Source organism: Aplidium turbinatum, chromosome 16 (assembly GCF_918807975.1).
Source record: "Aplidium turbinatum chromosome 16, kaAplTurb1.1, whole genome shotgun sequence".
In the NCBI taxonomy this organism is placed as follows: domain Eukaryota; kingdom Metazoa; phylum Chordata; class Ascidiacea; order Aplousobranchia; family Polyclinidae; genus Aplidium; species Aplidium turbinatum.
Window position 1 is genome coordinate 7581615 of NC_137487.1, and position 71247 is coordinate 7652861.

Below are 71247 nucleotides of genomic sequence, written 5' to 3' on the forward strand. Positions count from 1 at the left end.
TTGCTATACCATATAAATTTCTGGACTGATTTTTTTTGTTTTCTACCGTTGCCATATCGACATTGATTTGTTTTTTATTCGGACGTTATGTATTTTAATTCATTTTTACTTTCTGAATTTTGAAATTCAGCTTTCATCATTTTAGAATGACCAAGATTCGTCAGAATGTCTAGCATAGGCTATGGCTAAGTTAAAACAAATAACAACTTCAAAACTGAGTAAAAATAAATAAGAATATTCAAATGGACTGTAGGCCATAGGCTGTATCCAAGGGGGGGGGGGGGGGTGAGGGAGATGATCACCCCCCATTTATTGGAGTGGTTTGGAATGACTAAGACGATTTAGCCCACTGTCTAAAAATCACCCCCCCCCCCGAATTTTAAAAGTGGATAGAGCCCCTGCTGTAGGCTATGTTTGTTTAAAACTACTATTGTGTTCATCGTCTGTTTTAAAAAATTTGATGTTTTCCTCGCGGTTGAAAAAAGTGAATGCATTATCACAATCTCAATGTACAATTTAATAAAATGCAGTAGCCTATGTTATTTTGCACTTGCAGTATGGTATATTGCAAGTTTTGAGTTGCGACAACATGCTATTCTTCAATTTTTTCCTCAAGTGATGGCCTACATAATGTCGTCAAGTCAATTTAATATATGGCGCTGTTAAAACAAAATAAATTGACTTTACTACATTATTTTCGTCATTTTTATTTTCATACCTTGTTACCTCAAACTCTCTAATCGCAGGAAAAACATCTGGCAACTTTGGACTGAAAGCTGATACTAAATTGTCAAAAGCAGCGTTGCCAGATGGGGGAAATAGGATACCAAATAAAAAAATTCTAGTGAAATTTAGAGGTGTTTGGTACCAACCCTTTTGACCTTGGAACCAAACAACGTTTTGGTGAAATCTGGTGAAATTTTTCCCACTCGAGTTTTTCCAAATTTTTTTTAAATTTCAGAGTGACCAATTTGCGCTCTTCAATCAATTTTTTGAATCTGAGAGCAGCACTGTACCAGCAATCGTGTAGCTTTTGCCACTGGCATGGTTGCAGGCAGTGGCGAGACACTGGTTTTTGGAGAGTTCTTTTTACCAAAACTGGCCAAAATGGCAAGTTTTGTATTTAAAATTAGTGAAGGAGGTTGTTTTTTTGCCCAAAAACTAAAAGTTTATCAACATCAGTGACCTTATACATACGCTACATGCATACAGTGGCCACTTATTTCATTTTCATGGATATCCTGAGCAGGATAGGCTATGCCAAAATCTTTCAAATTTTTCATCAGGATGTTATTGCATCTTGGAGTGTATTTTAACCCTGGCAGTATAAGTTTCCGCTTTTAAAGTAAAAATAACAACTTTTTTGGTTAAGAACTTTTGATGTTTATACTGACAATTATGACTGCTACAGTTATAATCCGTATATGCAATGTGTGACAAAACATGTGTTTTGCATAATTATTCGTTTCATTTTAGTCTTATGTCTCAAAAACTACTTGTATTTTTAGGCGAAATTGCTTTATTTAGGGTGTTTTAAATATCTGGTGAAATTGTATGCAATCTGGTGAAATTTTCGTTACTTTTTGGTGCCAAGCAACTTCCAGCATCTGGCAACGCTGGTCAAAAGAATGAAGTTCAAGAAAGCTTCCTCAATTCTTAGCCTTCTTTGTCAATTTATTGTGTTTTTTTTTCATTCAGTTTCCATTTCCAGACTACTTAGTGTAGTACTTACCCTAGCTGTAGTTACCACCCTAGTTTTTTAGTTAGGTAGACTTGTTTGTAGTATAATTGACAGTATTTTTAGCAGTATAGAATTAAGTTACACTTAAAAAACGAAAAATCCTTACAACTCTATTGTGATATGTCATTGACCATCAGGCTTGATAACAGTCAATGGTAGATCAACATAGCAATTGTTTAATTTCTTTTAAAAAAAAGCAATGCCTTGCATATGATTTTGATCACATCTTTACATTTCCATCGTTTTTACTTTTCAATATTTTTGAAGGTACCAAATACTACAGATGAAACCGGTTAATCATATCACCTATTTTCCAGACATTTTGATATGATTATACGATTGATTCATTTAACTAATTTGCTAAAAAAAGGTTCATTGTGAATTTGCGTAATTGTTGAGAAGACGTTTGTGCTGACTAGGCTGCAACCCACATTACAACTAATACTTCCTCATCCTACAATTGTATACAATTCTGGTTAAGCTTTAAAAAGTTTACTAGTTTTCTGTTACATAACACTATGCCGTATGTTCCATCCAGCAAAACTGGTTCTTTTTACATTGATTTATCATCTGCAGATGTTGAATCAATGTAAAAAAGACCAGCTTTGCTGACTGGGAAGAGCGTGTACGATCAAAGCATTTCTCTGCAAACTGCGGCAATCAGACTTGATTTCATCTCACCGATCTCTGTGATGTCACGCGAACTTTGACCGTTGTAGTTTTTGATTCAAGCGTGCTATTTTTAGCTCTGTACCAGCAGGCCGGATTTAGCTGATGGGGGGCCCGGGGCACTTCTAAATCGGGGGGCCCCCATGCAAAAAAATTTTTTGCGCCTACGGCGCGAAAAACCATCTCTACGTCTACAGCAGCATCAGTCCAGTACTGCACAGCGTTTTGCAGAAACTTTAAAGGCCAAAAGGAAAAAAAATAGGCTGTGGCTATTCTTACAACATATTGTAAAAATAGCCTCAGAGGCTATTCTTACAAGCACCACTCAAGCATTACGTTTGACATCAATATGCGCTCATGCGTGATCTGGAACTGGTATACAAGTCGCCACCCTGGTTAAAAAGGCGATGACGTCACACAGGAGGAATCCACCATAAAATGGTGGAAAAGTGGGGTGAAAATAGTCAACCATGACAAAAAAAAGCATGCAAGTGTCCGCTTTTACCTAATAGCTATGTAACACAGGCCCGAAAAACACCACATATCTCCTTAGAAAAGAGTTAAACTTGACCAAGTTTAACTATTTATCCGAAGAATACTTCTAAAGATACCAGCATTTAATCAATAATATATCTTTGTCGTTTCTGCTTCGATTTTTACAATTAAACCATTGCTGGAAAGCGCAAGCTATCGTTTATCCAAATGAAGGTCAGCCAGACTCTAAAAGTTAAAAATATTTCTTAGGTAAAGAGTTGAACTTGACCGACTTTAACCATTTATCCCAAAAATACTTGTAAAGATACCAGCATTTAATAAACGCTAATCTAAAGAACATATCTCTGTCTATTGACAAGCAAAAGTTGAGGTTGATAGCTTTTTCACAAAGCGAGCAACCGGGCTTCAAACACAAGCAAATAGCGCCCGATGACTCGTTGCATTTCCGAATCGAAGCAAGTATACAAGTCTCCCCGGTCTGCGATCATTATATGTCTTTATTAAATTAGTTGTAAGTTGCTTGTTTCTGCTTCGATTTTAACAATTGAACCATTGCTGGAAAGCACAAGCTATCATCTATCCAAATTAAGGTCAGCCAGACTCTAAAAGTTAAAAATATTTCTTAGGTAAAGAGTTGAACTTGACCGACTTTAACCATTTATCCCACAAATATTTTTAAAGATAACAGCATTTAATAAACGCTAATCTAAACAACATATCTCTGTCTATTGACAAGCAAAAGTTGAGGTTGATAGCTTTTTCACAAAGCGAGCAACCGGGCTTCAAACACAAGCAAATAGCGCCAGATGACTCGTTGCATTTCCGAAAAGCTAGGCTATTTACAAAAAGTGAATACCGCACATGTTAAACAAAAACTGTACATATTTTGAGCACAGCACAGTAACTGTTTGGCCAGATCATCACCCATGTGTCCCTCCTCTCCTTGCCTAGATGAGACCTGCCATTTGTCCTCGCAACCCTTTTTGTTTCCCGACCAAACTGAGAAGTTTAGAGTTTCGTTATTTGTTGGATGCAAATAGACGCATGCTTACATTTTTGACCACCTTAAAACACTAAACCAGTTTCTGCTCGACATAGCCTACAGTGTTCAATTTTTGTCCCAGGAATCAACTCTTCAAGCAATACTTTCCCTACTTTGTGTGCACTAACATCCTAATTTATATGCCATTGTTAACAATTGCGATATTCGTGAATTCATTTGAGGCTTTGGGTACCGGAATTAATATACTTATTTGAACTAGCAAATTCAATCCACAACACTTTCCACTAGGCTGTTACTTAACACTAAGCACGCATATGCGCTGCGATTTGTGGCCGTGTTAGCAACTGAAAAAAAGCCTTGGTGTGAAGATCACAGAATTGTTCAAAATGTGAGCTCAGTAGCCTATTACTGTGCTTGCAACTGCATGGTGCTATCAACGTGCAAAACAACTCGGCTCCAGGTCCCCTGCGGTCACAGACACGCATATTATCCCTGAATAGGGGGGTATCGCGTTTGCCATTCGCTCATTGTCGCCTGGTTTGATTGCAAACAAGTCTGTTCTATGTAGTTGCTTTCCTCATTGCGTCCAGTATGTCAGCACAATTGCTTTATCATCGCGAACGCCATTGTCACTTTTCCTCATCCACCTTTCCCAGGCTTGTTCGCGATGAAAGGCACAGAGTAACACGTAGCAATCTGCGGAACAAGAAGTCGTGGGCACTGAGTGGTAAAGTACAGTAGCAACTTAACAGTGACGACACAAATGCATGAGCAATGGAGACAGCACACAAGCAACGAAAATGTTAATGCAATTCACTAACTTGAAAAAACGCTTTCGATGGCCTTGATTTCCGCCTCACATTTATCGGTCATGAAAAACGAAGGGTTCCAGTTTTCTGACCACCCTTTTACAACAGAAAGTGCTTCTGCTATGTCCGAAGCTTGTTCATTTTGGATAATAAACGTAGCAACAACCTGGTAACCAACATTCGTTCTGACGCAAAGAAAAAATAGAGGAAGGGAATACTTGGACGTCTTGTAAGTTGCATCCAAGAGGCAAATGCCTTGGCCGCAACGATGCAACAATCGTATTATCTTCATCTAAGATGAGTTACAATCAACTAAATTTTCATCTTATGATAGTAGCCTACAGAAATAATATACGGTACTGTACGTAACATTGAAAACCACCAAGCCTACTACGTGAATATGGTAAAAAATAAATTGTCTCAAAAAGATTAGTTGTGACCCAAACCCTGCCTTTGGTTACCGCTGGACATGTCACTTGGTCCAATCAATAACACCACATAGGCGTATGGATTTGGCACACTAGATGGAAAAAATACAAAAGAGGTCAGTGAAGTAGGCTAGGCTACTCTGAATCAACAAAGCTTTTACACCTGAAAACTGAGTGTCTTTAAGAAACGAGATGCAAAGTTGATGAAACAGAACACATTTACATATGTTTATAGCATTTTTTGCAGTTAGTAAACCGTTTCCTCTTTTATGATGCCTAACCTCCACTTTGGTGAAAACACTGTGCTTTGCAGAAACCTTTTCAGAATCTTTGTCAACAAAGAAAAGGCTTATTATTGTAGTATGAATATCAACACTTAGTACACTAGTGAATTACAATGACAGGATGTTAAAAATCAACATTAACATGGCACCGTATGCTCGTTTCTGAACAACAACAAGCTTCGTTCCTGCTTTTGCTTCGTACTCTTCAATGGATCTCATGGCATCTTCAACTGAAGCCAACCACTTTCAACAATAAACAATTGATTTTTTACTGTTATAAACTTATGGATCTTCATCACCCATTTTTTGCCATAAGAAATCAAAGCATTTATGCCATAGCCTAAGATTACAGTGAAGAAATGTAAATACTACACACATGCAACAAATCTGGATTTAGCGAGTATAAGGTAGCTGATAGTTTGAAGCTCCAGTTTTTCTTCTTTCCTTCTACTATAAGTACTTCACCACATTTAGGTTTGTTTTATTCTGATGACAGCTCCTGATGAGTCAGTCAAAAAAAAAACTGCAGCTTCGAGCTACCTTTTACTTGCTATTTTCAAGTTCTGTACCACCATTTGCTATGAAAGAGTTCAACATACGTATACTAATTGTGTTAAGTTGGAAACAGTAAAATAGTTGAATATTGATGAACTGTTGAAGGTCTTGTTGGACCGTAGTATATTGCAGCAACTACATTACAAACCTGTACTAGTCCATGACTTTCAGCCAACTCTCCCAAAGAATGTTAAATGTCCTAAATGCATCAGAACTTTTAATGCCAGGATTGGACTCATTAGTCATTCAAGAACACATCGTTAGCGTTTTATGTGAGGACCATTGAAGAAACGATTTTTATCAAATGTTACAAGTTTCAAGCATAACGCGTCAAGGCCAATAAGTCTTTTCGTAGTTCACGGTTTACATAACCTTGGTTTAATTGACAAAGCGAGATTGCAGTATCACCTGAACATTCAATGTCACTTCTCCATAAGGTTGCATTTCCTGCATAACCAAGACTTCGTTTTTGGCGGCATTGTTCTACCAAGACATCTCAGATGGTGCCAATCCAGACACGAGTCGCACATGATGCTGTCGCCTGCATCAAGATCTAAATAACAGGAGATGCACAACCAGCGGCCTTTATTTCGCAAAGTGGTCAGTAGGTTCTCCATCAACGTCCAACCGTCAAAAGAAAAATGTCTTCGCACAGAAGCAATGGCAATGTTTTCATCTAAACACTTCATTGGAATTCTTTCGGGCAACGTTTCAATTTCATTTTCTTCGATCAGTCGATCGCTGAATGGACGCAAGACCTCTTCTACTACCTCAGAATCGACAAACCAACTGAGTATTGCTGAAAAATATGACCATGGGTGACTTTGTTTGATGTAGCCTACGTACGCTTTGACGTAGCCTATCGGCTAGGCAGACCCACAGAAGTCAAAGTGTAGTTTTTTAAACTAACGTAGGCTATAACAAAAATGAAGTCACACAAACATAAATGCAACAAACCTGCTTCTTTCTGAAAAGACGACTTCAGTCTGAATGAAATTGGTCCGCTCTTTTTTTGTCTCTTGCGTGGTAACCCAATGACTGTCAATCCAGCTCCTTTTGGCCTGCCACGTTTCATCATCTTCGGTGGAAATTTAATTGATCCTGCATCATCTGTTAATAAACACAACGAGAATCGAATATAGGCTACAACGTAGAAAACATCACTATTTCAACGTTTTTATTAAAAAATTAATAAACATAATGCATTATGCAATGCAAGAAAAAACAACTAATCAGAAATGAATGTTTCAGAAACAGCACATACTTGTAAAAGACTGAATAGAACTGGACGGTGTCTGCATCATAATCGCACTGGTATCAACGGTCGACAAGACGTCACCGGGTGTGTGCTGTAAAGTACTGTTTGAGACCGTAGGAAATACAATTCCAGGATCATTGCTGGAAGATGTTGCAGCAGCACTTCCAGTATCAGTGCCTGAAAAGGATCATGCAGTTGTTCACAAAAGCAGAATTACTGAGCATCTGCAACCTTGTATAATCGTAAATTAGTGCGCAACTGCGCATGCAGTACATATTAGCCCACATATTGGATAGCTCAACGCCATAAAAATCATTGCTCAAAAAAAAATTGACTGCAAAATCACGACGCAAGTTGCAGTAACTAACCCATATCTCTTCAGATATTTGAAAAAGTAGGCTAGTTTTTCTGATTTAGTAAATAGTGCTAGCATATAGGCCTACCTTTCTGAGTTTGACCCAAAAAGTTCACAACTTGGAATTTCTTTCCTTCCTGCAAGAACTCTGCAATTTGTCGTAAATTATCCAGGTTGTATTGGAATTCATCCATTCCTTGTTCAGATATCATTAACGCAATCTTCTGGGAAATATCTTGAACACGGCGATACTTTTGCTGTTCTGATAAAACACATCTTCTTTGAGGCTTGTTAAGAATCTCAACAGCTGGTAATGTGGATGCAGGACCGTTGTCCAGTGAGTTTCTTGTCAGGCGATGGGATTTAAGAAAATATTGCATTGTCCACCGTTCTGAACAAAGATTGGGATTGTACTCTGACATATGGAGCTGCCTTCTAACTGCCAAGACATGCCTACAAGGTAGCAGCATTGATGATGTGAATCCACAAGGACATGCTGTTGTTGTGACTGCCAATTCCCCATGGACACGAGATTTTACTATGGCAGAATCATTCAAAATCTCTGACATGACAACCTTTTCCGCTAACTTGAATTGTTGTTGCACATGAATATATGCAAATGGTGTCAGTAGCTGTTGGTATTGTCTCTCCGCCACACTTGAAATCGCATCAATTGGAACCTTAAGGAAAGCATTTGACGCTTTGTGGTCACGTTCGGTGGAAAGAGATTGGATACATGCCATCAGATCTTTAAAAAACATGGTCATTCCTGAGTATCTTGTTATGACACTTTTCAACTTTCCATTGATGGATTCCAGTCGATTATTAGTTCTGTTCAAAAAATTAGCTTTCAAGTTGCTCAGTCCATCCACCCATTGATGTCGAATAGCATGCCAGTTATCGTTATAATATGTTGTGACAGCAATTGGGACTGTGTCAACGAATTGGTTATACAGTAAATTATAAGCTGACTCATTTTTGGCATTTGCCAGTTTTCCTAAAATTTCCAGTGATACCTGCCTTTGGGCTGAAGAAATGCCTAATTTTTCCATGGAAACTTCTCTACGAAAAGTGCGAAGGGTATGAAAATAGCAAATTAAAATTTCTGCAGTAGGCAGCATTTTCATCATGGCATCCCGCTCTGCCATGTCTTTGTCAGCCATTACAACCTCCACTTTATCCCAAGCTGGATTGTGGAGTTTAAACTGAGTTAACAGCTTGCTGATGGTCAGTTTGTCTTCAGTGGCTACAAGCCACAGACACACAATTTCACTCTGACCTAAGCCATCAACATTCAGCATCACATATAATGGCATTCTCAAGTCATTAAGTTTGTAGGTTGCATCAATCAGCAGCATTTCGGGATATGCCGCAAAGGTTTCCCGCATGTCTTTCGTTTGAAAGTATATCGCCTGCAATTGTTTGTCATCATCTGCAAACACATCTACTGCAGCACCTAAAATGAAAATAAACTGAGGATTAGTATACCCTACAAAGCAAGAATCTTGACAATCCTGGGCCAGACTAAAATAGCGCAAAACAATTAGGCCTATTAGGCACTCCATCAGATTTAAAAGCAAAAACATCAACTTTTAGTGAAATTTGTTTTCTATTCTATGTTATTTTAATTATTGGCCAGAGGAAGGATGTTTAGGCCTTTGGTAATATTTACATCATATAATCAATGTTCCAACTGAGCGGTTGTATACCACTCTCACCCCATTCTCTAAAAGATGCCACATTGCAATGCTTAGGGTCCGTTAAAAGGATCCATTAGGAGTAAACTTTTACGTAGATTTCAAATTTAGCAATGTTTTCTATTTCTATCCACTCAAAGTAGAATTGTTTCAAGATATTGAAGACCTTTGATTGAATTCCTTGATCCCGCTTTCAATCTTACAATCCCCATAGCGCCTTATGTTGCAACAAAAATCTTTGGAGCATGAGTTTGGGAAAGTAGAATGAATTCTTGTGAAGAAAATGAAGCAAAAAATACTCTCAATTGACCCTTTATAGCTCAATGTTGCAAATTTTCCACACGTTGTAGGGTACTGCTAATGTTCTGTGTTGGTTATACTAGACAAACGTTTTCTGAATAGAAAAACGTCTGAAAATTAGATATTTTTCTTGTGTAGCCTACTATGATGTGCGTACTGGTAATCCGCAGTTTGCTGCAGTAGACGGAGTCTATTGACCGGTAAACCAGGCGGTCAACACTTTAAATTGAACTGGCAATGGTGAGATTGAACCCACGTCATCGAAATAATTCATCTGCAGTCTAAACCATTACGGCAAGAGGTCAATCGCGAATTGCTTAATTGACATTATATCTGAAATGGTTCAAGAAGAATGCTCACAATATCATGTGACACTCAATCTGCAGCAGCGACCTGTAGATTGCAAATACGCCTACGGTGTTGACCAATGTTACAGGCAACCTGGTAGCCTATTCTTGCATTGCTGCAGTACTACAATGATGCAAAAAATTAGATTTTTCCAAGGTCATGACCCTGACCACAGCTTGCACACACACATCCGGCTCTAGGCCGGAGTCACATCACCTCCAGTACGGAGCCAGAATTTGACCGGAACCGGAGCTCATTCTATCACTACTTATCATACTGCACATAGAAATTAGAAAGTCATCTCTACTATTTAGCATGAACATATCTTGTACTGTATAACAGACAAAAAAGTTTTGTCTGTCGACTAACCTTTTTCTTTGTTCATTTCATTAATAAGTTCATCATAGGTGTTTTCATACAAAGGTCTCTGTTTTGCGGCAATATTATGCAGATCTTTAAGAATAACTGTTTTTCCTGTAGAAGCTGGAATGTGCTTTTGTACCAACTTTTTATTTGCTTTGGTGGCAAGCATTTCTCCGATCACACTGCTTTCTGTTTCATTTAATCTTCGTTGTTTAGGCATCAAATTAAATGCATTCTGAAAAATAATTTATATGCACATAATCAAGAAAACGACATATCTTTTGACAGGTGTCCAACCCACAGAGATGGGCAAGATCACCAGGTTTGGTGAATCGGCGGCTTGAATATGACCAGTTTCGCACAAACTGGTCATATTCAGCATGTGCGTAGTCATGCGCGCAAAGTGAAATGACCACTTTACCATGTCTTACGATGAAGTCAAGATCAGAAAAACTGTCTTGCAACATTCTTAACGTGTTTTAGTACAGTAGCAAACAATATTTGAACTTCAAGTGTCATAATCAAAATGCAATTATACACGAAAAGTAATTTTTTGGATAGAGGGGGTTTTGGACGGAAATTTCAATTTTTTTTACTAGTGATCTTAGAATGTACTGTTGTATCCTAAAACCTGGGTTAAAATTGAATTTGAAAAAAAAGCCGATTAACCCCCCCCCCCCCCCTAATGTTATTGCTCTTTTTTATCCTTCACATAATTTCTGATGAAAGCCTCCTTATCATATACAGGGCTAGTGTGACCATAGCTCAAAGGCTATGACTACTACAAAGGGTTATTTCCACTTACTTCATTGAAATCATGATTATGATCATTGACATTACTAATCTCAGTGATGCATAGCGCTTTTCCATCTGACGTTGCATTTACTTTGATTCCAAATGGACAACCTTTGATAAAAGTACTGAAAAACAACAAAGATGAGGTGACATAGGCCGTGTTGAATCACCCATAAGTACACCTGAATTAGCCATAACTCACGTTAAAGTAGCCATACAGCAAGTCATGTCAAATTGCCCATAAGTTGCATCCAATTACCGATAAGCCCACCTGAATTACCCATAAAGTCACGTTGAATTACCACAAGTTCAGCCGAGCATTCTCATAAATCTAGTCGATTTACCCATAAGTGACGTCAAATTGCCAAAAAGCTGCGTTGAAGTACCCATAAGGCATGTCTTTATGGATAATTTCATGAGACTTACGGGTAATTCGACGAATTGTGCTGATGAGCAATTCGACGTAACATATGGGTAAATTGACAAAACTAATGGGTAATTCAATGCAACTTAGGAATAATTCTGGGCATGACAATTCAATGGAAATTACAATAGACAGCATGCGGGAATGGTTCAGCAGAATATATGCATTTTGCTAAGTTCTAAGCATTCATAAGGAATGTAGGCAATTTGCACTTATGCAAAACTCAATCTATTAGCAAAACTTATTACAATAGACAGCATGCGGGAATGGTTCAGTAGAATATATGCATTTTGCTAAGTTCTTAGCATTCATAAGGAATGTAGGCAATTTGCACTTATGCAAAACTCAATCTATTAGCAAAACTTATGCATATAGGCTACATGAGTAGCTCAACCTATGGGCACCAAGGACAAAACCATCATTACTTACCTTTGATTTGGTCTTTTTCCTTGACTACATGATTTGGGTGTTCTTCCTCCATGCACACAAGCATACTGTATTGTATTGACAAAGTTTTCTTTTTCCCATTGTTTAATAGCCGAAGAAAGTGTCTCAAAACTGTAATATAATGCTCCCTTCGTAATCATGATGACGATGGATTCATTGACGTGTAGTTTCGATCAGCAAAATCAGCAACTACCGCGGTTCACTCTACGATCAAGTGTGCAGCACAAGCCAATACGCATGCGCGCGAAATTACGTATGAGCGTCGTCGGATGAAACGCCTGAGCGCATTAAGGTCTTGCTCGAGTAAACAACGTCTTGCTTGAGTGGTGCTTGTAAGAATAGCTTCAGAGGCTAGTTTTACAATATGTTGTAAGAATAGCCACTTCGAAAAAAATAACACAAAATCACATTTTAACCACATAGGGGGCCCTTCAAAAGTCGGGGGGCTCGGGGCAACTGCCCCCTCTGCCCCCCCTAAATCCGGGCCTGCATACCAGCTGTGTAGTTTGGAGAATGGAATGTGGCCTACGAAAATAGAGGTACGGTATGGTAGAAAAACATGGCCCACACTTACTGTTTGTTTTGAAATCGCAAAGAATATTTTTTCAAGTCTTTTCCGCTGTCTGGTAAAAGAATTAATTTGCAATGTTCTTCAACTGAACGAAACTGCACAAATGACACTATGCACTGCATTTCACAACAGTAAGCTACTTTTATTCGGGTGCAACCTAAATCGTACCATGAACAATTCGTACCGTCAGTTTGTACCTTGAAAAGATCGAAAAAAAAATTAAAAAAAGCCAAAGTTGCTGATTGCAGTTTCCGCAAACATTTTAAAAGGGTTAGGGTATCGGAGTATCGGTATTCGCAAACAAACAAACTGAAAAGATTGAGAGGAAAACATAGAACATCGCTGATCGCAGTTTCCGTTTTTCCGCAATTTCCCCAAACATTTTAAAATTTCCTGTAATGATCCTAAGAGTTTGCCGAAGTCGCTGATCGCAGTTTCTGCAAACATTTTAAAAGGTTTAGGGTTGATCGAAGTTTCCGCAAACATTTTAAAACGGTTAGGGTTTAGGGTTAGGGTGTTTCCGCAAACAAAACAAACTGAAAAGATCAAGAGAAAAAAATAGAACAAAGCCGAAGTCGCTGATTGCAGTTTCCGTTTTTCCGCAGTTTCCGCAAACATTTTAAAATTCCCGGTAATGATCCTAAGAGTTTGCCAAAGTCACTGATCGCAGTTTCCGCAAACATTTTAAAAGGATTAGGGTTGATTGGAGTTTCCGCAAACATTTTAAAAGGGTTAGGGTTGATCGGAGTTTCCGCAAACATTTTTAAATTTCTGGTAATGATCCTAAGAGTTTTTGTTTGCGGAAAATTTTAAAATGTTTGCGGAAACTGCGATCAGCGACTTCAGCTTTTTTTTAGTTTTTTCTCTTGATCTTTTCAAGGTACGAACTGACGGTATGAATTGTTTATGGTACAAATTAGGTTGCATCCCTTTTATTCAGCAATTTTAAAAAAATTCTCCAAAGTTTTCTGGTTTAAACTTTTAGATATGCTTCCCTCTCAAGCCGAAATAATTTGTTCGTGTCCATTCCTTGGAAGGTCAGTCGCCGACGGATGACATCAAAAGCATTTAAACTTCTTTATTGGGAAGTGTGATTATTCCTTTTGTCTGCTCTTCTATTTTAATGAAACCCAGCTGTGCGAAAATTGGTTGTTTGCAGTGCGCATAAGATTATGGCCTGGGATTACAGACACTTGTCTTTGTTTTGATGGCATGCGTCTGTCTCACCTTTGCTTTATTTCGCCTTTGAACATTGCAGACAAAAAGAGACATTCTCTTTTTGTGCGTACAATTATATGATTAAGTGAATGAAGTAGGCTATGCAAACAAGAAGCAAATCCTGATGCTTTTATCCGACTTATTCTTTTAAGCGGTATACACTTAAGCGATGTTTTTACTTAACATTAGATTGGATTTGGTTTGGGATTTCAAGCTTTAATTCAAATAAACGATTGATACGTTTAAGCGATATATTATTAACCGATTTCGTCTGTACTGTATGGTAGTACAGGAATTCCTCAGCTATGAACAAGTTGCGTTCCAAACAGCTCTTTTAATCTTGAACTGTTCATAAGTTTAAACTGAATTGTTGATTGAGTGTAGCCTACAGAACTATATGTGCCTATGTCTACTAAACATTCGTCCATCACATACGCATACTTAGGGTCTGCTACTATTCGGTGAGTTCCTAACCTCTAACTCCTAACCCTTAACCCTAAAACGGCAATGATAATTAGGCTACGGTACCTAATAATTTAAAAAAAAAATTTGAAAAAAATCACCTAATAGGGACCGGACTCACTGAATCAGACTCACCGAATCAGACTCACCGAATCAGACTCACCAAATCGGACTCACCGAATCGGACTCACCAAAATGGGCCATTCCGGCATACTTAAGTACATTCTTCTACCTATTAGGCACACAAAAATAAAGTAAAACACAACAGAAAATGTCTCAGAAATCATTGCATTGTAGTTACGACAGACCCAAATGGCAAACAAATCATGGCTTATGATAGATTTCAACTTACAAGCGTTCAATCGTAACAAATATGGACGGTCAGTTTGTGCTGCTGGTCGATCGGTCAAATGCACATACCAAACGTCTGAATCTGCAGTTTTTCTCGTGCTAAGCAGAGTTGCTGTTACGACAACCCTCGTTTGTGAGACGAGCATTCATCAGTAACTAAGGTAAAACTAAATTGTCTCACAACATTCTAAACCTAGCTTACGTTCCCTATTGGTGGGTGAACAATCTTGAGTCTGATGCAAATATACTTGGTAATGAGAAGAGCTGGCATCAAAGGATTAAAAAGTGATGTCTCTATGAACGCTAACGCTTGGCTACCACAAGCCAATTATTCCTGTGGTAATTTTTCGGGAGCAAGTCTTTTAGGCGCAGACAGTTAGGCGCCAGTCTGATAGGTGCGCACACTGTGGCGTCAGGATATTTAGGTGCGGAGCACTGTGGCGCTGGTTCATTTAGGTGCTATTCCTAGTAAAGCCTGCAGATTGTATCAGCTTGGCAGGTAGGGCAATGCTTTTCACACAAAATGTTATGTTGAACAGAAAAATATGTTGTTTTGTTTATATTGAACAGAAAAAATCTATTGTTTTTTTAATGCGCGTGTTCGGCATTTATTTGTTGTTGGTCCAGGTTTGCGTCGGCGAAAGCTTTATCAATAAATTATTCAAGTTCCCGAACATGACTGAGTTCACTTTTAGTTAAGTCAAATAATAACTACATTAAACAACAGTAAAAAATATAGATATATTCAAGCGCGGAATGGCCCGTTTCGGTGTGTCCGATTCGGTGAGTCCGATTCGGTTAGTCCGATTCGGTGAGTCCGATCCCATAACGGGGGATTTTTTCAATTTTTTTTTAAAATTAGCAGGTACCATAGCCTAATTATCATTGCCGTTTTAGGGTTAGGGGTTAGGAGTTAAGGTTAGGGGTTAGAAGTTAGGAACTCACCGAATCAGACTCACCCAATCGGACTCACCAAATCGGACTCACCGAATTGGACTCACCGAATAGTAGCATACCCATTCAAGCGGGTGGTAGGCTTGAGTGAAGAGTAACTTAATACCCAGAGTCCCAGACTAGGTTTTGCCAAAGCTGAGCTGATACAATCTGCAGACTTTGCTAGGAATAGCACCTTAATGAATGGGCGCCACAGTGTTTCGCACCTAAATATTCTGATGCCACAGTGTGCGCCTATTTGACCGGCACCTAACTGTCTGCGCCTAAAAGACGTGGACCTAATTTTTCTGACCTCTCATTTGATGGTCTCGAACAGACGAAAGGATCGATATGCCATCCTTTCTCGATTGGTATTATGCTAAAAATTTCAATTGATTGAGATTTTGGCTTTTCGCTGTGCATAAGGTTGTTGTTCTTCCTGAGCCTGTTTTAAGACACCTGTATTATTCTTTGGCACACGTACTGCTCTAGTCTAACTCCCTGCCTGAAACAGGCGATTGATGAGCCCTGTCTCCCACACCCCAAGGATTGAAGCTACAAGAGCAGCATCTGGTTGGATGCCGGCCTACTGTTAAAAGCAATATTAGTGAGATTATAATAAAAGTAATTTGCGTTCTTCTGGTGACTATTTACTAGGTTACCTCCTGATGTTAAAGATGATAACTAGCTTTTGTATTTCCGACGTTTCGTCAGTCAGCACGACTGACTTTATCAAGGTGGCTAAAACAGGTTAACACAACCTGTTCAGCAACGATGGCACAACACAAAAACGTACTGATAAAATGAATAAAGTAAGCAGCAAGAATCAGAATTAAAACACGCAACAAGATACCTAGAGGTTAAACTGAATGCAGTGAATGCCTAAAACCAGTAGGCTGCTTTCCAACAGCGTAAATTTATCTATCTATTGGGCCACCGTCAAGAAACATTGAAAAGTCATCAGACAAGACAGAAACCAAGGGAATTGGCAATAACAATGATAGAGAAGACGCACTGAGAATGGAAAAGGTGAAGTTAAAGTTAAAGTAATTTTTTGTACACAGAGGGAAAATTCTGACCATCTTTCTGGTTGAGAGCATGTTGTGCTTTCTGGTTTATGTACCACTTTTCTGTAAATAATCTTTTTGTGTAATCCTTTTCAGTTTTAAGAATGGTAGCGTTGGTCCAAGTAATTTTATGGTCTGAATTTATAGAATGTTTGCAAAGAGCGGAATGCTTTTTATTAGTGAGATTGTTTTTGTGACAATAACTATTATCGATGAAACTATGAAAATCTACCATGGATTTTTCATGTCCATGTGCCATTTTGACAATATATGGAGATTATTATAAAGAGAAAATAATAACAACTCTTTCTAACATAAACCTGCCAGAGATGCATTTTTGAAATTTTTTTGTGGGAAAATATGCAATATGCACCAGTATGAAATGTTCTTATTTCTGAATGTTTCTAAGTTGAAGAGTTACTGCATCTTATTTCAAATAAGTGTTAAGGTTTGTCTTGTATCGTCGCTTCTACATTTTTTAAGACCTCTTCTATGCTGTGCAAACATTGTTTTTGCTGTGTTGGTTGACAATAAAGACAAACTGAATAACCTCAATAATTGGTTTAGACAGCCAAGCTTGTAGACTTGGTGCCCAACATCTAGACAATAAACATACTTTCTCAAATAATTGATAACGCTATTAGAGTTTGTTGTCTTTAATCATGTTGTCTTCAATGCTAAAAAAGCACCGAATAAAACAACAAGAATCAAAGCAAGTGCAAGAAAAACGAAGGCAAGAAGCAATAACTGCTTTGTACAAGTTTAATGAAGGTGTTATGGCATCCGTTAACAATGGGTGGGTTACCTGCTTAGCACCCTTTGTTAGCTTGGTATTAGCTGTGCATGAAATAATGTTATTATTGTTTTGAAAACTTTGCATTAGCGAAGTGTTTATCCAAACTACTGGCTGCCGTGGTTTTGATCAAAGAGCATTGTTGTATGGCATTTGTTGCCAGGGTGAGGGTTAGAGTTTTGCTTTCTGCCTAGGACTTTAAAATTTCCTAAATCACAAGTTTTTATCTTTGATGTCTTTAAAGTTTTCTCAAAATAGGAAAAAAGTCTTAATTTCATATCACCTGCCGTAAGTATAACCTGGTCTTTTTATTAAACTAAGGTGTTTTTACTATTTGAAGTGCAGTAATTTACTTCTTTTATATTAGCTTTTCATTAAGTTAATGCCTTTATTTTTAAAACTGTTTACTGATGACTAGAACAATAACATCAGATCAAGCTATGCTTAAGTCATAATTGATCAACGTCATATTTTCTGTTTGTGCTGTACTGCTTACTTCGTACCTGTACCTTGTACATAATTATAGTTGACACGTTTACAATAAACTATTTGTGTCCCCCTTTTCTTAACATGTTTACACTATGCCATTATGCCATCCGAATTACTGATGTCCACATCCACTTTTGTCTTCCCTTTTGTTAACAAAAACCCAAATCTATTTGTGAATTATATGTTCAACTATTTATGTGTACTGTAATTTCTATCAACTGTGCTCCTTGCTAGATTAGCAATGCATAGTACAGTATTTTTGACTAGGACAAAACATGCAAGTAGAACAGTAACTAGGCATTTTTTATTCGGGTCTGCCACTATTCGGCGAGTTCCCTAGTCGGCGAGAGCCTTTTTCGGCGAGTACCCTATTCGGTGATTTTTTGAAAATTTAATGACACCTTCGGCCTTCTGCAAATCCAACAATTCAATATTCAGACATTGAATCAATGTAAATACGAACTGTTAGGCTAATTGGGTTCTTTGAATCCTACGTCACCGTCTGTATGCAAACTTAGAATATATATATTAGTTATTTTTGTCATCAAATTACCTAGCCTAACTGTATTTTTAGAAGCAGTGCCGCCAGACCTCTTTATTTTTTGTACTAAAATTTCGTGTCATCAAAACTACTTTACTTCTGTAGCTTTAATGTTTTATACAAATTGTTGCAACTATAATCTTTCTCCTTAATTTGCTTTTGACTACAATTTTTTTTGCATTTTTATCACTACCTTTTTGGTGAAAATACAGTTATACTAGATAGCTAAATACTAGTTAAATACAGTTATACCTTTTTGGTGAAAATACAGTATATATAATTGCATTTAAATCGCTATAAAATATTTCACTTGTAACTTTTGTAAAACTTTTTGAAAGTGAAATTGATTGAACAAAGTTTATTTGAACAGAAGGAGTATGTCTGTATTTTATTATATTTAATTATATCTCTGTTGTTATTTACTTTTTTCTGAATTCGCCTGGTCACACTGAGCCGGTTTCCTGCAATGTTTATTTTTCTGAGTCTTTTATGACATCACAACCTAGTTTTTGTGTGATTTTGCGGGCAAATTTTTTCATAACTGTTAGGCTAACTTGGTTCTTGGAACAAATCGAAGGGCTTCTGTGAATGTTTCTCAGTTTCAACGTATCTTAGTCAGCAATAGTTCTCTTTTCTACACGATTTTACGTTTAGCGAGGTTAAAATGATGTAAAACTAAAAATTGCAATTTTTGCTGGTCGGGATAATTAGGCTACTGTACCCGATAGTAGGCCACACATTTGTTGATCCAAACCAAACTAATCATTTTCATAGTTCAAACATTTTATTTTTTCTGCACGAATTCAACGTTTAGCGACGTTAAAACGATGTAAAAACTGCAATGATAATAATTAAGCTAGGGTACCCGATAATTTCCTTTCAAAAATTTCAAAAAATTGCCGAATAGGGAACTTGCCGAAAAAGGCACTCGTCTAATAGGAAACTCGCCGAATCAGACTCGCCAAAACAGGCCATTCTGTTTTATTGAACCATAAAAAGTACTGACACAATAGAATTTTCCCACAGTGACTCCTAAAGAAATCTTGAAAAACGTGTCACTAAAGCAAAACCCCACCACAGCCACAGCTGAAGTCACTATAGCCAAGTACTAGTGTAGTGTAAAACCTGACTTTGCAACAGATGTTACTATAGCAGAATTCTACTGTGCAGACAGCAGCTACCATTTGGGATGCTTTCTCATCAATTGTTTGGTTTGCTGATAGTATAGTATTTCAAAAAGCAATGCCCTCTGAGTCACATTTCACTTTTATAACGTTAATTTAATATATATATTAAACCAAATGTAGTTGCTCCTCTACTAGAAATCTTAACAACCCGTTTCATCTTTGTTCTTTCGCTAAAAAAAACCTTTGTTAAGATCTTCCAAAAGTTCTTATTCAAATAGAATTGTATTACACATATTAAAGATTGTCGTATTTTCTAGCTTTGTATAAACTGAGATGATTGTTTTTAATGAGTTAACGACAGTGTTGTTTTTAGGGTTTCTAATGCATATGTCAACCAATGCCAGATTGATGCAGAAATGAAACATTTGCAAGCACAAGCAGTTAGATTCAATAAACTAACAAATTTATGGGCTGCCCAATTAAATGAGTTTTACACAGCTATGAAGGTAACATTTGAAATGTATTATCTTTTTAAAATTTGAATACTTCAAATGTTTGATCCGCAGTGTTTTTATTTTATTAAAAAAGACTAAAAGCTTTTAAATGACACTTGTTATTTCATGGTAAACACTTGAAACTCAAAAATCTGACCTGATCGGTCGCTTATCAATGATATTGGCAGTAAAGTTGTGTGTAAGAACAAATTTATAAGTTCAGCAACCTGATACGAAATTAAATCTTGCAGTGCTCTGAATTTATATTCATTCAAATTCAAATTTATATTCATTCAGTATTATTCAAATGTGATAAGGATATTGCTCAGTTATTGTGTGTAAATGTATTTATACATATTACTACCTAGGATAAAATCTAAAGCATCAAATTCATTTATAGTAGGCTACCTTACTATCATATTTTGCTTTTTTTTATTTTTCATATTTTGCTTTATGTGTTAGGTTGATCGCCCATTTGAGGAAGTGTCATAGTACCTGATCACCTTTACCAGTTAGTTTTTCTCACTACCTTACTATCTTAAATCAAATATAATATAGTTATTACTATTTGAAGCCTTTACAAATTGTTTCACCTAACTATCTTACATATATATACCTTACTTTTCACCTTACTTTCACCTTACTATCTTATATATATTTAGCACCTTTCCTGTTAATTGCAGGAACTAGGTGATGTGGAAAATTGGGCCACTGGAATAGAAAGCGATTTAAAAGCAGTTGTAGATTCACTGGAATTTATTCACTCTGATGCTACTTCTGGGTCTACCAGCACCAACAGCTGAAATTTTATGAAGCCATTACACGCTTGTTGTGCAATACATTGTTGTAGGTTCAATTCAAGACTGGTTTTCTGTAATTGATGAACCGAATCAGTCAGTCTGTTGTTTAAAAAACTGTAGAATACCCATTGCATTTGAGCCTTTTAAGAAGTTGTTCAATTTTAAACACTGTGTTTGTACTCATCGATTGAAACAATTTTGGATAAAGAAATCAAACCAATTTTGCAATACTTTGGCAAACTTTTGGTAAAGTTATCTTGATACAAATATGGAGTAATTATTTTTCTAAAACTTAGTTGATTTGTGATCTTTGCCAATATTGAATGCTTTGCCATATTGTCACATACAAAGTTACACTGGTTATATAACGTTCTTTGTAAAAAGTTGCTTGTTTAAAATTCCAGTGCTAGCGACCCAACCACTTTGATTTTTGGTATGACAATAATTTTTGAAGCTAGAAAACAAGGTAGTTTTTTTCTTCTGGTATTAATGCCAGTCGATTACTTTGTTAGGCCAGGTTGGATATGTGCATTTCTGAATATGACTGCCAACTTGCTGTATTCTCTACTGTTTATAAAACTTCAGTCTCATAGCACTTTTGAAGTGTTACCATTCGATTTTAATACTTGGAAATCTGTCTTCGATGCTTCTAAAATTGTTGTTTTGCACTGTTTTCGGTATTTTAAGTGAAGAAAACACTTGTATTATACAATTTCGGATTTCTACTGCTTTGTGTTTCCATCTGTATCAAAAACTGAGCAATCAGAAGTGTCGCAATGAAGAGTTTAAATTCCATTGTAAATCAATTTCAAGCTGTTTTCTAATCTCACTTCAACATGGTTCTTTCAAAATGAGTATGCACGATTATGATTGGAAAGCAGCTTGCCATTAAGCAATGACTAAGCCTTTTGTGCATGTGACACATTAGCCTACCCAATGGGGAAATTGTTCAACGTGTTTGTGTTTATAAGTGTTCCATATTTTCTACAGTTAACCTTGTTTTGTTGCACAGGTATAATAAGGTGATATTACTTTTGTATTTATTCATACTCTCTGTTCGATCATGAGTTTTCATAGAGGTTCTGAACATGATTTTACTGCTCTCTTGGAAGGAGCAACCACAGATCAACTGAAGGAATTGATGGACAATGAAGATAAAATCAATGAAATTATTTGCGATCAAGAAAGGGTATGTAATCATATATAAATTTACCTTTTAACAATATTGTATTAAAACTTTAACCGTAATGTCAAAATTGTCTTCACTTTTGGACTAATTTGTTTAAGCTTAGTTATTGGAATGAATTGAAGTTGCCCATAATAGTTGTGTTTAGACCAATCATTAGGAACTCATAACATTGCTATATTAAATATCAGGCTGTATTTATGTTTCTCGGCAATCGAGTTGACAACGATAGCTGTTCTATTGTGAGTAATCAATCAATCATTTTATTTTTCGTTATTAACCAGGTGGCGTTGTATTAACGCGTCCGGGACGAAAAAGATACTAACTACAAAAATCGATATAGACCTACCAGCACGTTAATGAACGGGAAAAGGTGGCAAACCTTGAAAGGTTTAAAACGTGCCGGAATGGAAAATCATGTAGTTAGGCTATATGTCAGTAGTTAGCACGGCCACAAAACCCAAAAAACAAATAGCAAAACATGAAACCAAAACAGAAAGAAGCACACATGTAGTAATGAATGACAGCCTAATGAAAAGTGTTGTGGATTGAATTTGCCAGTTCCAATATTGATGTGGATGAGCAGTCATAATAATAGGTTTTAATAGGATGGAGAAAGAAAACCGGACTTAAAAGAAACCCATCCTCAGGCAAAAGCCCGTTTCAATGTGGCCCAGGAGAGCAGGTGTTGAGCTCTTTCTATGGTCAGACTGCACATCACACACTAGCCTAAGACGATTGAGGTTTGAGATCCAGTTTAAGTTATTGTTTCTTGTCCTGGTGGGGGATGGAATGGATGAGCTGGTAGATGATGTTGTTTGTCGTATCCAGGCTTACACCCGGTGGTTGAAGATTTAGATTAAGTGGACGGGAAGGCAAGGAAGCCAATCTTCGTGTCCACCTTCAGGCATGCCTTTAAGTGTCATGCCACAGACACAGCCGCATGCTCTTGAGCGGTGTCGAACCGGCGTCCTTTCGATTGTCGTTTCAAGGTTCCCACCACTCGGCTATGCAGCCGACGTGGTAGATGATGATTTCCTGATAGTGTTGATGAAGCTCTCATCCCCTTTTGCGACGTGTCGTGTTGATTATGGAGTGAAGTAGTCAGCCTTGTGCTGATGTCAGGACGATCCCTCCTTATAAACAAGCTCTATTTATAAATTATATAAATTCACTGGCTGGTAAATAACTTAAAACAGCAAATTAACCAAACAAACACAGTACTAAAAATAACGTTTTACAGAGAAATTTTTGAAAGATTGAATGTCACATATATGATATATTTGTCACTGCATGACAAATGAAGTCTTCTGATTGCTGCGTTTAGAGAGATTTACTGATAGAAAAAGCAAGTCAAACTATGTAACTAAATCAATCGTGTAAATCTAATTTACGCTATCTTTTCCAGATAAAGCAAATGAAACTGGACAAGGATCTACTGCAGGCGGAAAATCGAAGTATTGCCGATCACAACATCAGCAAAGAGCCTTTGCTTGAGCAGTTGCGACAAACTCTCGCTGAGAAATACGAATCCTTGAAACAACTGAACGAAACCTTCGAAACGAACCAAGCAAAGATGGGTAAGCACCAAGATGTAGCACAGACGCATGAGTTTGCAATCTTCTTGGAAGGTGTTATATTTTATCAATTTAATTTTCAAAGTTCAGTCTGTTACATAGCTGAGTAGTGACTCGATAGTCGGATTGACACCGGTTCGATGTGGCTGTGTCTTGGCATGACACTTAACAATGGCATGCCTGAAGGTGGACATGAAGATTGACTTGCCTTCTCGTTTTTTTTGTCTAAATCTTCAATCCCGAGCGGAAATCTGAATATGGCAGCCCTGATTTTTACCTTCATATTTCTTTCAGCTTCTTTGCATAAAGACGTTAATTTGGAAACGATGCTCGCTGTACTTCAAACCACTTGCGCCGAAACCGAAGAAGAATCAGAGGTGAGGAGCACATCAGTCGTTCTTTACATTGATTCAACGTTTACAGACGTTGAATCAATGTAAAAATACTGATTTTGTATTGCAATTCAATTATTACCTGACAGCATTTAACCCAGATGTTCCCGAATTGATATCTGTCTTGACCCTTGGCTTTTGGTGCATCGTTTGAAATTCAGAATATCACCGCAAACTTACATTTACCTTTCTACCAAGATATGAAAATTTTAGGAAATTCTGTTTAGATTTTTGAGCGCAAAATAATTGTTGTGTAATATAATGTTTCTTACCGAAAAATTGATATTTGATCTCGTTAATCATCTGCCAAAAGCAGTGAATCCTTCTGAGAAAGGTTTTCAATGTTTGCACTCTCTTTCACTTTTGAAAAGATAAATTTTCCCGCGCTAGCTTTTTTAATAAAAATTGGCCATTTGCCGTGTAATTCAGCTTCCGCTTTAGTAGCCAATTTGCCCAACTTCACCTTGGGCTTATTCCAGCTTCAATGAGAATTATTGAATCCGCATTTCGATTTGGGTGTTAAAAGTGATGTTCACGGTATCAATTGCCTGCATAGCATGTTGTATGTAGTTTAGCTCATTGTGAGCATAATTGTTTGCAGGAGTTGGCAGAGAAGCTATTTGATGGAGAGTTGGCCGTTGGTGACTTTATCACCAACTTCAAGGCCAAGCGCACAGAAGCACATATGCGCCGGATAAAGATGGAGAAGATGAGAGAATTCGTTCTGGAAGCGCACAGAAATCCTCCATCATCCACTCCATCAATTCCTCCAAGAGTCCCTATAGCGGCTTCTCGACAAACTCCTAGTTATCCGGGATCCACGTCGTCCCAATCAACCTCTCTGGGTTCTTTTCCCGCAACCTACACACCTCCTATTACCACTCCTCCTCGGTACCCGGCAAATGCTTTCGCACAGCCATCAGCTCAACAGTATCCTAACTACAATTGGCATTGAGAGTGTATGCAATCCAACGCCTTTCCGAGTTGAGCGAATTGTAATTCTGTTTGCTATTACTGAGCTCAGCGCTGTGTTTATCACACTGGATCAGCTTACAAAACCCAACCTTTTTTACATTGATCTAACGTCTGCAAACGTTTAATCAATACGAAAACAAAGGTTTTGGGAGCTGTGTGTTGCTCTTCTACTTTCACTACTATAACTTCTTCACTGCAAGAATATTTGTTATTACCAAAAAACATATCTACCAGGTACTTACAATTTTTTTTGCTTAAGCCCAACTCTTCCTTTGAAATTGCGAGTTAGAAGAAAGCGATTTGGAAATTTTAACAAAGCATACGGTAGGCAATGCGTTTCATCGTTTGCTACTTGGTCATGTTGAAACACATCTAAACAACGTTTATTTCTGTTAATTTGCCGCCTTAAAAATAGTTTGGTTTGACGAAAATTGTCTTCCCGTCCGCTGTCAGAATATTCTACTACCAAGGATAAGCCGAAAACGGCTTTATCAATGTTTGAAGTCCTCCGGCTGTATAATTGTGTAAATGTGTGGGAAAGAACTGCTCTGTTTCTGAGAGAAGACATACTTTGGCATGCAATTTTAGGAGAGACTGCTTGGTCGGGTTGTACATTGGGCACCTATCACTAGCTGGTGTGCGTGTCTTAGCACAGCACCCAGTGTAATGCTTAAATAATAAATATGGACACGAAAATTAGCTTGCTTGCCTTCTTTTCCACTTAGCTTAAATCTTCAAATGTCGTGCATAAGTTTCGACATGGTAAGGCTACGCAAATAATAAAGTCTTAAGCGCACTTTCGATCACTTTAAATATGTAGCTGTAGCTTAGTGGTGCACAGCTGTTTCAGTACAGCGCGAGAAAATTTGCCACTAAGTTGAGCATTTTTAGTGCTAATGTTGAAAAGCGCACATGCAAGCTCCTTCACACCTGATTTTATGCGTAAAGAGGTGTCAGATTTGTAACTTCCATTGACGATGCAGAGAATAGCACTGCACTGTCAATTGAAGTCATAAACCAAGTCTTCAGATTTTTCATTCTTTATTTTCCATCGCAGCGGAAGCTTTCCAGCTTACGCAAGAAGTATAATTTGTTTCTATGGCCGTTGTAAATGCCAGTCTGTAGCATCTCATGCTGCCCGTGTGCGTTTAGACGATTGATTTATATTGTTCGCACTTTCTGTATTGTCATAAAGATGTCCACTCTACAAACATCTGCTCATTTACAGTGTAGTCGCCTATCACCGGGTTTTTGCTTAAGAGCCGCAATGTCTGTTGAATATTCAGTAGAATACATCTAATTCGTCACCTTAAGGGGATTAGACAAAACGCGACGAATTAACTTAGGTAAACTGACCAATTATGAAAAAAGGGCAAAACTAAAACAACTTCAGCCGAGGCCGATGAAAATGTGACGAATAATGCGAACTGACAAATTTTACTGTAATTTCAAATGGCCGAGAAATATTATTGCCAGCACAGGGAAGCTAACTTTGCTTCATCAATGTCATATTTAAAGTCCTTCAACATGTGGTGGTATAAACATGATGTCAGGCAGACATAAGTTGGGGTGCAGGTGCTGACGCCAAACTTTCTACGACCCTGGCGTTGGTTCACTCCGCTGTGTACCTGCCTGTTGCCGCTGTTCAAATACGCGCCTCATTTACGGACGTGTTGTGACTACAAGCCTACGCCCAATTTTAACAGACTACTTACAAATTGTCCTGCAGGGATCCTCCTGAGCTTCATCGAAAGGGAGCCATTATACACTTGTATCGCTGGCAAAAATCCTAACCCACAAAACTCTCCACCTCAACAATCTACCTGGCAACTAAAACAAGACAACTCTTAGTGCTGGCTGTGCTTGGGTTGTTCAGTGATATCACGGCGTAACACAATGAGTAGCCTACATCAGAAAGAAATAGCCTACTTGGAATGGTGCACCAACTCTAGGTTATAGTAATACCTCACCCGGTGTCGTCTTCCATCCGGGATGTACCTACTTACGGTCCACTTGGGTCAAGCTAAATTGATTTCAAACGGGACTTTGACTCTTCCATGCCGTAACATTGTTCGCAAGTGAAGTTTAGTTGCCTCAGCAAATGCGGCATCAAGAAACAAACAGCTGACCATATCATTCCTAATTCTCCCATCTACAAACCACATGGTACGAAACAAGTTGCCGAGTTAGGTGTATAATGTTGCAAAGAAAGGGATATGAAAGTAGATCTATTGACTTTTTAGCCTACAAGTTGTACTTTTCACTCAGAAAAAAATACGTTACCTGATTTTTATCGTTGTACAAATCAGTCAAAGCTTTTCAATTTAACAGATAATGTCTTTCTAGCTAGACGTTCAACCCAGTCAATTCGTTTATCAACTGATGTACCGGTAATCAGATTGTAATCTGATGATGTACTGATGTAATCACCAAGATTCCCTACGAATAGCAACTACATGGCGCTGTTGAGCTACCGATATAAATAAAGTTAAATTTGCGATATTGATTGGTATACAGTATTTTGTTGTGCAATATCAAAACAGCTAAACATTAAATGACACAATACGCATAATAATAAATTAACAGCGGAAAGTAGTAAATGTGCACTGCATTGTTCAATCAAGCAAATGCTTCAAGTAACTACAATGGGAAGCTGCGAAGTGACCACGATGGTCTTCGAGTCAAGCAGCCACCCTCAGTCATGTCGATGAGAAACTGATAGGCCTATCTGTTATAGAAAAGTATTTACACTAACAACAAAAGTCAAAACAAATTTGCATCCATAATGTGATGCTGATAATTAATTAATCAACGATAAAATGCTCAAAGAGCATAAGTCCACATCCGTAAATTGTAGATTTGACGTTTTTGTTTAGGTAGCGAATCTCTCGCAGAAATGCTGTCATGAAAAATTTCCCTCTCATTTTGCAATGCGCATGTTTGCGTAGAAATTGCATAGGCTAACTAACATTGCGAGAAAACGCTTAAAATTTATTGGCCAATTTCTCTCTGTTCGATACTGATACTAATGATGAGCCCTGCTGGTTGAAGCATGCAGACCAGGGGTGACGAACCTTTTTGCGGTCGCGGGCCACTTTGTCAATTACACATGAGTTATCGGGCCACACAACTTTTTAATCGTAATCAACTATGAAATCTTTTAGAAGCGACTCAAGATATTAGCCTATTCATGAAAACTAACAAACGGCAGATGAAAGTAATAGGCTAAAACCCACACGGTTGAAATTATCTTACGCAAAATCGAAACATACAACAGTAAAAAATAAAAACATCAACTTGAGCAAAAAGGATAGAGGAACAGTACTTGCACTGATAATGAAGACAGTTTAATTTTCGAAGCGTTTGCTTTCATACAAGTATTATTTCTTCTTTTTTGGCTCTATCCTTTTTGCTTAGTTGACTAATTGTTTCGACCATTATGCTCCAAAACAACAAATCAGTTAACGAAATTATTTTTTTCAAACAACAAACAAAAGTCCGTGCGAATCATACAGCTGAAGCTATGTAATGCAGCATTGAAGCACAAAATATTAAAAAATAACATTGAAGCATTAGATTTTGTTCCTTAGTGGGATTTTTGGAAAGTTTTTTGCTTGACTAAGCCATGTACTTCTAGAGTATGACTATAGACTAGACTACTACTACTTCTATGACTAAGCGTTCAATATTAGGTCAAACAGACGATGTGGCAACTCTCAACTGCATACTAAGATTTTCATCTGTAAGCCTCGAGCCCTCGACCCGTAAGGACTTTTTTAAGCAATAGTGTTTAGGACAAGAAAATAGCAAAGGAAAGGTGTACCAGTGAACGCATAAAACAGCTTTGAGATGACTTTTGTCTTTAATGCATGAACGATTGTCAAATTGTATTGCGGGCGCACAAAATTCTTTGACGGGCCGCAGGTTCGTCACCTCTGATGTAGACTATGCATCGCTGTCAACTTTTGGTACACTCGACCGCCGGAAAACATTTATTTTTGAAAAATTCTTGATGGCTGGCGTGGAGAATACGCCGATGTGGTTAGCACAAGGGTATTGTTGAGTTAGCAAAAACGCAATGCTTGCTGTTCTGTAGGTAGTAATCTACTCAGTGTTGTGATGACGCCAGGTAGACCGCTTGTTCTAGTTTCTACACACTTCAAAATTCCTTTCGTTTTAATCGACAATCACAATTAGCTGTAATAAGAGTAGTAAAAGTTTGACCGACACTTTTTTCGGACTGAATGTATTTTGATTCTTGGCCCCAAAGATTTGTAAAATTTAATGAAAACGTGGTTGCCTGCAAAAGGTGAGAGTTCAAACTATCCACTAATTGCGCTGGTTTGTATTCATTTAGGATTAATTTTGTTTACTGCAGTCGCATTTGTTTGAATACGCTGTACACACCAAATAACATTTAGCTCGTGGAGGTTGGTTAAAAATATCGTATTCACTTTTTCAATACTATTGCACACACAAACTGGCATTTGCTTTTAAATACAACGACCAGCAGCTAAGCTTTTCGTTTACCTGTATCATAAAACAAAAAATATACAATGGTGCAAAGCGCAAACTTCGTATTTTGACCTAATATACTGTAAGTTGTCCAAATCATAATGTTTTCTTAAAGCGTTATGGGTATGCCGATAAGTTAATGCTAGAACTAGCCTACTTTTGCAAGCTTTAAGGCTTAAGCATTCTTCACGGCAGATAAAGAAACCTGATGAGTTTCGATATAGTTTTTCTTTCATTTCAAAATCACTCATTCTAATTTGCCCGTTAATTAACACAGAAGTCCTTTAATTTAATTAATTCTTTGAATCAAAACGTCCTTCATTTGTTGGGAAGGGCAGACTGTATCACAATGACAAAGTTTCAACTGTAAGCGAACATAATTATTTGCACAAAACCGTTTAAAATAGAAGACTTGATATTCATAAACAAAGCGAATTGACAAAGCCAATTTGATCAATCAAAACAACTGTAGTTACCATACACAGATACAACGTTCAGGGACGTTTAATTATCTCAATTTGATTGAATTTTGACTTGATAAAGCTGCTCAACAACGAGCGAGGAGATGTTTTCCTATAATCAAGCATGAAAAGAAATATCCAACCCCTCCGCACATGATTAAAGACAAGAAATTCCATTTAATTTCAACAGAATTGTGCGAGGGTGGTTCTTGAGGCAGATGTAATTTCATAGCAGTCTGTTGATTGTCCGAGGAACGTTTAGGGTGGAAAGAATGCATTTGTTTCAAAGATTAACGATAAATATGAAACTGATAATAACAAACATTATGCTACTTTCATTCTTGCTTTACCTCCTTTTACAAACTAAAAGAGATTTCAATCAACAATTAATCATGGTCTACATTACAGGGTTACTCAACTAATGTTAACAAAGGTCCAGTTTGACAAGTTGAATATTTTTAGCGGTCCGGTGAATAGGTTATTTCACATGCAACCACGAAAGTTAAATTACCAGTACCAAACCACTTTTTAGGTAAAGTGTAACTCGACTTGGATTTCTGAGAAAGTGTTGGAGAGTCTGGGGGTCGAAGCCCTTCAGCAACTAGGATAATCACAGTAAAAATTGTGCTTTCTCCCAGTATAAATCTGTTTAAAGAAGCCCTGAAACGTGGCAATGAGGTTATTCTTCCAAAAGTCCAAGGTCCACCATCAACACCCACAAGGTCCGGATTCGGACCGCGGTCCGCCAGTTGAGTAGCCCTGGTCTACAATATTAAATGTGCTCAATATCGTCAGACTTACCAACATGAACTAAACTGACCTTAGGCTACAATCTAGCCTAAAAATGTACTGGGTAGGATAGCTTACCAAGTCATGCGGATTTTTTAGCCTACTGAACTCTGGACAATGGCCTGGACTCTAGCCTACTGAACAACTATTTGAATTAGTTTTGCTTTTCCTTGGCATACAAGTTGCTTTGTCGTTTGGTTTGAAATATTTGTTTTCGACAGTTTTACAAAAAGCAAATATCATTTGTTTATGGTAGCCTAACATTCTATTTCATTGAACATTATGATTGAGAGTAGCCTATCGTGTATTGTTTTATCATTATCGCCGAGTACAGCGCCCAGAAGCATAGTTTGTACTGTGGATGTGGCGCTATATAAATGTTGTTATTATTATTATTAATGTGCAAAATAATGTGTGGAAACTATTAACAACCATGTTGACGAAAACAAACTCTAAACGATACAACTACAAGTACAAACTCCACTCAGCACACTTTCAAAAAAACACAACTTGTAGCCTAGTCTACTTGCTGTTTAGCAACGTTTTGTTATCATTCAAATATCAACATTAAATTCTCTATTTTTGATATACACTACAGTTGTACATTAACCTATGTTTTAAAGCCAGTCAATCCATAGACTGGTTTTAAAGCTATGTCAAGAGATGACCACCTCCTCAACCAGATGGTCTTAAAATCGCACCTCCAAAGGCCACCGCGCTTGAAACCTCGATGGCCTTTTTCCCGCCATGCTACAGCTATTTGCAACTCTAACTTTCACATTTCCAAAGTTTGGAATAGTGAATGGAAAGAAGTCACGAGGCCAATTCTATTCACGGTCCTTCCCAATATTAATGCTCCACCAGAAGCATAGCTACCCCGGAAGGAATGGGTGAAGCTCAATCGCTTACGAACTGGGATGGGCCGTTTGAATAGCAACATGTTTCAATGGGGCCTCGCCGACTCACCACATTTTGTGCATGTGGCTCAAATTTTCAGTCTGCATACCACATTTTCTACCAATGTCCTGTATGTCGACCAAAGGGTAGACATGTAGATCTAACAACGTTCAATGAACACACGGACCTGCGGCTGCCTCAAATGCAAAAAGAAGCCAATCCATTGCAAGCTTCAGATCTTCACCCGTCGTCGGCTCAAACTAATGTCCGAGCATTGGTTTTTTCCTCTTTTAGTGTAATGTATTTAAATATATTTGCGATTGTACTGTAGATGCCGAATATGACTTTAAAGGCCCAGTTTCTGGTGAAGTAGAAGTGTAGAAGTAAGTAAAAATCACATTCCACAAGGGTAAGGGACATACAGTAGACTTTGTCGATTCACATCTTTTTCGGTACTTCTGAAAAGCAAGTCTTAAAATATTTGTTTTTTCTCATTCAAACGCTTATTTCAGCATTTTTGACTGTCATATGGCCTTTTTTCTGATACTTTAGTCTTATTGGATGCCAGGCGCGGGTCTAGGAGTTTTTTTTCGGGGGGGAGGGGGCAGAAAATTTGAAAATCAATTAAAAGATAAAACATATATGAACAATTATGATATTACGACATATACGATATGTTATAAACAGCCATTTTCATCAATTGTGAATGTTTAAAAAATAACTTTTGCTTGAATAAAAATTGCTAAGCATAAGTAGCCTAAACTTAAAATCTGGTTTAAAACCCTGTAGGATATGCAGTATCCATGACCAATTGGATATTTGTATGTTTGCAGGCATATATCGTAATTGATTGAAATTATAATGAAGGCTAAAAACTATAAAACAGCCATTCAAGGTTTCAGATTGTTTCAACTGACGTCATTTGGTTCAGCGCTGGTTTCAGCTCAGTCAGCTCCAACAAATGTTGCTATTAAAATGTATTTGAAGTTGTATGAAAGAAAATAACGGAGTCTGACAATGGATAATTTCTACCATAATAATAACAACAACAAATTATTCTGTCCCCCCCCCCCCCCCCCCCGGATAAGTTAAGTCCGCTGTGGGACTAATATCTGCTGTTTAGAAGCGTATCAAACCATTTGATGCGGAAACATACAACTTCAACAATTCCTCACAAAATTTCTGGTGAAGGGGGGCGGCGGCCCCCTGCCCCCCATAAATCCGAGCTTGTTGGATGTCATAGGCAATAACTAATGTAGATTTCAGGGGTGTTCAATTGCTTACATCAGCGTTAGGCAATAATTAATTTATGATTAACCTATTATTGTATCGCTTGTGGGGAAAAGAACAGTGTGTATGTTTTGAAGTGAAGTTAAAAACGGCTTTGTCTAGTCCCGACCCAAATTCATTTCACTAGACACCGCAAATTGGCTTCGAGAGTTGATTGATTGATTGAATCTTTATCCTCGGACTGGTAAAGCTTCTTGCAGAGCTTAATCCTGGCAGTTTTGCATACTTGCAGAGGCTTGGAATCACTGACGCATGCCCGCTCACCGAGATTGACAAAGTGAAGTTTCCGATTGTTGAAGTCTTGTTACCGGGGAATTATTCTATCCATTAAATGCCGCTGAATGGAAAGCAATCCTTAACGTGCGTTGCTCAAACGCACACCCCGAGAGTCGAACTAGCGCCGTTCTGATATTGAAGTTTCTTCCTTCCAGAAGTCACGCGCTAATCAACTGAGCTATCGGGGTGGGTCTTCACTTCCTTTTGAAGCAAATTCACAGATTCTGGTAACGTAGCGAGCTGCACTAAGCAACATGTTTTATTTTCTTGGTTTCTAAACATACTGTAAATTAACTTTCGAAAACAAATTTGCTAGTCCCTCTGAGAAAATGCAACATCTAAAAAACATTGTCACATGGCAGAGTAAATAACTAGTTTCTCATATTTTTGGTTTAAAATTTTGCATTCGAATTTTTTTTGCAAGTTTTGTGCATTCACTTTCAGTTTTGCTTTTGATGTTTTATGAATTTAAGACTTTTAAAACAACAATACTAACTTTCACATACAATACAAATCCTTTAAAAAGCTTTCCTTTGTTTTGTACGAATTACTTGAAAGACGTGTGTTGAAATTTAATATTAATTAAGTGTAATAGATATCTATAATTATTAAAGCTTGAAAATAGATCCTAGTGTGTTACGTACATTGAGAAAAAGATCAGCATTCGATAATACATTGGCAAACTATAACAAATCTAAAAAAACGTTTCACAAGTTGTGAAAAACCCACAAATATATTCTAAAAAGCTTTTTGTAACATGTATGGCCAAACAACCTCTAAAAAAATGGAACTCTTTTGTTGAATAAGCATTTTGTGACTTTGAAGCACAGCTGCTGCACAGCAGTTTAACAGAATAGGGTACTTCAACTTTGTGACACTTTGATTAAAGAAAATCTGCTTTAAAGAATTAAGCCTTTCTTGAATGAAATATGACACACGTTCTTCCAACAACATTTAATCTCGAAACTGATACATTCGTTGGGCGTTTTGACTCCGAAAGAAAGCGGAAGGCAATCAGAAAAAATTCCGGTTGGAATTAGCCGTAATTGGATACCAACTACAAACTAAGATGACTTAAGATGGGCGTTTTTCTTTTGAGAATGCCGATGGACGCACAAAGCGAACTTCGCTGAAATGTCTTTTAGCAACACTTTAAAGAAGTAACAAGGGAAATGGTTGTAGCAACTTGTGTTTTCTTGTTGGTCGTGTATAAACTACGTGTTGAACAATGTTTTTAACAAAAAGGGGATAATGTTAGAAGCTTGCGCCAAATAAAGCCCATAATTTATCAGTTGCTTGAACCGAAAAAATACAGCACCTGTGTAGGCAGAAAAAGATTTTCCGGTAATGCAATTTACAACAACGCGCGTAAAGCCAAGTAAAAAAAGGGCAAGGTTAACAAAATGAGGATGAGATAGCTCATTTGTCAGGCTCAGAAGAAGGGAGAGTGACTTGTCAAACAACTGTTTAACTGTTTACATACGTAAAAGCCATGTATGGAATTTGACCCGTTGTCTATTTTCCACATGTGTCTTAATCCTTGCTTTCTATTCTGGCTTAATTAAAGCTCTAAGTGGTAAAGCAGTGCAAATAAATTAGCGCAATTGTTTTTTGCAAGCACATCATTTTTACAGAATACCGCAGAGAGCTAGCGTTTTCGCAACATAAACACATACAGAGTTAAAGGATCATGATGTTTAGCAATACTTTTAATATAATAAAATTATTTTAAAGCTTTTTAACTTTTTCAAGTTTCCACAAAAAAATTTATATTCACGTCATAGTTTTGCGGATATGAAGAACTTGGAGCTAATTGTTGAACTCATTCAAGTGAATTTTAGATCGTAATATGAAAGGACCTCGTACCTTTCAAACGAATGTATTACCACTTAACGTTTTAAAATTATTTAAAAACTTTGCACAAACTGAAGTAAATTTCAAACACAAAAACAATTGCAAACTAATGAATTACAGTGGATCAATTAATTATCTATTTTAGATGATTTCAGACATTATTTAAACTATAGCAAAGCAAAGTCTTGATAAATTAAAGCTTTACATTACCGTTACTCTATTTTAAGCTTTTTAAAAGCGAAAAGTTTAAATAAGTTTTAAACAAGCTCAAGTGATGGAATTGATAACCTAAGTAGCAAAGTCTTGTTTTGATATGACCTGAATGAGAAACAGATGCTAAACTGCAGATATTTTGAAGAGATTTTGTTTTCGTATACTCAGTTTGTTATGGAACTACCATTGAGGTTTCTTGGCAAATGGCTTGTTTATTTAGCACAATAATTGCCAGAATAAATCTTGGTAATTTGAAGCAACAAGTTTTTAAAATGACAAATCCCGATTTCAACTGTTAACCCTTGCAATTTCCCACGAAGCAATCGACATTTAATCGCTATGTTTTATTTATTACGTCGATTGCAAGAAATTAGACGTAAAAAAGATGTAAAATGGCGGATTTTATTACAGCCTTGCAAGGTAATGAGTTAGGCCCGCAACTCAAGGTTGGCGGATATTGTCCTCACTAAATTGTGTGATGAGAAAACAGTTAGCCATAGAGAGTCAAGCCTCTAAGCCCAAGTGAATAATACGTCCGAAGATCAGATTTATTGTCACAACAAACTATATCGTCGCTAATTAGTTGAGCATCTGTCTAGTTCTTCTTGTTCAAAGTTTTTTCTTTCTTTTCTAGCTGTACTTAGACTTAAATTGCACCTGCGAAGCATTTTTGTCAAAAGTCTAACTGTTGAACCGATTGAACTGCCATTAAGATTGTGGGACAGATAAGTAAAATTCAAGGTTAAGAATTCTGAACGAATAGTTGCTTTAATTATTGTCTATTAATACACGTTGAGGTGACCTGTTTACTCAGTAAAACATCAGCTTTATCATGAGTATCAGTGTCAAAATTTATTGTTGGTTGTTTTGTTACGATATTTGGAACTTCACGAAAGTTTTGGTATTTGAACTTTTGTACTTTGACAGAATAGGTATTGAAACTTCCATAGATATCGACTTGGAAGATTATTTTAGGAAAAAAGGATTGAGCTTTTATAACAGAGTGCTATTTTTGAAACTACTGTATTTCGTAACCAGCTATTTGTAGCTCACGCTTAAAATTTCTTAGTCCTGTTTATGATCTGCACCTAAACTTTTGAAACGAAGACATTTTAAAATGATAAGATTTTCAATCTTTTTTAACCTTTCGTAATTTTTTAGTAAGTTGCTGAAAGCTTTCCAGCTGTATAAAAATAAATATTTCTATTTGTAATAACGCTTCTTTGAAAGTGTTACTGACCAAGGTAACACGATAAAACGAACTCAATTCATCCCTTTAAAAAAATGTTCATGAAACGTTAGCAATTGCATTTATTTTAAGTTGGTTATTATAATGTACATATTAAAACATTGCAACTTGACTTTTTGCATTGGCAGGCCATTAGCAATTTTTAGCATTTACATAGTGATGAACAGAGCGCAAGGGCAGCTTTTACTTTATGGTTTGACAGCTAATGATTCTTTATTACATCCAAGTCGAAATCCCCACCAGTCGATTCCTCCTCATCCTACGTTTATGAAGACAAGGGACATGATTCTTCAGAAAGGGTCTACTTCTCCTACAACATCTTCTTCTATATCCCCTCCTATGGAGTTGCAAGATAAACCACCAGGCAGTTATGAAAATGAAAAGAAGTCTTCCTCCTTTCGAATTGATGACATACTTGGTGAAAAACCGAGATGCGCAGAAAGTGAGAAATTTAAACAACAAGACTTTTTGGATCAAAGATCACAAATCTTTGCCAAATTATCAAAAGATTCATTGAATTGGCCGGGAGAATGCTTCGATAAAGCTCGCAATGGAATTGAAAAAAAGAAAAGTTCTCCAAACAATCTTTATAATTCAGAAGAAGCTCTTCGATTCGGGATGAACGCCATTTTATCATCAACACTCGGAAACAAGTTTAAATTGTTGTCAGAAAATCGTAAGTTTGTTTACAATTTAAATGCTTTATAACTTTAAACTGCAAAAGTGCTGGTGAACCTCATTAGGCTGTGATTTATTACTACAGTACATGTGTGTTTCTCTTCGTTTTTGTTTTATTTTTCCTGTTTTTTGGGGGGGTTTGTGGCCGTGCTAACTACAAATACTCTATATAACATACTGCATGATCTACTATTCAGGTACGCTTTAAACCTTTCAAGGTTTAGCCACCTTTTCCGTTCATTACGGTGCTGGTAGGCCTATATCGACTATTGTAGTTAATATAATACCTTTTTCGTCCCGTGTTAATGACGTTAATGACGAAAAATAAAATGATATGATATGAACCTCAGTAAAATGTTAAGCAGAAAAACTTGAAGTGGAAGAAATTATTATAATTCTTGTCAAAAAGTAATTTAGTTCACCTTTAGTAAAATCTTAAGAATTTTTTATTCAATTAGAAATGAATTGTAGGCTATCGAGGCCTTTTAAAAATACCATTTTTAACAAAAGCAGGAAGTTGAATCCAGATAAAAAATATGTTCATTTGCTGTCGGGATGTTGTTCTTTTTAAACCGCTCAAAAAAATAATAGAATTTACCTTAAAGCAATTATTGGCAAATTTATATGATATTTTAACAACGTTTGGAATTACCATAAGCATTGTACAGTACGCTAAGTATGAAATCAATTTGAGTTAAACATTGTTAGTTTTGATCACTTCAGTGGTAGCAAGTTTAAGTGGTCATTGGTTGGATTTTTGTCATGTTCCTAAAAAGAATTTTTGTGGGTCACTTTTAAAGCTAAACTCCATCAAAGGTGTATACGATGACATCTGTTGCGTCAAAGAACTTTTGCTAAAATTGGTTGCAAACGTGTTGGCCAGTAAGTTACAATCTTTAGTGAATTTGATTTAAAATTGTTTTTGAAGATGTATGACTGACATCATCAATGTTCAAATGGCAGAACCACATCAATTGCAACCGAAGTTCAAAGCACGAATAATATTTACCGCAGCTTCTTGTTTTCAGAGAATTAAAAAACAACAAAACACATCGACAAAACGGCTTAATTCATATTCTTTGTTAAGCTGGGAGAGTCGATTAGTTTTTTTGAGCATTTCTATGCCGTTGTGACGTTTGAGCTTAACTTGAGCTAACCCAAGATGGTTCTTATTTCCAATTAAGGGGAAAATGTGGCAAAAGCTTTGACTCGTAATCTCGTCTATAAATAATCATCTAATTTTTAATCGTTATCTTGAAGGGAAAGATTCAATTTACGATAAAAAGTTTATTGATGTTTCGTGGATTTCGGGAGGTTTTGACCGTGTTAACGTCATATAAATCAATTTTCGATTTCTGATAAGAGTAAATGCAAGTAAGCTGTGACTTCAACTCTTAGCGGCATTGTTTGACGATAACAGATAAGTTATTGAAGCAGGCCATTATCGTTGTTGTATTTTTGTCTGACAATCATGATTGACGTCTCTCGAGAAGAATTTGATGCACCCTTAGCTGTTGAATTTATTCGAGTATCTTCCAAGAAAAGTTGGCATATTATCAAATGAAGCAGATCTGGTATACCACGTGTATATTTTCCGCTTTTTTTACAAGAAACTTCACTTAGCCGTTTAGCAAATCACATTTTGTTGGTATTTTTTTTATTAAAATATGTTTATATCTAAAAACAGGGCAAGCCAGCATTGAATAGACCACATTGGAGTTCTTACTAAAAATTGTTTATAACTATTTGTTGTACCTTGCGCATCTTTAATCTAGCTTTCAAAAACGGAAAAACCTTAATTATAAATAGAAAGAAACACATGCAAACTCGCTAATGCAGTTGGCGTATAGTTCAAGAGTCTGCTCGAACCACTTTAAAAACCGACTCCGTTACTGGTATATTACATTTTTTTAATTAATGAAAACCAAGTGTTTCTACGATTAAATTTTCCTTTGAATTTATTTGCTTTCGACTAAAGCTTGTAGAATAATTAATTTCTTGTATAAAAAAAAACACTTGAAACATATAGCATGGGTCTACATGTCATTCAGTTTGCTTTCATTCAGAGAAAAATGTACGAAGTGAAAATTTACTTCACTGCGCCATTTTGAGGTCAATCTCGAAGCAAGATATAAACAACATACTGCAAATAAACGTAGAAAACTATTTAAACGTTTAATGCCACCTGTCCCACACATCTACACATTTTAAAAACTAAAAATCAATTAATTTGCTCTGGTATTGCAAACGATGAAAAACTTGAGTGAGTTTATTTACCAAAACATGACCATCATGTTGCCAATTTTGTTAAAAACGATGCCAAGTACGACCTGAAGAAGTCTATAGCTTCTGGCAGACAAAGCGTTAGAATAAAAACATAATTCATTGATTAAAAATATTGTAATGGGCTAGCTTATCTTTACGAAACGGGCAAAGAACATAGTCCAAAATATACAAATTCTGTTGAAGGGGAACACTTAAAAAACTTTTTATGCTTTGGTTTGTTGTTATTAAATATAAAATACCCGAACTTCGGACGTAATTAATTTAAACGTGCGAAGGTTTGATAGTATACCTTGATAAAAAGTAAATTCTCTATAAAGCAGATTTCTAGTGGTTGTTATTACAGATAACAACTTTCTTGTGTAATATATTTCTATTTGAATAAGTGGAATAGCAATGGTATACGCAGAATTCCTATGAGGAAGAATTAAACCTGAATTTCAAGATTCCAAAGAACATGGGTTTTACCTCTCTCTTTGATAACACTCCTCTCCCGATAAGCTCCCCTCTCCCGACACCCAGAGTCTAGGTTGTCTTTGTAATTTCGGCAAAAGTTCCCAACTTGTCTATTCAATTAAGCTTTAAAACGGCAAATGTTTAGCACAAACCCAAAAAACAAAATACTGTACAGTGTACATGTAGCTGTTGTTGTTGCGCTTATAGAGACTATCTGGTCTTTTATAAACAAGTAATTTGTGTTTTTTAACGTATTAGCTTGCGAGAAACCAACCAACAAAAACTTATAACAATTCAGTGACCTTTCAGTAGTTTTTTTTTTTATCTACTGTCGTTCATATGTAAAGCAATCCGAATCAAGAATGGCTGAAAAAATGTTTTTACTTGGTTGCCGTGGAAAAAATGTGAGACTTTTGTAGCCTATTTAAATTTGCGTAAACATTGGAGTTGCCAATCTTTACAAGACTTTGCAATTATTTAATAATATTTTTTGGAAAGCACCAAAACAAAGCTTGTCATCGTATTGTATGTAGCTTTCACACAAAGACGAATGCGCTCACAAAATCAAGCATTTTTGTTATATCGATTCATTCTTTGTCATATTTCCAAATTAGTTTTGTATAAAAAAAATTCACAATCTTCTTTTAGGGATGACAGATGAAATGAAGCGCGAGACTCGCCATTTAAGGAAACGAAGTCTTTTGAGTGATGATGAAGACGCGAAATCAGATGAAATGCAATCGGACGACGAAGATCCTGCTCTTGAACACAGATATCGTGCTAGAGAAAGTGACATAAATTCTCGTCTTCCTACACACCATGTAAAGTCCTCACGTTCACATGAGATCACCGAAAGGCCCCACGAAGACAGACGAAGCTCAAACAAGTCTGAATCCAACTGTCAGAACCAAGAAGAGAAGAATTCAAATTTCAACAAACACTCTCCCAATGATACCAACAGCGCTAGAGAGATTAGACGTTACCTGCAAATGGCTTTTCCGTCTTTAAACTGGCAATCTGATCCTTTATTATCCTCAAACGATTTACCTAATCCTTTTGACACGGCAACACTTATGGAGCATTACAACCCTTCATTTAGCAGCTCCATTTCCTCCCCTAGCATGGCTGCCCTTTATCAACAGGTGCAGATATGAAAACATAAAATTATACCCTTACTTTTTTAGTTGACTCAGAAAATGCCTTTCTGTATCAAAGGTCGTGTGCCAGTAGTTGTTATTGCATTGTTGCAAATTTGTAATATCTGTGAAGTATGAGATTGTTGGACGAAATGTTAAGCTATATGACGTTTCAAGGTTGCCTACAGCTCATAATTAACAATTTCATATAGCCTACTCCCCTTTCCTAAGTTTGAAGTTTTGATATATTTTTTAATTTTCTTTGTATGTGTATACATTATCTTAATAAACTAATTCATTGCATTACAGTATTCTCAAAATTCAAGTTCTCTTCTCGCCGCTATCACGTTAGCCCAACAGCAACAGAAACTGGTTCAACCTTCTCCTACGTCTTCCATTTCTCCGGCACTTCTCTCAGCTTGTCCAAATATTTCAGGTAATTAAAAACGATTCGATTTTAGTCTTTGAAGTTGAACTTTGTTTTGTGTTTTTGATTAAACAAATTGATCGCCTTTTGCTTAATAAGATGCTTTTAACAGCCTATCAAATGCGCGGTTCAAAGCACACCAGGAACATAAAAGGGTGGTTCAAAATCATTTTGATGTAGCTCATTAAAGTTGTTTATAGTTCAATGAAGTTTTTACAAAAGACTTTACTTTTAATTCGACGACAACAAGTCAAATGGCAGTTAAAAGATATGGAATATTCCTGCGATAGCGATAACAGCATTGGTTTGCGGTAGGCTATGCTATCAACTTGATGACTCAAAAGAAGACGTATTAATTTCTATGATTGCAATGTTGTTTCATTAACAGGATTTGATTAACTTAATTTGTCAATATTTTTTGTTTAGATTTACCAACACAAAAAATGATGTTTAAAATCCTTTTAATCACATTTTAATTTACTTAAGACCATTTCTCAGGTAGAAACAAAGAAACATATCAGCTTTACACATTTTAAAGCTTTGTTTTTCAAATACAGTAAAATGTTCTTTTTCAAAATTGAAACTATATTTACGATATTCAATCATTTTCAAATTAAACCAGATCAAAATAACGTTTAAAATCGATAAGATTGTCTTGCAAAAACTAAAGGATCACAAACATTTTATTCGTAGAAAATCTTCCAAACTTCTACGGATTATTTCCATTCACTTGTCCATCTTCTGCAAGTAAATTCCCGCAGAGGACAGACGTCGTTCATCGTCCACGTATTCATCTTCCGGCTGCAGAGGTCTCACCTCCAGGGAGCATTCCATTTGTGAGAGGAGATACCACCTTGATCAAAGAATCAAACAGCGATAATTTAATGGAAGCCACCTCTTTTTTTCGAAACCATTCATTGCCACTTCCATCGTCATTTTCCCAGCGTTTCCCTCACCCTTTCAATCAAATTTCATCCGGAATGCCGATGTATTTACGAAGGGACATGTCAAGTCCCAGTGATTCATCTAACAATGGGGTAAGTATTGTGTTGTGGCAAAGCTTAGCCATTGTTGCTTTGGCATATATTAAAATGCGCTCAAGGGAAAGCAAAATGGTTAAAGATAAAAGTTACATCTTTTTTAAGTTTTCGACCCAGATGTTTTTTTTATTTGTGGCAACGGTCGACATCTCGTTTGAAGTTGAATCATAATCATAAAAACTTTTGCAAGTCATCTGTTTAATTATGCACCCTAGACATAAAATTTAGTGCGGCCAAGAAACGTTTGTATTAAAATTTAATTAAAACAGATTTAGGTTTTGACTATTCATCGAATTTCTTTCATCTTTCCAAAAACCCCATAATCAGTGTAATTTTTGCTAAGTGTGAAACGTTTCATGACCTTGTAATGAAAATTCTTTGAAGTTTATAACATCAACAAAACGTTTAAAGATACGGTACACCTTTTGGTGTAACTTACCCTTTCAGAATGTGATTTAATTAGAATATTTTTGTTAATGGTAGTCTGCTAAACAGCATGTTTCAGCAATGTTTTATATGTCCAGTACATTTTAAATAAAATTGTTTGCTTTCTGGAAATCGATATGACAACTGATGTTGGGAGTTCTTCTGATACTTCATGATTAGACGCTCCGTCATTCCATTTCTTTTTTTATACTCAAAGTCATGTGATTTTCTTTTTGTACATTTGGGCATCTGGGTTTCATTTTCAGGATTGTAAACCAAAGAAATGCAGGAGAAGTCGCACGGTATTCACTGAGCTACAGCTCATGGGCTTGGAGAAAAAATTTGAACAAAAAAAGTATCTTTCTACACCTGATCGAATGGAATTGGCCGACAGTCTTGGCCTAACTCAGCTGCAAGTTAAAACATGGTACCAAAACAGAAGAATGAAGTGGAAAAAGCAGGTAGAAATTTATGAAAACTACGTTGTATGTATGTGAAATAGATAAAACTGATTAATAATGATAGAGCTTCGGTAGAGAGTTTGTCTTGTTGAACCATAGGCATACGAAGCCGAGCAACGTGATCAAGTTTAGCATCTTCAAGTTTATTACATTTACATAAACATAAAACTACGCAACAAATTAAGTATCGAACGTTTTCGACATCACAAGATTTAGTTAGTTAACCATTGTATTTTTTTCAGATGTAGTTAATTTGTATGTATGTTATTCCTGAAGAGGACATCTTGTGATGTCGAAAACGTTCGATACTTAATTTGTTGCGTAGTTTTATGTTTATGTAAATGTAATAAACTTGAAGATGCTAAACTTGATTAATAATGCAAAGATAGATTTTTTTTGTTGTATCCAGGCTTACTATGGCTTACTAGGCCACGCTATGTTCGTCATAGCACATAACTAAGGAACTGCAGTGTTCCAAAAGCTAGTGCAATTCTCTATTCCTACCGCGAAATCGCAGTATCAAGTTAAAACAGATCGTTAAAATCTACATTGTGAAGTAAGCAACGATCATGCTGCTGAAAGCTAAACTCAATCTATTGCATAAGAGCTTATATTGGACAATCGTGTTGAAATATTTTAATCTATAGCCCCCCATGACCTCATTTAAAGAATTAGACTACCCCCAAAATACACAATATCTACAAAGCGTTTTCAAAGAGCCTGGTCTAACATCACCCAGTTAGTCACGCACTTTTTCCGCAATATATGCAGTTGTGAAAACGATGAGACCTCGCGATATTTTCAGAAAACGCAACGTGTCACTTTCAAAGATATTGATGCGTGATAGTTAAAAAAACTGAAACAGTTAAGCTACTGCCTTCAAAATCAATGTCAACTCTATAGCTTGACTGTAAATCATATTATGGAGCTCAAACCATTAAGCCAATGTCGTTTTTGTGGTAGGCCTACGTTCTTTATGTTTATAATTAAAGTAGGCTGATCTGCATAGTTTACGATAATACCTTGTGTTGTTGAAAAAAAGAGCAAACAAAGAATGAAAGACATAAAAGCAAAATTACTGCACAGAAACTCAGCCTACCGTAGTGAAATGAAGTAAAATAAATATATTTTTTTTTCGAGAAAGGTTTATTATCAAAATCAGGAACATCAAAATTTTTTCCGATTTTTTCGAATCACAAAATTCGTTTGTATTACAGCACATAGGCTATTATTCACACTTACTGAACAAGGCAACAAATGTTCAGCGTATAAACGCTATGATCTTATTCCGTGGTGTTATAATTTAGGATAATGGTGCTTTTAGATTATCCAGCTGTGTCTACTCTCTGACAATTATTAAATATAATTGGTTTTATAAAAAGGCTTGTTAACATATTTTTGAGTTTTCACAAAAATGAGCAAAGTTATTACTATTAGTTTACAAGCTAAGTTCAATAGTTCAACGCCTGGCTCTTGTAAATGGTTTTTAAGCCATACTTTGTTGAAGTATGCAAATGATAAGCACACGTACCTCTTGCAATAGCTATTAACGCATTAGGTACATACGCCTCACTGCTTTGTCAACTGACTGCAACCCGATATTTTCATTCTTAAAACCGTGCTAGTCTTTCATATTTTCAGAGGGTATTAGTCGATGCAGACAATGTACTTTTTAAAGATCTTTGAAGGTCCAAATTTAAAAATAGGACTCGCCAAAATTACTTTGTACAGGAAAAAACGTAAAGAATATGATAATGGTTACTCACCAGCTCATTGACGATAGGCAATTATAAATTATACATGCAACGCGTGTGCCTCGTAAAAGGCTGGGCTGCTTTAATACGAAAACCCCATCCATCAAAGTTTCCTTTTAAGTCAAAAATATGTTATCTGATTCATATTATCAAAGAAAGTAAGTCTCTTATCTTTCGTGCCTGAATTTAATTTTATGGGCCATTTGTAAAAAAAGCTTTTTAAGAAGATCTTGTTACTTTTGTTTGTCAAACCAACTATGGAAGCATTAGCCTACTATTCACTGCGCACAATCATCATTTATGCATAATTATTTTTTATGCGGCCTACATTAAAGTTAATTGAATTAAACCTGCTACACTAAAGTGACAATAACGTGAGCCTCGAAACTTCCAGTGAACTCATCCGCTTTAAGATTGAAACAATTGCATTGACTAAAGCGCTTGACTTCAAATTGATTAAAACATCATTGAAAGCACCATGAACAATATTTACAAAATTGTTGCAGGCTATGTGAAATCTTGCATTGTCAGATATCCTATTTCTTGTTTTTCGACATATTATGATGTCAGAGATTAACCGATAATTTTTTCCATCAAAGTTTTTTCTGACAACAGTGAAAAATATGCACTTTAGATTATAAAAAAAATCAAGTGCTTCTGCTTAGGCTATGTCAGGGTGGTCCAAGACTGCGAACATGTAGGGCCACATTAGGGTCTGAGAAAAACTTTACGGGCCGCATAGTGAGAAATGATAACGCGTTGCTAAAAGTAGAAACGTTGTTAAATAAAAACTTAACTAGGTTGCAATTTTGAACTTATTTTCTATAGATTTCGATCTGTTTTAGCTACATTCTTACTGTTTGCATGCTATGAACATTAACAAATCTTGTCGCTGACAAAATACAGATGCAATGAAAGGACTGAGTTTGCTGTTCTGATCAACCTAATGTTTTGCTTCACGCCTAACTGACTTTTCAATCTCTGCTTGCGACTCAAAAAGTGATCTTCAGCTAGTAAAAAAGATGCGATACATAACACGTCAACAAATTAGCAAACCAAAACAATTTATTGTTTTTTGCTTTTGCATACAGTGTCGATCTCTGGTTTAAATTCAGTGGTCGACAGACGTAAGCAAGGATCCAGGGTTTCATCAGCCATTCTGTTCCTTGTGTCGCTTTTTAATCGCTTCATAACGGAGACAGTGCCTTCATAACGGATAGGAGAAAGTGCTAGCAACAAAAGCAAAATATCAACGCACGTTTGTGTCGTCACAAACCGACATTGTTCCCTCATAGTTAGCCTACCTACTGACTCGATTATGCGCAATTTATTTAGGGTTGTGGCGAATGTAGTGTATTTATAAAACGTAGGTGTATTTTAAACCTTGGATTTAGCACTGATAATTCCGGCATGCACAAAGTGTTCGCGGGCCGCACAAAAGCTTCACGCGGGCCGCATGCGGCCCGCGTGCCAGGGTTTGGACCACCCTGGGCTATGTCATTGCAAGTTGATCATCAGAAAAATTGTATTGCGTTTTAGTTGGATTAATGTTTTTTTATCAAACAGAACGTGTTTTTTTCAAGCCAGGTTAATTCATTAATAGACTTTAGTTAATTTCTAATTTTATGTGGTTTTCAGGGTCAACTGAACGGTTCTATGTCAGAAACTCAATTGAAACCAAAAGGGAGACCGAGGAAGACCCCTGATCCAACCATTGACATGGAACTGTCTAATGCACCCAAGACAAAAGAACAGAAAAATACGTCATTGGAAATTGAAGTAAACTGAAAACAAACTGTCTCATACTTTTTTCTATTTTCCCGTTTTACAAAAAATTCACGATGAACCATTTGCATCTTTCAATGCAGCTCTAATCTAGGCTACAAAGGTTTGAACAATTAAAATCATGTTTGGTTCGTGAAATATGTTAAGAAAAAATAATTGTAAAAATTATAGCCAAGTCCGATAGATGCCCTGCTTGTAGTTGTACAATGTACACCCACTGGAGCATTTGGCCTACCTAGTAGCATTGACAGGGGCAGCCATCCAGGGATATATTTAAATATTCTTGCACAAAGGGTAAATTTAACGTATAGGCTACTCTAGTAGTTAATTTTTCATCGATTCAAAATCTAAAATGATGGCAGATCTTTTTGAGAAAATGTAAATATTCTTCATTTTAATTATACTTACATTGATTTTTGATAAATCAACTAAGTTAATAGAGCTTCGGTAGAGAGTTTGTCTTGTTGAACCATAGGCATACGAAGCCGAGCAACGTGATCAAATTTAATATCTTCAAGTTTATTACATTTACATAAACATAAAACTACGCAACAAATTAAGTATCGAACGTTTTCGACATCACAAGATGTCCTCTTCAGGAATAACATATATACAATTTTACTACATCTGAACTTACTGCACATCTGAACTTAAGTTGCTTACTTACTGCACAGTACTGTGCAGTTTTTGTTTTTTTTCCTGTTTATAGTTATAATAACCATTGTATTTTATTCAGATGTAGTAAAATTGTATATATGTTATTCCTGAAGAGGACATCTTGTGATGTCGAAAACGTTCGATACTTAATTTGTTGCGTAGTTTTATGTTTATGTAAATGTAATAAACTTGAAGATATTAAACTTGATCACGTTGCTCGGTTTCGTATGCCTATGGTTCAACTAAGATAAGGCGAACCTTGTGAAGAAACGTAACGCTGGTAAATCAAATTAAAGATGACTAAATCGTATGACCTTCCACTGTAGTTTGTTGGGAAATGCTCGTTGTATGGCTAATGCATTGTTTTGCTGCACTACAGAAAGTTATTTAAAATAAAACAGAAGTTTGGAGGTGCAGATCACAGACACTCGTTGCATTTCGTCTATTTTCTAAACTTTTAACAACGTTTTTACTCAAATGTATCATTCCATTTTTTATAGCAGCTACCTTGTTGAAATGTTTTATACTTTTGTATGGTGTAGATGTGACTTACTACTGTCCGGAGTCGCAGTTGAAAATTTGTATTGTTATGATAAGACTCGTAGCACTGTCAAGCTATCATATTGTGTCTTTTAATTTTACTGCAGTATTTTTATTCAGTGATTGCTACCTAAACGGCTTTTATCATTGATATATAGGCCTACCTTTTGTTTTTACAAAAATGCGATGATGAAAATAATTTTTAATTAGCTGAGGGATTATTACACCTGACCCTTGTTAATTCGTTCTACCTTGTTTCACCTAATAATATCAATTGATTCAGTGAGTATATTGGAATCGATAAAAAGGATGAAATAAAATTGGTAAATCCGTTTTAGAATTCTTGTTTTGGAGAACGAAAAATTGTGATTGACAAAGTGCGGCTGTGTTTTTAAACTACCGTACGCTGTTTTTGCTGATTTGATAAATCACCATTTCACACCTTGTAGTATTATAGACCATCACCATTCTTTTGTTTAATGACTTTTTGGAGTTTAATTATTGCCTTAATTATATAGATAAATAAAAAAAAATGCTGGAAAAATTGTTTGTTGATATCCATCAATCAAAATTCAGCTGAAAACACGCTTTGAAATAATCGTACTAACAAAATGAGAAAAGAAGAAGAGATTTGAAACAGGTATTAAGTTTTCACGCTACGATTATGGTTTAAAATTCAAGCATTGCATTTGGAAAGATAATTATGGGCTCATGGTTTGTGATTGGTAGCTATAAACAATCTCCCTCCAAACATGATTGAAATTAACTTCTCTTAATTAACAATAATTGTAAAATAAAGCATATTTTCAATACAGGTGTAAGGGCTAATACAAAATAACTGATAATAATTCATATATTTTAAGTTAAAGAACTCAGTCTCCATTTTTAGACTATTCAAGCATCTAAATTTTATATTTAAATCACTTTCTAAAAACAAGCACTATTCTAAAAAATTCAATTATTTAAGAGGGAACCGTGTAAGGTAATCCAATGACTGAGGTATCTTCGCATGATTGATAACTGGTGTATCGCTATCTAACCAATTGATCTAACATGGGAAGAAAATCATTGAAAAAATAGCAACATGACATGCAGAAATCAAATTGCTCCAGCTGAGATAAGATTCTTACGCTGTCAGCGACCAAAGTGTCTGATGTATGAGAGAGTAAAAGGTCAATTAAGAAGCAGCCGCTCTCTCTCCCTTCAAAGATCGTATTATCTTCAAAGAACTAAACAGCGATAAACAAACACAACTGCTTATACATTTAAGCAATTAAACAAACAGCCATTTTAGCTTAAATTCAACGTCCGTTGACATCAAGAGCAAGTAAAATACATTTACTTTGTCAAAGCAATGCCAATTGATTTTATGTTCATTTTATGACCTTGCACTTTTGAACCTATCTCACCAAAGCAGATAGAAGCTCTCTAGGTCTGTAATTGGTTATTTAGACAAAAACTGTATGTAGTAATTTGTTAAGTTTTTTGCCTAAGTCCAGAATAACAATTTAAAATCTCAGATAAACTGAATGTTCAGTTTTTTCTTTATAAATTTAGATTAAGTTTCTGTAATCTCCCACACTAAAGATTAACTGCTTACATATAGGAGGGGTTAAGCGTGTCATAATTAAAGAACAATAACACTAAATTTGTTTTTTTAGATTAAGATCCCAACTGATTCCTGTAATCGCATTTGCACATTGCTTTGCAAATGTTAAGATTATTATTTTTTACCAAGTGAAAAAGTCACCTTTATGTTTAAAACAAACATAAATTTTTACAAAGTGCAGTAATCTGCTTATACGATGTCATCCTTGGATAGTGCAATGACATTTAAAGCTGACAACGTGTGGAGTACCATCGCACCCCTAAACATTTTGATTTGTCTCGCATTCAGGCAAGTTGTGTAAAAATTTGGGACCAGACTACCACAAGATGTTGAAATGATAACTATAAAAAGGAAACAAAAAGCTAGTTATCATTTGAACATCTTGTGATAGTCTGGTCTACAGGCACTAGAAGAACGCACGAAATTAATCTATAAACAAATTAACGTTTAGGAGAAGATGTTGCAAAACGGACATTTGCTTTTTTGAAAAAACTACCAATAAAAATAACACATTTTTTCTCAATCTTCTAAAACTACTTCAATGAATATTCTGCAAAAAAATTTAAAACTTTCATGTCAACCTCGGCCGCCAAGAGGTTGAAATAGCTTTCTCAGTACTTTGTTATAAAAACTTGTGTACTAAAATGTGCAGATATTTAGGTGTTATTTGAAAACTTCTGCTTCTCTTTTAGTTTTGAACATTAGTGAGTAATGGATCACTATCCTCCAAAAAATGAGCTTTCTACATATTTTAGTATTGTTTATAATTATAGACTTTTTTAGGTAAAAATGGACAATGAATGACTGGAGAAAAACGGACATATCGATATTACTTGCAACACAGCCTAAAAGAAATAATAGTTTTTTGACTTGAAAATTGTTTTCAAACAGATAGCTATAGTTTGTTTTGGAGACCTGAAATAGCAAAGATGCATTTTTCAAACACAGTTTGACTAACAGTTAATTTCATTAGACTATATTTGAATCAGACTACTGAAGAAGCCGGCTTTATGGCGACGAAAGCTTTCTTTAAAATAACTTTACTGGTCACCAACTTACTGGTCACCAAACTTGACTGTTTTTATTCATGGATAGTCATTTACAAAAATCGCTTGATCTTAACAAATTATTAACAAAATGAACTTCCAGGCAAAGCGATCATATACTATGTCGGTTTTGCCCTATGTCCGGGGCAAAACGGAAACCCAGAATAAAAACAATTTTTGTAAATTGACAAAAAAATAAAAACACGTTAAGTTTCATACTTTGGGCAGTTGTTGTTAAGTGAAATGTTAGTTTTAAAAAAACGCAATAGGTCCAGGATATATGATTTGTTTGCTCAAATAGAGCACTTTGAAGTTAGCATATCCATTATGCCTCGCCTTTCACTGTTGAAACTGTTGAAACTGTTGAAGTGTTGTTGCTGGTGAATTCATCCATCCACTATGTGCCGTTGAATGTAAAGCAGTCTTGAAATGTGTTACTTAAGCGCACACCACGAGAGCCGAACCCGCGTCGCTTGACCTTGTGTCGAGAGCGTAACCACTGAGCTAATCACAATCTTCATGAAAAGAGTGTGTTGGGAATTCAAAAACGTAGTGAATAGCCTATTTGATGAAAGTTTAATCCCATCCATGGTTACCGTCATCAGCTGGATGAATAGAAAAACAAATGAATTTTTAATCCTACAAACAGACAATAACAGAAGTCTGCTTAACACCAACCTCAGAAAATTAGGGTATTTTGAACACATAGCAAGAAGCAACTCGTTGGAAAATTTAATGTTGACTGGGATGGTGCAAGGAAAACGAACAAAAGGACGACAAAAATGAAATATTTTGACAATATTAAAGAAATTATACTGTAGGAATGAAAATCATGCCGGAAGTAGCCTACTACTAAAAACAAAAGACAGAACAAAATGAAGGGAGTTCATTTGGGAGATCACAGGTGATCAAACATGATCAATCCGTAGAAGAAGAAGAATGGCTACCTAGAAATGGCATGTCTCATCTAATTAAAATTTACACATTGCTCTCTTACGCTGAGGACATTCATCGCTTTAACGCTTTAGATTTTTCAGTTGATAAGACTAATTTTTGCATGGTTCCCTGTGCTGCTGTCACACCATGCTGTCTTCTCTATCGGCAAGTATGCACATTTCCACATCAAATTGAGTACCTTGTTTGCAAAGGACAAGCTTAAATGATTTTGGCCTGATAAGCGCTGAAATATTTCTAATGAAAGCTAACGATTACAGATAAACGAAAGAGACTTTTCATCGAACTAGGACGGAAGATTACAAATCATGTCAAAGACTTCATTCTAAATTTTTGCATTGTTTTGCATCGTTAAAGTCGCAACAATAGTAACTTACCTTGATATTGCGATAAAGCACACTAAATTTTTCAGCAATATCATATCACAGTTTATTGTTCACAAACTTTCATGTATACTGGGGGACCGACAACAAGGATAGATGATACTCAAGATAACAAGTTCACGAAACCATGTTAATATGTTGCCACAACAAGCTTAACATCCCTATCTAATGCGATTTTGCATCATAAAACCCATTACCACGTCACTTTGAGGTTAAGCAACTAATTTAGGCACTTACACTCTGAAAATAAGGTGTTTAGAAACATAAACTTCCTAGAAAAACCACTGTGTTTTCAGATTTTTACATTGCTGTTGAATTGTATCAGTGTAAAGTTAATGACATTTTCTGCCTTGTCAAACGTAAAATTCCCCAGACTTAAATTATGTTTGTGTTTGAAATCAGTTATCGTTGCAAGATCAGCTTTTCTTTGGTTCTCTTTCAAGAATAAGAAACCTAAAAGTTAATAAGTTAATGAGAAAAATTAGGCAAAAACTAGTTTAAACAATTTCTTCTCACTCATCTAATCAACATGTTTGCTTACTCAGTCAGAAATCTTTGGCTTCGCATTTCAAGGTTAAAGCAAAACTGTGAAGTCTGTAAATATGACGCCATATAATCAGGGCGTGCTATAGAAAACAACACAGAACGAGAATGAAACTTTAGCGCGGAATAGGAGCAATAACGTTGACAGGGGGATCCAGGAGATACTTTTGGACCTGGGCTGGGAATGATTTTAGAGGCTCGTAACCTTTTCAAAGAGTTCGGAACCTTGAAGAAACCATCTTGTATTCGTTGATTTTAGAGCGTTTTCTTAAGACGCGTCTTAATTTGTCAGACAACTACTGTACTTTATCTGGTCCGGATCTGGTAAGTGGGTAATCATCTGGTCAGTTCTGTATCCGGTCTGGTAAAGATCTGGACCTGATAAAGTAGTTGTCTAGGTTGGGGTCAGAAAATCTTATTGGCACCAGGGTATCCTCTCAAAATCGCTGAGTAAGAGATCATATTTGGAATGGAGAGATCTTCGATAGCCTACTTAGGCTATAGGCTACCTCCATAGACTAGCCTACTTTCTCACTTTTACGTTGTTTGATAGTGTTAGGTACGGAAAAAAAATTGACCACATTTGTTGCTCGAATTTGAGGAACTTTGATCAACACCTTGTGATGGAGTATTACGGCGATGGTGATTGGTGATCCGTTCTGACAGCAGAAGGATAAAGTGAAACCATGACTGTCCAAACTGCACTTGGAATCCGAAAGTGCAAGAAAGAAACCTCACGTGTAGGTCTACCGCTTTTTTCAGTGTGTGGCAGTTTTAGTTGACAAGCAGCGTTATTTTATTATTCTGTTAAATGCAGAGGGCGTCACAACCAGCAAAGTTGATGCCATCCAATAGCTCACCTACCCACAAACAACGTGCACTCGTGCAGTTGTCTTTCTCCTCCACAAGGCTGCGCTTTGTCAGATGATATAAACTAGTAATATCACACCCCGCACCAATATCCTATTGTTGAGTTTTTTCAGAAGAAACATGTCCTTGCCATGACTCTGACATGTGTGCTTGACGAATTTCTACGACTAAACATTGACCTTTGATTATATCAATACTCTTACGATGATCGCTGTTTCCACCTCTTAGAGCGCCAATGAAGCGATGCAATATTAAGCAACGAACCAGAGTGAAAAAACTTATTTTTCTTGCAAAATTAGTTGCTGATTCAGACCAAGCAGCAACAACATTGCTTGTTAAATGCTGGACTCATGGAGGTAGAAAAAAATATTGTCAGTATACCATCAGCTTCACTCTCTCTGAATAGTATAAAGAACTTTATCAGTGTGGCTATTTAAACGGACCCTTAATGAAGAGAGAGAAAGAGGTGTTTTTATTTGTCCTTCCAGCACAAGAAAACGAGTAATTACACAATAGAACACGTCGTAATGCAGAAGGACTGGCAGCACTGAATAAACTTGCGGTTTCCTAGTCGAGATGCTGCCTGTCATGAAGTAACAAGAATAATATGCTTTAATTAAATTGACAACCGTTATCAAAGTACAACCACTACATGTAGCACATATAAAGGTTCACAATCTGCAGTGCATACGAACTTTAATTTTTATACAACTTGGCGGACAAAGTCAGTTCACCAGGAGCGTCATCAAAATAATTGATAAATTTAATCTTAAGCTACTTGGGAAATTCAACAACATTGTGTTTTCAAGTAAACAGCATATCGAATTGCTATAAGGAATAGGTTACTACATACCGACTAGGCCTACGGTACTCTTTTTTGGGATGCAGGAGGAAACCAAGTTTTGTAACAAATGTTAGGTTATACACATTTTCCTCCATTTTGAAACAAGAGAGCTATTCATCAGAGTCAAGTAAAAGATTTTACAGTATTGTAAGATTATGCGAGTTCTTTATTGTTTGGTTAATTTTAGTCCTAATTTTGCTCCCTCTATAAGACAGCAAGTTTTGTGCAAAGGCTTTATTTACTTGTGGAAAAAAAACACAGCTTTATCTAACTGTTTGGTGGTGTGAGTGTGTACAGTACAACTGTAGGGGAAGGTGGGGTTAGTTGAGCCAGTGGGTTGGTTGAGTCACCATTGTTTTCTGACTAACCAAGCATGACTTCGTGAAGATTAATTGCTTGAAATAATAAGCATTATTGGTAACTGCGTCCATCTTGTTTTAGCAGCTGTGTAAGTTATACAGGTTATACAGTCAGCAAAATGCCATTTTTTGGACTAAAAAGTAAATATTTTCAGCTCAAAGTTGATTAGGATGCTGAAGCTATGATAGGCGTAAGCGAAGATAGCGTCGAAGTTTCATATAGTTTATAGCTATCTTATGCACAGTGCATTTGTGTAAAACTGATAAAGCTTTACGTATAGATAATACTTTCAATAATTGTCACGAGGAAGGATCGGGGCTGGTTGAGTCAATAGCTGCGGGATTAGTTGAGGCAGTGACTCAACTAACCCTACCTCAAGTTGCAGGCTGCTGAAATCTTACTTCTGAATTTTATTGCTAAACGCGCATTATTAATTCAGTTACTTGGACAAAATGAGCTATTATTTGATTATTACTTTTCTGTTTAGCTTTAAAATATTTTCAAATTAAGTCTTAAAAATTATAAAAAAAAACTGGTCGTGGACAATGGCTTATGGAGACTTTTGAAGCTGGTTTGAAGTTAGTGCAAGATGGTATGTCGTTAAGAAAGGCAGCAGAAAGAGTTGGTGTGGACAAAGAAACGTTTCGTAGATGTTTGAAGAAGATAAATGAAACTGGAGCTGATGCTTCTAAAGTAAAGATGGGATGCTCAAACCACAAACAAGGCATGAAACAAGTTGGGTCTATTGTTTTTAGGGATAGAGGATATTTGGTGACTATGATCGGCACCATCAATACTCTTGGAATTGCTCGATTCGTTATTGCTGCACTTGATGCAACTCGTGCTGTCCTATGGTGGAAGTAGTAGTTCTACATGTTTCCAATGCAACAGTTGGGCACATTTGGCGTGCACCGATAACAGTGCTGTTTTTACATGTCCACTTGTGATTAATTTAGGGGTAGGGAACTTACGGCCGGCGGGCCAAATGTAGTTCGCAAAGCAATATAATGTGGCCTGTGGAAGCATGAAAAGTATTAGATTTCATGTCACTTTCGATAATACGTGTGAAATTTGGGTCTGGGCGATATGAAGACCTTTTTTTTAAAGAAATGGCATGAAGTCGGGCGAAATTGAGAGAAATTTGGGCCTGGTTGCGGTGAAGACCTTTTTTTAAATTTTTTTTAGAGAAATGGCATGAAGTCGGGCAAATTCGAAGAAAATTTGTGACTGGTTGTTGTGAAAACTCTTTTTTTATGAAAAGTTTGTGGAAACGGGCGAATTTGGAGGAGCCATGTGGCCCGCCTGTTTTTTTTAATATTTCTTGTGGCCTATACCTACAAAGTATAGGTTATTCCCCACTTCTGGATACAATAAACGTTCATTGATGGTATAGATCAGAGGTGCCAGTCTGCCAGATGGGGACGGTGCTCAATAGCCCCAAAAAGTTATGCATCTCATGAATGCCATTGCGCCTCAACTAACCCCACCCACTGACTCAACTAACCCTGCATGCGGGGTTGGTTGAGTCAAACGGTGCTCTGTGTTCAAGGTAATAAAAATGACAATTAAACATGAGATAGCATTTTAATAAATGGGCAGTAGCAAGCATACTTCATTACCTTTGTTTCACTTAGACTTTGATAAGTGTATCTACAATAGGTAAAAAATTATAAGGAAAAATCTGAAACATGACTCAACTAACCCCACCTTCCCCTACATCCTGACTTTTGATAAAGTGTTCTTGAAAAACTAGCATGGAATAGAAGAGCTTCTTTTTCCTAATTTCCTACATAGCCTACGGTAGGCTGTAGTTCTCCATTTCACTGGAATGCATTTATCAAAGGAAGCTTTTTATAACAAATTTACACGCAACTAGAAATCTAGTGCTTAACGGTTTGAGATTGCTAATCGTTCTTTTCATTGATTCTCGAGTAGTCTGAAGGTAGTCTGAAGGTATGAAAAGAAGATGAAATGAAAGATCTTCCGTAATAAAATTGCTCCACCTTGAATCCTTCACTGTCGCAATGGACGGCGTTAGAGATGATGACTATTGAAAAGTGTCAATGTATTTCATAGTATGCCACATTAAACGCCATTGTGACGCTGCGCAATTTTTGACAAACACTCCGATTAGTTTTTTTTGGTCCTGGTGGTGAATTTGCATATAGGTTACTTGGATTTTCGTGATAAGGTGGTTGTTGTTGTAGTTGAATTTTTGCTTACAGCTGTTCGGGCATGGAGTTTGCTATTAAATCAAGTCTGCTGTTTTGAGAGGAACTCTTACATTGTGTGCTACGATATTAGAGGCCCTAATCGTGCGCAATGATAGCTTTTAATAATCCATAGATTTGTGTACAAAGCAAACAAACAAAATATCCTGAGCTAAGCTTCACAAAAGATATTAATCACTTCTACCATACTTAGAATCTTTAAGCAGCTGCAACCACATTTAGTAAACGTTTTTGCGCGCTTTTGTGACGTGCTACCGTACATTCAGGGTGACAAATTATAACAGATCTCTAGAAAATGCCATCGCAAATCGGTTTCAGTCAATTAATTTGCTTTCAAGTGACGGAATGCAAAAGCAATATTTTGTTTTGGCTTCCAACGTAATACAGGAATCCAACCAATAAAACCAACAAAGTAGGCTATAGGCCTACCGTACCACGTACCATAGGTTACTTTTTTCGTTTGTATCAGTTTTCTGTTCAGTTACCAACACTCTTACCAACATCTGGTGATGCAATGCCAGTGAACAAATGAAGTTTGTTGGGATTCGTAGGCTTCAGATTCCTGTTCAGATCAGACTTGGACAACTAGATAATTCTAGTGTTGTCTAATTCAATGAATTAAACAATAGGCCTACTAGAATTTGGTAATTTACAGACAGCACTAAAATGTTGGTAATTCTAATTCTATTCTAATTTAGTAAAAACTAGTTTACTCTAATTGTAGTTTTTTAAACTATAAACTGTAATTCTAATTTAATCTCCATTTTTGCCAAAAATTCTACTTTGTCGGACAACATTTTTCAGCAAACGAAAGAAAACTGCGCTCTTATCAACCTCATGCAAGTAAAATGAAACAAAACGACCAAGATCAAATTGACATGCTATCATTGACAACTCGATTAATTCATTAATTCACCAGCCCTGCGTCACAATGTCAATTACGACACGACTGGTTTTGGTGCTGTGACGTGATGACATTTTGATCTAGAGTAGTCATATTAGCGTTGTCAATCAAATAGAAAAATATATGTGACTACTACGTTTAACTAATTCTACTCTAATTAGAGAAAACTTTGGTGGCCCTAGTTCTAATTTGTGAAAACTTGAATAGCTCTAATCACATTAATTCTAATTCAATTTTAAAAAGATTAAAAAATTTTAGTTTTTCAAGACTGCATCAGATATTCCGTCTAGCAAAGGCGAAAGCAATGGTGGCGAGCAGGGTGAGCTCACAAATGTAAGATGGTCTGCCCCAACTGTCTCAGGGGCGCGTCACATCGATTGCTTTCGAGGTTACTTAGAGAAGGCGTCTGACCGACGTTCTGAATATTATTTACTCGGTTCCCTTTAAAGGAAACTGTCGACTTTTTTTGGGCTACTTCATTATGCTGCTCAGTTGGATCTGCCTTTCTGTTTTACCTTTATAACCCACAGTGTGTCGTCACTAAATAAAAAAGATCATAAAAAAAAGTAAGTTTTAATTTTTTAATTCAACAGTTTTTATTTTAATCTGAACTTTTTGATTACACAACAAATCTAGTCAAGAAACTGCCAAAGACTCAAGGCATTTTTCAGCCCAAGTAATTAGAGATTTCGTTCACCTATTCCTAGTAAAGTTAATGTTCTTTTCTGAATAACTCCTTGACATTTCTTGCGTTAGCAAACCGTGACAGAGTGACACCTGGCGACAAATAAATGACCGATAAGTGTCAATGCTGCCAAATATATCAGACGTTATTTTACTTAAACCTGCCCAGCGTAGGAAAGACCATTATCTTTTTCTTTAAACCAGGCTTCTGACCAAGTTTATAGTGTGCCTTCAATCTGACAACGCAGTTTATTCCCAGATGATAGTTATAGTAACACGAAAGATTTGTTACCTCACTTAAGCCTGGTCTACACTACACAATATTTTGAGCTGAGCGTGGCGCATTCTTTGTTTATTTAAGACAAATCTTCTCTCGGCTACAGCGCCGCCTTCGGCCTGAAAATGTCTGGTCATCGCGAGCTTTTTTTACGCTCTGGAGAGATTCGCTTGACCAAGGTTCTGGCTCAAAATTTAGTTTGAGCTCAGGTCTTGGCATTTTGTGGGACTTTGGCGGAAAGGCAGTTTCAGTTTTCTGGAAAGATGGTACTCTGTTTCAGTTAATAGGTTAGTTGGTGAGTGTAGATAAAAATTAAAAGGTTAGGTTTAAAAAAGTCTTACATAGGCCTATACTTAGCTGTTAGTTTGGTTAAGGTGGCACTTCACTAGGATGTTGGTATGATTAAAGTTGGCCTTCCAGCTAGTATGGTGGTCCTACTTCTTAGACGGATTCAAACTATCTTTAGCTGTTGGTCAGGTTCAGGTAGCACTTCACCAGGCTTTTGGTCAAACTTGGGTTGGCCTACCTGCTAGCCTTGCATTGATTGCAGTGTTCAACTGTACAAGTTAAAAGATAGCTGTAGGCCTACAATACTATTCTAGATTATTTTCAGTTGACCTATTACACTGTGTCAGTACAGCGATGGATGCGTTTGATTGATAAGTTTGAATCAATTGAAGGCGAATTTCCAGCCAGATGATGTAGCCAAGCAGAAAGTGATGTTGTTAGCGCTTGAATGCACACGGTTGCAAGATCAAATTTGCCAGTGTAGACAGTTTTTAGTCAGTCGAGGCTGGACAAGGCATGCGTTTGCGCTTTTCGGGCTTGTAGTGTAGACCAGGCTTAACTGTTGATCACCACACTCAAGAAAAACCTAGGATCGAGAGGGAGTTAACGTTTTGAGAAACGTGTGACATAAAGACAGTGATTGATTGCATCTTTGTCTTCGGATTGAGAAACCTTTAAGAGTAAACTTTTAAATCTGGTAGTTGAGTTAAATCCGCCCCGATAGCTCAGTTGGTTAGCGCGTGATTTCGTGAAGAAGTTTCACGATCAAGCGGAGCTGGTTTGACTCTAGGGGTGCGCGCTTGAGCGACGCATGTTATGGACTACTATCCATTCAGCAGGATCTAATGAATGGAATAATTCCCCGGCACCAACACTTCAACAATCGGAAACTTTTGTCAATCTCGATGACCGGTGTAACGGTCCAGGAGTTACTGCGGTCTGAAAGTTACCGTAACTTCTGGACCGCGTATACGCGGTCTGAAAGTTACTGCCAGTCCAGAAGTTACTAAAACAAGGTTTTCAGATTTGACGCTTGCAGCAGATTTGTATAAATGATTTCAACATTGAAAACATGTTGAACTTGAAGACTTATCCACCATTGCATCTTAACACATGATTTACAGCAGAAACGTATTATTGGGAATGAAGCGAAAATAAGATGAGTTTTGTACCAGAAATTGTTGCTGTTTTGGAATGAAATTTGAATTTGTAACCTAACAATTTACGTAGGCTATCATTTTAACCTGATTTGTTTGTATCATACCATTTGAAGTTGTGTCCGTGCCTTACGTGCGTTGGCAAATAAATTTGCGTGGGGAGGTGATTGACTAGATGACCACTTAGCTTATAGTCTTTTGCTGTCATCCTGATTGTGCTATAATGCAACCTACGATTCACAATGTAGTAGCCTATTATGAGTGTTTTATTGACTCATTGTAGGCTATATGGCTCTGTTGAAACAAATAATTTAATTGATCATCGCTCCAAACATTTCAAAGTTTAAATCGGGCTATACGCGAATCGGTGGCATTTAGTAAGCTATACAGCAACAGGCCTTAATATATCGTACAAAGTTTGCATTTGAAGGCTGACTTGTTAGCCGCTGGTCTTGAGTTGTAGTTGACGAACATAGTCTTTGACTATATTTTATGTAGGCCTATTTCATGAAAGTTAAAACCAAAGTTTTCTAGTGAATGAAGCAGTGAGCCTATTTTTGGTCTGGTTTTTCATAATTACCGTTTTGAAGAAATATAAAGTAACTTAGGCTACATGTAGGCCAACCAGTAGTCAAAACGCCATCAACCTTCAGTGAGTAGGCTATCACAGTATCACACGCGGGGAAGGCTTTAGCTTTTACGAAAGTGTTGAACACTTTGAGATTCCAATGAATTTCCGTTGGACTCCCACTCCCATCGAAAACACGTGGCACGAAACTTAAAAGTCTAGAATTATGGTTTCGTGGTGAGAATATATATCCTTGGGATTCATCTTTCACACACTTGCAGAGGGTTTAATCTACTGACCAAGTGAAGTTTCAGTCCATTCACAAGTTTTCCCAAAAGAATTTCGAAAAAGCACACCCACTTACAATCTCAGTAACTTTTGGACTGCTTCTGCGGCGTTGCAGTCTGGAAGTTACTGTCAGTCCAAAAGTTACCAGCGGTGCCAGGCGTTTTCACAATCGATAGAAAAGCGAAAATTGTTTTAACTAAGTGTAATGAATTCATTGCTCTCAAACTAATGCAAGCTTTTCAGTTAACATTACAAAATACTTGTAATTATTAATCTGACCTTTTGAGAGGTTAAAAATTTAATTATTTTTTTGAAACAAAATTAAATAAAATTTAAATGAAATATTTGGCAACTCTTGTAACTTTTGGCATGCAGTAACTCTTGGACTGCTACACCGGGTCTGCGTCAGTGGTTCAAAGCTTCTACAAGTAGCCTATGCAAAACTGCCGGATTAGGCTCTCAAAGAAGCTTTTCCAGTCCGAGGATAAAGATTCAATCAAAAGTTTCGCGTACTTGCAGATGTATTGAGCCACTGATGCAGGCTCGGTCACCAAGTTTGACAGAATGAAGTTAAGCTGTCGGAGCAGACAAACACACGGTTCTGCGCGAATTGCACTAGTCAAAGGATAAACAATAGGCTATGCTATGCATGCTGATACTTAGCTTTGATGGCTGACAGGACCAAAGATATCAACAGTCCTCGATTGCTATCGTTAAATTTTACTGGTTGGTTCTGGTTGTATGAACAAAATGAGCTTGTAACTTCATTTCAAATACTTTTGCGCCGCAGCTGCGTGTATAGCCTAGCTACTACCATAGATATATCTATGCTACTACTGTAGCCTTTCTAAGTTTGGTGGCTGTGCATTTTTAAAACTCTGTTTTATTGATGCATATTTTAAACTTTTTGGTTTAGTCATCTTTTCCTTTTGTTGGTGTAAAATTCGTGTGTTTACTTTATCGTTCTCTACACGTTCGCGCCAGCAATGAAAAATAAAATTGAATTCGTTTTTGACATTTTCTGAAAGGTGTCGCAACCGTGCGAAAACCCTGAACTGTATTTGTGAATCATTTTCGTCTCCAGTACGCTTTGACGTTTTGTTGCTTTTATCTTTTTTCCAGACACTTGTTATGTGATTGCAGCTGCAGGTAGGCAAATGTTTTTCACTTTGATGGTCGGAAATAAAACATGAAACAACACTTTCGCCGGTGAATATAAAATAAATTCAAACTTCACAGATAAGTTAATTATTTTTCTCACTTAGTCACTTGGTTAGATATTCTTTCTTTTCCTCGATAATTAGACAACTCCAGTCGGATAAAAGCGAAGAGAGACAAAATCATTAAAAGTAAATTTTATTTCATAAGTCAGCAGCTGCTGCCTAGTGTCACCAATTGGGTTTTCGATTCCCCCGTTTTTCTTGCAGCCGGGAAGACGGAAAAAAATAATTTAACTCTATGACCTACGTATAGTATGATCTACATAAAAACGGAAAATTTGTACATACAACATTTTCTGTTAAAATGTTTCAAATTATCATTCTTATTACGCTCCGTTTAGTTTCATGTCACAAACCCGTGCATGTAAATAAAAAATAACAACTTCTGGAGAAATTTTTTTGAAAATATGGAAAAATTTTACAAATTTTGAAGCTTCATTGCTCCAAAATTAAACTCTGGTCAGCAATGCACTGGAAGCCAAACTTGAATGCAATAGTGAGACGAACGAAATTTTAAATTAGTTGGAATCAAAGGTCAGCCGACACCTAATATGAACGCTAGTTCTGGCTTTTAACACTTGCCGATTCCATACCCGATGGAGTTGAATGAATGTGAGACTTGAAAAGTTGGACGATTACATCGCTTCCCATTGGGTTAAGATTTAAGTACAAAAATTGATGTAAAAATAGCAAAGTCGCAAAAGGTTTCGTAAAACAACTCTGGAATACCACACCATTTTCTTGACTGGAAATTTTTAAACACACGAAAACCGTCATGATGCTATCTGGTGAAAGCAGCAGTGTTACGAAAGCTCGACTTGTCCCTGGAAAAAATTAATTTCGGTTAAAATATCGTGATTTTAACAAAATTAAGCGGTCGGAGTAAATTTGCGTGTTTCCTCGCAGCACTAACTGTCTAAACAATTCCAAAATTCACTAAATCCAAAAATAACATGTAGCTTACCCACACAAATCGTTGGCCAATGTGAAACGACAACGGTATCTCGCTTGCATAAAAAGTAATAGCTTAAATCACGGATCTCAAACTTAAATTGCTGTCAGGGCAAAATGAACACTTATAAATTAAGGCGCACTGAGCAAGTCAGACGATAATCCACAAATTGGATCATCTACAAAAAGCTCATCTCAGCAAAAGCTGTTTAGTGCTAAAATACTGTGATTCTAAAACAGCTTCGTCTTTTGACAACGTTGAGTTATTGAACCACATTTCATGCTTATTTGAAAAAGAACATCAGCAATATTAGACTGGACAAAAACTAAACTATCGCGTCAAATCAATACGACATCCAAAATAAACCAGCACACGTTCATCAGTAAAAGAATACAAACTAGCATGAATATGAATACACAATAACAATGCACAACTACGCATAAACAAACATAAAACAGCAAAGTAACGTATGAAGGGTTAATAGGAGTAGGAAACGTCTTCTTAGAAACACTTACTTTAAACTCTCGTTATGCGTTTTGTATTCCATGACTGTGTTAGGGGGGAGATTAAGGACACGACGCAAAGTGTCTCTGATACGTGACGTCACTTGTGTGTCGCATGCTGTTCTGTTCCATATTGATATGATGTCCTCCTGAGACACGAGACGATAAAAAAGCGTTACACAACAAAAATCGTCTCTTTAGGCTTCCACGTAAAATTCAGGTACAATTACAAATAAAGTTCGACAACATCGATTTGCTCGATCACGAAAATTATTTGTCATAAGAAATCAGACAAAATATAAAAAAAAGAAATGGTGTGAGAGAAAGGTAATGTTTTCATCATCATAATCCATCGTCGGTTTGTTCCCCACTAGTGTGGGTGGCCGATTGTTTCCGCGCAGCAATTGTTTTAATCCCTTTTCTCCATTTCACCCTGTCCCTTGCATCTTCCTCCTTCAGTCCGACTTTTTTAAGGAGGAAGATGCAAGGGACAGGGTGAAACTACTAGTTTTAATTTTAATAATTTGATTGGGTTGCTCAATAATTTGGACTTCAAATCCGGAAAAGTTTAATGATTTCTCGTGTGTTGCGCGATATGAAAGGCTAAGCGCTTGTACGTCACAGCTTCTTGCCTGTTCTTTGGGTCCGTTGCTTAAACAATTGCAAAATAAAATAAACCGCAACAAATAGTCCTAACATTTAATTCGAATAACAACGGTATTCAATGCGATGAAAAACGGATATCATATGGAAACGCAACCATTCTATAGATAAGTGTACAAGTTTTTATCCGGTTCACCAAAATCATGCGATAACTTCCTTTGTGTAAACTTATTGGCCAAGATTTGATCTTTCTAATGATTTTGGCAGAAACCAATCGTTTGGCTATCGACTTTTTTAAATACTGTATCCATTTGAAACCAATAAAAATAATTCTACCTGTTATTTGTCCGAAACCACAATATCATACTAATGGCCCGGAGAAAGTAGGCTTATTGAAAAGTAGCCTAAGCGAGCAAGAAGCATGTGTGAGACAACGAAACGTTATTACCTGAAAACGAATAGAAACAACTGCACCGCATATCTCGTCTCCCACCATGAACTGTTCGCCGAGCATTGCCAGTATGAGGTTCTCCCAGCAGCGGGTGACCAATCCCTTGCGAAGTCTGACTATCCACTTCCCACCAGAACGATTTTCTTTGTCCTTTGTGGAATAAAAAAGCATTACTGTGCAGTGTGCAGTTTCATGAGCCCTTGCACGTTTCAAAACGAGTTTCTGTAACTTTTGTGTGCTGTACATTTTTAGTTTTGCATATGCGTGCTCCACGTAAGCCGAAAAAATTCGATTCATTTCTTTGTTTTGTTGAAGATTGGGATGCAATATTGTTTTTATATATTTATGACGCAAAGGTCTAGAAAAAAACAAAACAAAAAATAACAAATGAACTCATGCAAAACAGGTGGTCAATCGGAGTTTTCTCGGTTGAAAACCGCTGGTTTGCAGGGGGACTCATTACGAATGGTGTATGTCCCAAATGTCAACAAACCACGGTACATTAAATTCTCGTATGATACTTCATGCATAAGATACATTCAGACCAGATTGAAATGTTTCTTTTCTTCTTCTTCCCGTTTTACGTCTTATTTCCCGGATGTCGGGATAGGACGGGGTCTGGCAAGGCACATCCCCAGTCTCCACTCATCACGATCGTGGGGGCTAATGTTGGTCATCTGCCACCGCTTCCTGTCACCATTTATTGTATCAGCCCACGTCTTCCTGGGATGTCCAGGCTTCTTTGTGATGAGAACTGGCACATCTCGGCAATGATTTATCAATGATCAGACAATAAATCTCTTTAATGGAACTATTTTTTTTAAACAAACCTTGGATAGTAGTACCTTGTTTTGTGTATTGGTGAAATAGCTATCTAAGCCAATTTATGGAAAATACGCTAAGGTTTTATTTAATGCAAGCATTGAAGCAAAAGAAGCCATCCCACCTCCCAGAGTGGTTTTATTCCGCCTTTAAACACGTGAACATCACTGTGCCCGACCAGATCGCTCACTCTCACCATGTGGCTGTAGATTTTCCAAAATTGTTCCACCTAAGTGATTGTAATGAAATGACTGCACGTGCACATAATTATGTGTTATGTTTAAAATTAAGTGGCAGAAAACTCGTGTTTCATTGGAAAAAGACTGCAAAACAACATGGTACAGACATAACAGTGACAAAATATGGCAAACAAACTTTTTATATTTCATCAACAATGAGATTTTTATCACTCATCAAATCATCTGTTTAAAAAAGTGAAGTACAGAAAATTTATGGCCCGGATATATTTTCCAAGATTTCTAAGGAACTTTTACTGAAAAACTTTAGAAGCAAGTGGACTTGAGCTAGCTGGAACAAATAGCTAGATCTTCACAAATAATATCAATATTATGAAACAAAAGTCACTTTAATTCAGCACAGAGCCAGAAATCTAACCCCAAACCCTGCCTAACATGACTAGGCCTACTGATATCATTTTCATTCACTTCTTCAGTGAAATAAGTGACCAATTTACATGTGAGTGTTGTGTAAAACGTTTTACTTACCGATCGAAACGTCCCTACAATTTTCATGTTTTTCTCAAAGCTTGAAGGATCTTGAGTTCTTCCAGGAGGTCTTTTGGAATACCAAAAGCAGTAAGTATACTGTAATGGGTGCTCCCCAGGTCCAGGTGCAACATCTTGAAAATTTTTATTTGAATCTTCTTTTGTTTCTTCTGAACCGGAGCCGCTGTCGTCATCTTTTAGTCTGAGATTTTAAACTTTTTTAATGCAAATGATTTTTCAATGCAAATGATTTGTTAATGGAATTGACAATATGGCCTGATTAATCTATGAATGAAAAGATTCTTTAAAAACAAAACACATTGCCAATTCCAGCAGCTGAATAAATGTTTTAAGAATGAAAATATAGCAAGATCAAGAAACATTATTCTAACTCTTGCTGTGTGTTGTTGAACAAGGCATTTTATGAATTTATGAGAGAAAAATAGAGGATAGACATTGCCGACCATTGAGCGCAGGTGGCTTAAATCCTACAAGCGCCGTGCTTACAAATGTCGTATATCATATATATAAATAATTTCAATTGCAAGATTACACTAAATTAAAGTCAAAATTTATAAACTAACAGTAATGTTCAGTTAGTAAAAAAGTCAATCTGTTGTGTAACTGCGACGTTTTGAATGAAGTACCAGGGCATCACAACATATGGTTTGAGAAAAACTTTTCCAACATGTATTTCTCGCTATAGTACAAGCTTATTAATGCTCGCTAAAAAGACTTCATAAGAAGAGCATCACAGTGTAAGTAAATGTGGCGTCTAAGCTTATAGCATAAAATCAGTTAGACTTAAAGATTTTAAGTCCAAATTCATATAATTAAACTTTACAGTTACTTACGCATCGAATTTATTGTTCATGACTGTGTTTAGTTTAATCACCTTCCAGCAAAATATTAAAAATGGTTGATATAAAAAGTTTAGTAACAAAATGTGTATTGTATTAATCTGTGAAAAACACGTCAGTTTGAGTATATAGACTACATTTTGCCAGGATGGCCCGATTCGGTGAGTCCGATCCCTATTCGGTGATTTTTTCAATTTTTTTTTTAAATTATCGGGTACCATAGCCTAATTATCATTGCCGTTTTAGGGTTAGGGGTTAGAGGTTAGGAACTCACCGAATAGTAGCAGACCCACATTTTGCAGTTTGAATGCAACTTGATAATTGCATGCCAAAATAATTGTATGCACTAAATAAAAACAAATTAATCTAGTACTAATTTACCTACTAGGCCTATATTCTACTAATAAAAATACTGATAAATTGTATGCTATAATTGCTATATATACATATATAGAACAGTGATGTTCAAATGGCGGATCTAGATCTGGTTCCAGATCTTTTCAACTTCTTGTGTGGATCTTTCAACGTCAACGAAAAAGATGGGACACCAGTGGATGACAGTGAAGCATTTTGATTTGCTGTACTGCTTCAGCATCCTGCATTCAAAGATTTGTCGATTTATGCCCTCACATGTTTAATTGTTTATCAGAACTTCAGTTATAGAGCTAATCTCTTATCCACGGCCTGTTGATGTTGATGGCACTTGGAAAACCAAACTTTCCACTGAATATGCATTGCTGGTATAAAATGCAGGTTGAACTGTGTAAGTGTGTAATCTTAAAAGAGATGAGATTTGTATCGCAAATCCAAATGTGTTTTGGTTAGCACTTGTAACCTTGGAAAGGTAGGCTACCCAAGTACCCACTACCCAGTTATAACAAGGCTGACTGAAAGGGTCCTTACTTGCTTCGCTTCTATGTAGGTTAGGGTGTACCAAAAAAAACCTTACTTTCACTGATCTTGCTGTTGGCTGGCAAAAAGTTGTGTTTGGGGTCAAAACTAATGCTAATATAAAAAATTTTAAATTTTATTGATGTGTGACGCCTATTTTCTTTACGTTTCCATGGAAACAACCCAAATTTTTAAAAAATGGCGTAACTTGAAAACCACTATAGTTAGAAAGCTCTAATACACACCAAAAGTTCCAGAACACCAATATTCCTATGAGTGTTTAATACATTTTATGGGTCTAGGTAATGTAGTTTTTTAGATATTTCCTAAAATAGCGTTTTTGTAAAAAATCTAGTTAATTTACTCTAAAAATTATTTTATACAAATTTTTGCTATAGCTGGCTAAAGTGGCAATGTAACAATCACACAGTAGTCTGGCAATGTAAACAAAAAATTAAAGTATATAATTAACTAAAAACTTAAATTACCGGTATACATACAGTATATACATACATTGTATATACCTGAAAAGATTTATGCAGTAAGCAATACTATTTTACTTCCTTTGACAATGCTCAAGACAAAAGGTATACCAGTGGTCAGGTACCTGTGTAGCCGTAATGTGATATGCATTGTTTTATGCATCATATCAATGGAAATCAATGTTGCTTGATTTGTAGTTTTTACAAGTACAGTTTCATTCCATTCCAGTAACTCTTTCTGATGATGTAGCAACTGTGGCTTGTTTTTGTCTCAATCCTTTGATAATCTTTGAAATGTTTTGTTTTGCTGTAGAATTCCAGGTGAGTTTGTCATAAAATTCAGTAAGAAGACCCAATGTTCGTTCAGATGCATCATTGACAACTGGGATTGCTTTGATTATATTTCTTACCTTTAAGTACAGTAGATGTTTGTGCCAAAACTTGGGATTAGCTGTTAAAAAACTTGTATCTAATTTGAGCAAATTGAACCAAGTCCATGAGTCTTTTCCTATAAGGTTGTGGAGTTGAGTTTGTTGTTAAAGAACTGGCATTTGCTGGATTCTGGTTTTTGGAAGTTTACTTGATTTAAATACTCCATCATGCTTTAAAAGTTCTCTAGCCATTTTCTGTTTCTGAGTGAAGGAAACATGATCGCTGAATAGTGCAAAAATAACTAGGCGCTCAGAAAGGTACCACAAATGTTTATCAAACTTTGTCAAATATGCTGAAGGTATTTCAATCAAAAGTGGAGGTATAGTTGCAGAATATTTTTGCATCTCTTTCATATCATTGCTTAACTGGCAATGTAGTTTTAAATCATTGATTGGAGAATCAAGAGAATTGGATGCAGTAAACCAGGGCTCTATATGATAAAATACTAGAAAAACTGCCAGAGATGAGATTTCATTCAATGTTGCTTCAGATACCAGATTTAACTTCAGCAATTGTGATTTGAATGAAGATATTTTCAAAGAATATATTATTGATACTCTACTCATCCAATGAGCATGATGTGATGCTCCTGGAGCTTAAAAATGGAACACTTGTCTGGTATCCTGGCAGTTTTTCTAGTATTATATCATATAGATTATAGAGCCCTGGTTTACTACATCCAATTTTCTTGATTCTCTAATCAATGGTGGTTTAAAACTACATTGCCAGTTGAGGAATGATATGAAAGAGATGCAAAAATATTCTGCAACTATACCTCCACTTTTTATTGAAATATCTTCAGCATATTTGACAAAGTTTGGTAAACATTTGTAGTACCTTTCTGAGCGCCTAGTTATTTTTGCACTATTCAGTGATCATGTTTCCTTCACTCAGAAACAGAAAATGGCTAGAGAACTTTTAAAGTATGATGGAGTATTTTAATCAAGTAAACTTCCAAAAACCAGAATCCAGCAAATGCCAGTTCTTCAACAACAAACTCAACTCCACAACCTTATAGGAAAAGACTCATGGACTTGGTTCAATTTGCTCAAATTAGATACAAGTTTTTTAACAGCTAATCCCAAGTTTTGGCACAAACATCTACTGTACTTAAAGGTAAGAAATATAATCAAAGCAATCCCAGTTGTCAATGATGCATCTGAATGAACATTGGGTCTTCTTACTGAATTTTATGACAAACTCACCTGGAATTCTACAGCAAAACAAAACATTTTAAAGATCATATCAAAGGATTGAGAAAAAAACAAGCCACAGTTGCTACATCATCAGAAAGAGTTACTAAAAAAAGAATGAAACTGTACATACTTGTAAAAACTACAAATCAAGCAACATTGATTTCCATTGATATGATGCATAAAACAATGCATATCACATTACGGCTACACAGGTACCTGACCACCATAGGCGTCATTTCAGGGGTGCGAAGGGTGCTTGAGCACCCCAAAATGAAAATCTGAGGTAACAACATAAATGCGAGAGCACCCCTGGGTCCTGGTTTGCATACAAAATACACCGATTCAAATGGAAATTTGCATTGCTAAATACCGTTTTTTTTTTCTTTCTTGAAAGTCGTTTCACCAAAGCGCAATATTTTCAGTGTTTTACATTTGTGTGTGGCACGCAGCGCCACACATATCAAGGGCAGACATGATTGTACTATTGCGTAACAATTAAGCACAAACACGCGCACTGCGTCAAGAAGTGCCGTTCGAGAGAAAACAATTTGTCTGGCTCGAAGAAAATTGCTGTTTTCTACTCAAACGTCTACAAAAACATCCTGCAAACGGCGTCAGATGCAATCGTTAGCCGTTTCCCTTCTTCATCATACCGAATGGCAGACTTGCTACGAGAGCTGCTAGAGAATCCCACAATCAAAGAAGCCGATGTTACGAAAGTAAGCCAATTTTATGATGGTGATTGGGAACGCAAGGATTTGCTGCGTGAACGCAAACAGTGGTTCGCTTGTTGCAAACGTGACGGTGATGTTGTGACAGTGAATACGCTACGTCAGAAATTCATTGCACAGCCGTCAATGGTCGATATAATGCCAAATATATATGCAGCTTTGGTAACTTACATTGTTATGCCGACTTCTTCCTGTGAAGCCGAACGTTCCTTTTCGTTATTACGACGCTTGAAGACCTA

The 71247-nt window shown here is 36.5% G+C and overlaps 6 protein-coding genes across 7 annotated transcripts; 3 read left to right on the forward strand and 3 right to left on the reverse strand.

The window, feature by feature from the left end:
* Positions 1-4381: 4381 nt before the first annotated feature.
* On the reverse strand, positions 4382-6410 carry LOC145785690 (uncharacterized). Of its 2 annotated transcripts, XM_082597384.1 has the most exons (4): positions 6393-6410; positions 6133-6183; positions 4730-5672; positions 4382-4604 (listed from the first exon to the last, which is right to left on the reverse strand). In XM_082597384.1, exons 3-4 carry the CDS (start codon positions 5007-5009, stop codon positions 4486-4488), a joined length of 399 nt encoding a protein of 132 aa, XP_082453510.1. In that variant the 5' UTR covers positions 5010-5672; positions 6133-6183; positions 6393-6410; the 3' UTR covers positions 4382-4485. The 2 variants fall into 2 exon arrangements, with proteins under 2 accessions (XP_082453510.1, XP_082453509.1); XM_082597383.1 differs by having other exon boundaries at positions 6133-6405.
* LOC145785149 (zinc finger SWIM domain-containing protein 3-like) lies at positions 6407-11497 on the reverse strand. Its single transcript, XM_082596848.1, has 7 exons — positions 11445-11497; positions 11111-11225; positions 10312-10540; positions 7686-9053; positions 7249-7419; positions 6942-7094; positions 6407-6783 (listed from the first exon to the last, which is right to left on the reverse strand). Exons 1-7 carry the CDS (start codon positions 11495-11497, stop codon positions 6407-6409), a joined length of 2466 nt encoding a protein of 821 aa, XP_082452974.1.
* A 5622-nt stretch (positions 11498-17119) lies between these two features.
* LOC145785658 (biogenesis of lysosome-related organelles complex 1 subunit 1-like) lies at positions 17120-21829 on the forward strand. The gene is made up of 3 exons (XM_082597340.1): positions 17120-17369; positions 19897-20029; positions 20701-21829. Exons 1-3 carry the CDS (start codon positions 17236-17238, stop codon positions 20818-20820), a joined length of 387 nt encoding a protein of 128 aa, XP_082453466.1. The 5' UTR covers positions 17120-17235; the 3' UTR covers positions 20821-21829.
* Positions 21830-21868: 39 nt separating this feature from the next.
* Positions 21869-26152, forward strand: LOC145785657 (vacuolar protein sorting-associated protein 37B-like). The gene is made up of 4 exons (XM_082597339.1): positions 21869-22006; positions 23412-23583; positions 23875-23957; positions 24574-26152. Exons 1-4 carry the CDS (start codon positions 21881-21883, stop codon positions 24925-24927), a joined length of 735 nt encoding a protein of 244 aa, XP_082453465.1. The 5' UTR covers positions 21869-21880; the 3' UTR covers positions 24928-26152.
* Positions 26153-36650: 10498 nt separating this feature from the next.
* Positions 36651-47407, forward strand: LOC145785150 (uncharacterized). The gene is made up of 6 exons (XM_082596849.1): positions 36651-37167; positions 40557-41050; positions 41354-41480; positions 42165-42508; positions 43204-43398; positions 46791-47407. Exons 1-6 carry the CDS (start codon positions 36651-36653, stop codon positions 46938-46940), a joined length of 1827 nt encoding a protein of 608 aa, XP_082452975.1. The 3' UTR covers positions 46941-47407.
* Positions 47408-62480: 15073 nt separating this feature from the next.
* LOC145785362 (eukaryotic translation initiation factor 4E type 2-like) lies at positions 62481-67373 on the reverse strand. Its single transcript, XM_082597016.1, has 6 exons — positions 67271-67373; positions 66417-66618; positions 65816-65920; positions 64867-65019; positions 63828-63964; positions 62481-63184 (listed from the first exon to the last, which is right to left on the reverse strand). The coding sequence occupies exons 1-6, from the start codon at positions 67288-67290 to the stop codon at positions 63142-63144; spliced, it is 660 nt and encodes a 219-aa protein (XP_082453142.1). The 5' UTR covers positions 67291-67373; the 3' UTR covers positions 62481-63141.
* Positions 67374-71247: the final 3874 nt, after the last annotated feature.

Excerpts from the sequence above, each read along its gene's own strand:
- LOC145785362 (XM_082597016.1), bottom strand. The coding sequence starts at position 67,290 with ATGAACAATAAATTCGATGC. Across the intron at positions 65,921-66,416 it reads TTGTAGGGACGTTTCGATCG|GTGGAACAATTTTGGAAAAT; the intron begins GTAAGTAAAACG and ends ACAATCACTTAG. Across the intron at positions 63,185-63,827 it reads ACGCATAACGAGAGTTTAAA|GGACAAGTCGAGCTTTCGTA; the intron begins GTAAGTGTTTCT and ends AATTTTTTCCAG.
- LOC145785690 (XM_082597384.1), bottom strand. The coding sequence starts at position 5,009 with ATGAAGATAATACGATTGTTGCATCGTTGCGGCCAAGGCATTTGCCTC. Across the intron at positions 4,605-4,729 it reads CATCGAAAGCGTTTTTTCAA|ATTGCTACGTGTTACTCTGT; the intron begins GTTAGTGAATTG and ends CTTGTTCCGCAG.
- LOC145785150 (XM_082596849.1), top strand. The coding sequence starts at position 36,651 with ATGAACAGAGCGCAAGGGCAGCTTTTACTTTATGGTTTGACAGCTAAT. Across the intron at positions 41,051-41,353 it reads TGGCTGCCCTTTATCAACAG|TATTCTCAAAATTCAAGTTC; the intron begins GTGCAGATATGA and ends ATTGCATTACAG. Across the intron at positions 42,509-43,203 it reads GTGATTCATCTAACAATGGG|GATTGTAAACCAAAGAAATG; the intron begins GTAAGTATTGTG and ends TTTCATTTTCAG.
- LOC145785657 (XM_082597339.1), top strand. The coding sequence starts at position 21,881 with ATGAGTTTTCATAGAGGTTCTGAACATGATTTTACTGCTCTCTTGGAA. Across the intron at positions 22,007-23,411 it reads TTATTTGCGATCAAGAAAGG|ATAAAGCAAATGAAACTGGA; the intron begins GTATGTAATCAT and ends TATCTTTTCCAG. Across the intron at positions 23,584-23,874 it reads AACGAACCAAGCAAAGATGG|CTTCTTTGCATAAAGACGTT; the intron begins GTAAGCACCAAG and ends TATTTCTTTCAG.
- LOC145785149 (XM_082596848.1), bottom strand. The coding sequence starts at position 11,497 with ATGCCTTATGGGTACTTCAACGCAGCTTTTTGGCAATTTGACGTCACT. Across the intron at positions 7,420-7,685 it reads TTTGGGTCAAACTCAGAAAG|GCACTGATACTGGAAGTGCT; the intron begins GTAGGCCTATAT and ends GATCCTTTTCAG. Across the intron at positions 7,095-7,248 it reads TTCTATTCAGTCTTTTACAA|ATGATGCAGGATCAATTAAA; the intron begins GTATGTGCTGTT and ends GTTTATTAACAG.
- LOC145785658 (XM_082597340.1), top strand. The coding sequence starts at position 17,236 with ATGTTGTCTTCAATGCTAAAAAAGCACCGAATAAAACAACAAGAATCA. Across the intron at positions 17,370-19,896 it reads ATGGCATCCGTTAACAATGG|GGTTTCTAATGCATATGTCA; the intron begins GTGGGTTACCTG and ends TGTTGTTTTTAG. Across the intron at positions 20,030-20,700 it reads AGTTTTACACAGCTATGAAG|GAACTAGGTGATGTGGAAAA; the intron begins GTAACATTTGAA and ends TGTTAATTGCAG.